This window comes from Triturus cristatus, chromosome 6 (genome assembly GCF_964204655.1).
Source record: "Triturus cristatus chromosome 6, aTriCri1.1, whole genome shotgun sequence".
Classification (NCBI taxonomy): Eukaryota; Metazoa; Chordata; class Amphibia; order Caudata; family Salamandridae; genus Triturus; species Triturus cristatus.
This window is the reverse complement of record NC_140589.1, coordinates 1797821499-1797893587: the sequence shown is the minus strand read 5'-3', so window position 1 is coordinate 1797893587 and position 72089 is coordinate 1797821499. Positions and strand designations below refer to the sequence as shown.

Sequence of the window (72089 nt, the reverse complement as noted above, 5' to 3'; positions counted from 1 at the left end):
TTTGCTCACCATGCCATTCCAGTTTGAACCCAGCCATATGCAAATCAGCCTTGACCCTGTGCCTCATGGGAACAGTCCAGCCCAAACTGCCAAGGCAGGTCCTCCCTGGACTGGAAACAAGCATCCTAGGACCGGTTTCGGGGTTTCACCCCTCTTCAGCCGGGATAGCTTGATTTCAGTGGCATGGAGAGCACGGGACTCACGTCTGAGCATACCCGTCCCACTCGGGGTGACAAATGCAAACAAAACAATTGATGGACAGAATGCAGAACAATGTCATACATTCACCCCAGTACAGGGATCAGGGCCTAAATCCATCGTTTTTTTGCTCACCATGCCATTCCAGTTTGAACCCAACCATATGCAAATCACTCTTTACCCTGTGCCTCATGGGAACAGTCCAGCCCGAACTGCCAAGCCAGGTCCTCCCTGGACTGGAAACAAGCATCCTAGGACCGGTTTCGGGGTTTCACCTCTCTTCAGCCAGGATAGCTTGATTCCAGTGGCATGGAGAGCACGGGACTCACGTCTGAGCATACCCATCCCACTCGGGGTGACAAATGCAAACAAAACAATTGATGGACAGAATGCAGAACAATGTCATACATTCACCCCAGTACAGAGATCTGGGCCTAAATCCATCGTTTTCTTGCTCACCATGCCATTCCAGTTTGAACCCAGCCATATGCAAATCAGTCTTGACCCTGTGCCTCATGGGAACAGTCCAGCCCAAACTGCCAAGCCAGGTCATCCCTGGACTGGAAACAAGCATCCTAGGACCGGTTTCGGGGTTTCACCCCTCTTCAGCCGGGATAGCTTGATTTCAGTGGCATGGAGAGCACGGGACTCACGTCTGAGCATACCCGTCCCACTCGGGGTGACAAATGCAAACAAAACAATTGATGGACAGAATGCAGAACAATGTCATACATTCACCCCAGTACAGGGATCAGGGCCTAAATCCATCGTTTTTTTGCTCACCATGCCATTCCAGTTTGAACCCAACCATATGCAAATCATTCTTTACCCTGTGCCTCATGGGAACAGTCCAGCCCAAACTGCCAAGCCAGGTCCTCCCTGGACTGGAAACAAGCATCCTAGGACCGGTTTCGGGGTTTCACCTCTCTTCAGCCAGGATAGCTTGATTCCAGTGGCATGGAGAGCACGGGACTCACGTCTGAGCATACCCATCCCACTCGGGGTGACAAATGCAAACAAAACAATTGATGGACAGAATGCAGAACAATGTCATACATTCACCCCAGTACAGAGATCTGGGCCTAAATCCATCGTTTTTTTGCTCACCATGCCATTCCAGTTTGAACCCAGCCATATGCAAATCAGTCTTGACCCTGTGCCTCATGGGAACAGTCCAGCCCAAACTGCCAAGCCAGGTCCTCCCTGGACTGGAAACAAGCATCCTAGGACCGGTTTCGGGGTTTCACCCCTCTTCAGCCGGGATAGCTTGATTCCAGTGGCATGGAGAGCACGGGACTCACGTCTGAGCATACCTGTCCCACTCGGGGTGACAAATGCAAACAAAACAATTGATGTACAGAATGCAGAACAATGTCATACATTCACCCCAGTACAGAGATCTGGGCCTAAATCCATCGTTTTTTTGCTCACCCAGCCATATGCAAATCAGTCTTGACCCTGTGCCCATGGGAACAGTCCAGCCTGAACTGTCAAGCCAGGTCCTCCCTGGACTGGAAACAAGCATCCTAGGACCGGTTTCTGGGTTTCACCCCTCTTCAGCCAGGATAGCTTGATTCCAGTGGCATGGAGAGCACGGGACTCACGTCTGAGCATACCCGTCCCACTCGGGGTGACAAATGCAAACAAAACAATTGATGGACAGAATGCAGAACAATGTCATACATTCACCCCAGTACAGAGATCTGGGCCTAAATCCATTGTTTTTTTGCTCACCATGCCATTCCAGTTTGAACCCAGCCATATGTAAATCAGTCGTGATCCTGTGCCTCATGGGAACAGTCCAGCCCGAACTGCCAAGCCAGGTCCTCCGTGGACTGGAAACAAGCATCCTAGGACCGGTTTCGGGGTTTCACCCCTCTTCAGCCAGGATAGCTTGATTCCAGTGGCATGGAGAGCACGGGACTCACGTCTGAGCATACCCGTCCCACTCTGGGTGACAAATGCAAACAAAACAATTGATGGACAGAATGCAGAACAATGTCATACATTCACCCCAGTACAGAGATCTGGGCCTAAATCCATCGTTTTTTTGCTCACCATGCCATTCCAGTTTGAACCCAGCCATATGCAAATCAGTCTTGACCCTGTGCCCATGGGAACAGTCCAGCCTGAACTGTCAAGCCAGGTCCTCCCTGGACTGGAAACAAGCATCCTAGGACCGGTTTCTGGGTTTCACCCCTCTTCAGCCAGGATAGCTTGATTCCAGTGGCATGGAGAGCACGGGACTCACGTCTGAGCATACCCGTCCCACTCGGGGTGACAAATGCATACAAAACAATTGATGGACAGAATGCAGAACAATGTCATACATTCACCCCAGTAAAGAGATCTGGGCCTAAATCCATCGTTTTTTTGCTCACCATGCCATTCCAGTTTGAACCTAGCCATACGCAAATCAGTCTTGACCCTGTGCCTCATGGGAACAGTCCAGCCCGAACTGCCAAGCCAGGTCCTCCCTGGACTGGAAACAAGCATCCTAGGACCGGTTTCGGGGTTTCACCCCTCTTCAGCCAGGATAGCTTGATTGCAGTGGCATGGAGAGCACGGGACTCACGTCTGAGCATACCCGTCCCACTCGGGGTGAAAAATGCAAACAAAACAATTGATGGACAGAATGCAGAACAATGTCATACATTCACCCCAGTATAGAAATCTGGGCCTAAATCCATCGTTTTTTTGCTCACCATGCCATTCCAGTTTGAACCCAGCCATATGCAAATCAGTCTTGACCCTGTGCCTCATGGGAACAGTCCAGCCCGAACTGCCAAGCCAGGTCCTCCCTGGACTGGAAACAAGCATCCTAGGGCCGGTTTCGGGGTTTCACCCCTCTTCAGCCAGGATAGCTTGATTCCAGTGGCATGGAGAGCACGGGACTCACATCTGAACATACCCGTCCCACTCGGGGTGACAAATGCAAACAAAACAATTGATGGACAGAATGCAGAACAATGTCATACATTCACCCCAGTACAGAGATCTGGGCCTAAATCCATCGTTTTTTTGCTCACAATGCCATTCCAGTTTGAACCCAGCCATATGCAAATCAGTCTTGACCCTGTGCCTCATGGGAACAGTCCAGCCCAAACTGCCAAGCCAGGTCCTCCCTGGACTGGAAACAAGCATCCTAGGACCGGTTTCGGGGTTTCACCCCTCTTCAGCCAGGATAGCTTGATTCCAGTGGCATGGAGAGCACGGGACTCATGTCTGAGCATACCCGTCCCACTCGGGGTGACAAATGCAAACAAAACAATTAATGGACAGAATGCAGAACAATGTCATACATTCACCCCAGTACAGAGATCTGGGCCTAAATCCATCGTTATTTTGGTCACCATGCCATTCCAGTTTGAACCCAGCCATATGCAAATCAGCCTTGACCCTGTGCCCATGGGAACAGTCCAGCCCGAACTTCCAAGCCAGGTCCTCCCTGGACTAGAAACAAGCATCCTAGGACCGGTTTCGGAGTTTCACCCCTCTTCAGCCAGGATAGCTTGATTCCAGTGGCATGGAGAGCACGGGACTCACGTCTGAGCATACCCATCCCACTCGGGGTGACAAATGCAAACAAAACAATTGATGGACAGAATGCAGAACAATGTCATACATTCACCCCAGTACAGAGATCTGGGCCTAAATTCATCGTTTTTTTGCTCACCATGCCATTCCAGTTTGAACCCAGCCATATGCAAATCAGTCTTGACCCTGTGCCTCATGGGAACAGTCCAGCCCGAACTGCCAAGCCAGGTCCTCCCTGGACTGGAAACAAGCATCCTAGGACCGGTTTCGGGGTTTCACCCCTCTTCAGCCAGGATAGCTTGATTCCAGTGGCATGGAGAGCACGGGACTCACGTCTGAGCATACCCGTCCCACTCGGGGTGACAAATGCAAACAAAACAATTGATGGACAGAATGCAGAACAATGTCATACATTCACCCCGGTACTGAGATCTGGGCCTAAATCCATCGTTTTTTTGCTCACAATGCCATTCCAGTTTTAACCCAGCCATATGCAAATCAGTCTTGACCCTGTGCCTCATGGGAACAGTCCAGCCCAAACTGCCAAGCCAGGTCCTCCCTGGACTGGAAACAAGCATCCTAGGACCGGTTTCGGGGTTTCACCCCTCTTCAGCCAGGATAGCTTGATTCCAGTGGCATGGAGAGCACGGGACTCACGTCTGAGCATACCCGTCCCACTCGGGGTGACAAATGCAAACAAAACAATTAATGGACAGAATGCAGAACAATGTCATACATTCACCCCAGTACAGAGATCTGGGCCTAGATCCATTGTTATTTTGCTCACCATGCCTTTCCAGTTTGAACCCAGCCATATGCAAATCAGCCTTGACCCTGTGCCCATGGGAACAGTCCAGCCCGAACTGCCAAGCCAGGTCCTCCCTGGACTGGAGACAAGCATCCTAGGACCGGTTTTGGAGTTTCACCCCTCTTCAGCCAGGATAGCTTGATTCCAGTGGCATGGAGAGCAGGGGACTCACGTCTGAGCATACCCGTCCCACTCGGGGTGACAAATGCAAACAAAACAATTGATGGACAGAATGCAGAACAATGTCATACATTCACCCCAGTACAGAGATCTGGGCCTAAATCCATTGTTTTTTTGCTCACCATGCCATTCCAGTTTGAACCCAGCCATATGCAAATCAGTCTTGACCCTGTGCCTCATGGGAACAGTCCAGCCCAAACTGCCAAGCCAAGTCCTCCCTGGACTGAAAACAAGCATCCTAGGACCGGTTTCGGGGTTTCACCCCTCTTCAGCAAGGATAGCTTGATTCCAGTGGCATGGAGAGCACGGGACTCACGTCTGAGCATACCCGTCCCACTCGGGGTGACAAATGCAAACAAAATAATTAATGGACAGAATGCAGAACAATGTCATACATTCACCCCAGTACAGAGATCTGGGCCAAAATCCATCGTTATTTTGCTCACCATGCCATTCCAGTTTGAACCCAGCCATATGCAAATCAGCCTTGACCCTGTGCCCATGGGAACAGTCCAGCCCGAACTGCCAAGCCAGGTCCTCCCTGGACTGGAAACAAGCATCCTAGGACCGGTTTCGGAGTTTCACCCCTCTTCAGCCAGGATAGCTTGATTCCAGTGGCATGGAGAGCACGGGACTCACGTCTGAGCATACCCGTCCCACTCGAGGTGACAAATGCAAACAAAACAATTGATGGACAGAATGCAGAACAATGTCATACATTCACCCCAGTACAGAGATCTGGGCCTAAATCCATCGTTTTTTTGCTCACCATGCCATTCCAGTTTGAACCCAGCCATATGCAAATCAGTCTTGACCCTGTGCCTCATGGGAACAGTCCAGCCCGAACTGCCAAGCCAGGTCCTCCCTGGACTGGAAACAAGCATCCTAGGACCGGTTTCGGGGTTTCACCCCTCTTCAGCCAGGATAGCTTGATTCCAGTGGCATGGAGAGCACGGGACTCACGTCTGAGCATACCCGTCCCACTCGGGGTGACAAATGCAAACAAAACAATTGATGGACAGAATGCAGAACAATGTCATACATTCACCCCAGTACAGGGATCAGGGCCTAAATCCATCGTTTTTTTGCTCACCATGCCATTCCAGTTTGAACCCAACCATATGCAAATCAGTCTTTACCCTGCGCCTCATGGGAACAGTCCAGCCCGAACTGCCAAGCCAGGTCCTCCCTGGACTGGAAACAAGCATCCTAGGACCGGTTTCGGGGTTTCACCTCTCTTCAGCCAGGATAGCTTGATTCCAGTGGCATGGAGAGCAAGGGACTCACGTCTGAGCATACCCGTCCCACTCGGGGTGAAAAATGCAAACAAAACAATTGATGGACAGAATGCAGAACAATGTCATACATTCACCCCAGTACAGAGATCTGGGCCTAAATCCATTGTTTTTTTGCTCACCATGCCATTCCAGTGTGAACCCAGCCATATGCAAATAAGTCTTGACCCTGTGCCTCATGGGAACAGTCCAGCCCGAACTGCCAAGCCAGGTCCTCCCTGGACTGGAAACAAGCATCCTAGGGCCGGTTTCGGGGTTTCACCCCTCTTCTGCCAGGATAGCTTGATTCCAGTGGCATGGAGAGCACGGGACTCACGTCTGAGCATACCCGTCCCACTCGGGGTGACAAATGCAAACAAAACAATTGATGGACAGAATGCAGAACAATGTCATACATTCACCCCAGTACAGAGATCTGGGCCTAAATCCATCGTTTTTTTGCTCACCATGCCATTCCAGTGTGAACCCAGCCATATGCAAATCAGTCTTGACCCTGTGCCTCATTGGAACAGTCCAGCCCGAACTGCCAAGCCAGGTTCCCATGAGGCACAGGGTCAGACTGATTTGCATATGGCCATGTCTGAACTGGGGTGGCAGAGTGGCCTAAAGAACGGTGATGGATCAAACCCAGATCTGTTGACTGGGTGTGAGTGTTTGATTGGTTCTGATGCTCCATCCATCACCAACCTCTTTTGTACCGCTTTGTTCACCATAAGTTGGCAGGGTATGCTCAGACGTGAGTCCCTTGCTCACTTTGCCACTGGATTCAAGCAAGCCTGGTTGAAGACGGCTGAAATGCCAGAAACCGGTCCTAGGAAGCTTGTTTCCGATCCAGGGAAGGCATGGCTTGGCAGTTCGGGCTGGGCTGTTCCCATGAGGCACAGGGTCAGACTGATTTGCATATGGGCACGTCTGAACTGGGGTGGCAGAGTGGGCTAAAGAACGGTGATGGATCAAACCCAGATCTGTTGACTGGGTGTGAGTGTTTGATTGGTTCTGATGCTCCGTCCATCAGCACCCTCTTTTGTACCGCTTTGTTTCTAGCGTTATGTCAATGACGTTCATACTTGGCTTGCTGTTTCTCACGTTTCTAGCCCTTAATCAAGCACATACTTTTACAACGCATGATGATTTCTTTCTAATGTCATGTGAGGTGTGTCTAGGTCATTGGTGATTCGTATTTCTTGTTTATATTGCCTCTCACATGATCGTATGCTTCGTCAAATCAATTTTCAATTGCAAAAGGTAGTTCACCCAGTTCTTTTATATGTGTGCATATTTGGGCTTGTTGTACATTACATAATGTTGCAGTTGCCTCAGATCATATCCTTCGCTGGGTTGTATACTGTGATGTTTCTATGTGCCTCAACGGGGTATATATATGACCTTAGCTACTCTCTCTTGAGAGTTCAATTTCTGTATTATCTCAATGGACATGCATGCGTGCAGTATTCCTTAGTAGGGAATGCGTATTTCTATACACTTATTAATTTGCATGCATTCCTGTAGTATTCCCTTGTTGGGATTACATTGTGTTGTACTTACCACAGTACTCACGGTTTCAAATGGTCACTCTCAAACAGTTCAATTACTTGATTTTTTCAATGTTTTTCAATGTGTGACCTTTATGAGGTTGTCAATTTGTGTTGCTGTCTCTCAATATTTCTGCGTTTTTTTCTCCAATGTTTGAACGTTTGAGGTTGTCGATATGGGGGTTCATCCCTCTCAATTCTTCAATGTTTCTTGAATAAAACCTTTACTAGGTTGTGGGGGTTATTTCTACTCAATTTTTCAATGTGTGACCCTTTACGAGGTCGTCTCGATATGGGTTTTATCCCTTTCTTTTGCTCAATATGTGACCTGTTACTTTGTAATGCTATTCCAAATTTGTCTACATTATATTTCATTGCTGTTTCTATGGGGTAGTATGAAGGATCTTTTGTTTTTCTTTCCTCGGCTTCTCTGTTTGCAATTTTTCATTTTTTTCAATGCCTGTCTCCTTTCATACTTTTCCTGCCAGTGGGTGTGTCTGGAGTAGTTCTTGGGTTTCTCTTTCCATTTTCTTTCTCGTTGTTTTATGGAGAAGGGAGCATGAGTACTTATTTATGTGTTCATACCCTTCGGTGGTTTCCTCCCACTCTTTCTACCCTCCTGTTCCCTTCATGCAGTTTTTCTCTTTTAGCCAGTTTCTGTTGTCCCAGTGTTTTTACAGCTCTACTGTTCTATACGTTGTTGGGTTAGGGAAGAAAGGGAGATATGTTGTATCTTACATCTCTGTCCATACTTGTCCTTCTCCTCTTTCATCACATGCAATGCCTCTAGATTTTTACAGTGTGATGATGCTGAGTGGAATGTTGGGTGTCTCTCAAGAAAGGCACAGTTGAGATGGGCTGAGCTGCCTGCTGGCTGCTCCTGGTGGGGTTTGTACATTATTACTTCTGGACTCAACTTCTTATCTTCAATAAACCAACCTGAAATACTTCATTACTGCAGAAATCAAGAGCGCTCTAATCCCCACCTGGACCAGGATTGTAAACGCTTCCTTATCTCAAGGCTCGATCCCCGACTGTCTAAAAGCAGCCCAGGTCTCACCCATTTAAAAAAAACAACAATGCTGACAAATCTGTTCGCAATAATTTCTGTTCTATCTCCAACATCCCCACCCTAGTGAAACTCCTTGAAAAATGTGTGCAATCCCATCTCTGTGCTCACATAGAGACTTACCAACTTTTTGACCAGCATCAATCCGGTTTTCGGAAGGGACACAGAACGGAATCGGCCCTCACACATGTTATGGATGACATTTTGAAAATGCTAGACAAAAATGAATCCTGCCTACTGATCCTCCTTGACCTTTCCTCAGCTTTCGACACAGTTAACATGACATCCTCCTATCCATCCTACAAAACAGAATGGGTTTCTCGGATCGGGTGCTTCAATGGTTTTCATCCTTTCTTTGTCACCGAATACAAAGAGTCAAGGCAAATCATTCTCTCTCTCAGCCCTCTCCAGAACACATGGGGGTCCCCCAAGGATCCGCCCTTTTACCTATCCTCTTCAACCTTTTCTTGGAACCTCTAGCTAAAGCACTAAACTCCACGAGCATTCTCTTCCACATGTGTGCCGACGACACACAACTCTATCTGAAAATTTCATCCCCGGAAAGCATCATCTCACTTAACTCGATACTCATGTTTATTCAAAATTGGTTAACTGAGAACCATCTCCTACTCAACGCCTCCAAAATGGAGTTCATGCTCATCTCCCCCCGAACCACATCCCCAAGCTAGATCTCTGGCTGACTCACCTCACTGCTTTCAACTGCACTCCGATCATCATTGACTCAGCCAAATCGCTTGGAGTCAACGTAGACAAGCACCTGAATATGAAGACTCATATCAGCAATGTATGTAAGGGAGCAAACCACTTGATGAGAACCCTCAGAAATATCAAACCTTTCCTGCCTCTAAGTGATTTCAAGCAGGTGGTCCAAGCGCTTGTCTTGCCAAGGTTAGACTATGGCAGTGCTACTCTCTGTGGCCTTCCCAAATACGCATTGGCCCCACTAAGGGCCTCATTGAACACCGCTGCTAGATTGGTTACAGGCGCCAAAAGAAACAAGCACATATCCCCAGTCCTTAAATCCCTCAACTGGCTACCCTTTGAAGCCTGAATTCAGCTAAAGATTGCAGTCCTGGCACACAAAGCCCATCACCTTAATACTCCTACATACCTGGTGCAAAAACTTGAACTATCTTGTGGGGAGAGGGCATCAAGAAGCGCCTCAACATTCCTCTTGAAACCTCTCGTCCTTAACAAAAAGAGAACTTGTCACCAAGCCTTCTCCGGTGCTGCCCCAAATAAATGGAACTCACTGCCACCGGAAGTACGCAGTCTCTCCTCGACGAAGGCGTTCAAATTGGAAGCCAAAAGATTCTTAATGAGCAAATTCTTACCGTAAGGGGAGGAGGCACACTGAATTCAGCTGACTTTGTTCTTATCACCATGGTACCTCCATCTATAATGGATCTTCTCTTCTGCTTTCTTTTTTTTTTTTTATTCCACATACATACACCTGTTTACTGTATTATCTTTTTTTTTTTCCTAATTGATGTTCATACTACCCTCTTGTCCTCTCTTCCTGCCTATTGTAAAGCACTCCGATATCATTCGGGATCTTGTTCGCGCTATATAAAACTTTATAAATAAATATACAAGCCTACGCTAGGGGCTCTGAACCTTTTGACTTCGGTAGACTCGGGCCTGAGCAATTTCTATGATTTGAACCTCAAAACAATCCACAAAAATGTAAGTCTAAGTAACAGAGAAATTATGAACTATTGTGTTTGTTGGAGTTGGTCCTTTTTGCATAGTCATCCCAAAACTTTTTGCCTTCACCCTCCTGTTTTTTGGACCAGTGTTTGTTGGACTTTAGGACTCTGCGCACTTTACCACTGCTAACCAGTGCAAAAGTGCTTGTGCTCTCTCATTTAAACATGGTGAAATTGGTTTACACCTAACTAACATATTTAATGTACTTGTAAGTCCCCAATAAAATGGTACTACATGTACCCAAGGCATGTAAATTAAAGTTGGCCTGCAGCACTGATTGTGTCACCCACTTAAGTATCCCTTTAAGTATGTGTTAGGCTTGACATTGCAGCCTGTGTACCTAGTTTTAAACTGCCATTTCAACCTGGCAAAATAAACCTTTTGCCAGGCCTAAAACCCTCCTTTTTAATTCATATAAGTCATCCCAAGGTAGGCATTGAACAGTCCAGTTGCAGAGTGCAGTGTATTTAAAAAGTTGGACATGTACTTTTAAGTTTTACTTGTCCTGGTAGTGAAAAATTCTTACATTCATTCTTCACTAGGTCAAGGCCTACCTCTCACATAGGATAACATAGGATTCCCTTATAACATTTAATATGTGGTAACTTTCAATTGGAAGCAGATAGGATTGTTGAGTTTAGTGTCTAAAGAATTGTAATTTTAAAGCTCTCTTGAGTGGTAAAGTAGGATTTTAGTCACAATTCTGAAAATGCCAGTTTTAGAAAGTTGTAAACAACAGCAACCTGGATAAGTATCCAAGAATTCCAGGTGCACTACTGTCGTGTCACTTAGTCCTAAGTGTACATGTAGTCATGTATGTCAATATGACTATATTGGTGAGACAATCGTAATCAATATAATCAATGTATGACTTAACATTCAACAAACTGCATCAAATCACTTCCGAAAATGAAGCATAGAAGTTGTCCTAAATCAGAATGTGCTTTAATTCAGTCCATAGCTGAAATTCTTCGAAAGAAACACGATGATGCTTGACTTAGCATAGCAAATCAGATGAAAACACTTTTTCCCAATGCATTTCGGGCTGAACTGTGCCCTTCTGTTGCATTTTCTTGTGCCAGCCATTTGGTGGCTGCAGCCTGTTCCTAGGTCACATGACTAGGTGAAGCTGGCAGTCAGTCTTTGTGCATTACTCCCAGACAGTGGGACAAAGGGAAACTGGGTGTTTTCAGGATAGGCCGCTCTGAGTTAACGAGAGGGAGGAGCTGTCAACTACTACACTTGCACATCACAAAGGCTCTGCCAGAGCACTCTCTCAAAAGGTTTGTCACTAGTCTTTTTGTGTCTCCAAACAGCCTGGGGCCACGGCAGGGAGAAAGGGGAATGCCTCACATTTCAGGGGGTGGAAACCTCTAAAAAAGTCTCCTTCTTCAAAATGGACACAAGGTATAAATATTGAACCTCAGATCCCAACTCTTCAGTACACTTCTGGACCTGTGGATGCTACAGAAGGACTGTCACTCTACTGCCCTGCTCCTCTGCTGACTGCTGCCCTGCTTGCTGGGAAGGAAGACTGGACGTGCACCCTTTCTCCCAGGCTGATGTGTCTCCAAGGGTCAGTCAGCTGATCTACTGGGCTGAGCTACAGGGACATAACAAGCTCCAGAGGCTCTATGCAACTGCCCAATTGATCTGCTGCCTGTATCTGCTGTTTGGACCTGCAACTAAACCAGCTTGAGCCCTGCTGGCCTCTGCTGGAGTGAGTTCCTGACTCCCCCCTCAGGTCCTGAACCCTTGGTGTGGCCTCTGTTGAGCTCCTCTAAAGTGTTTGGGCTCTTTGGGAACGTGCATGTTAGCACTAAGATTTTCCACCCGTGCCACCCGTCTACAAGACTTACTAGCTAACCTGACTCATCTTGCTACAGTGACCGCCAATGACGGCCAGCAGTGCAAGATTGGCATTTAACTCACCAGCATTGACATCTCGTGGTGACCGCTAACGTGAAGCTCCTACAACGACCGTCCATGACACCCGACAGGATTCTTGTGCTACATCGATGACTGTCCGTGACACTCGGCATGCCTTTCACGCTACTTCGACGGGCGTTCGCAATGCTTTTCCAGCTCCTCATGGTTCCTTTCACTGTGAACGCAACTCTTTGCACTGGATTGTGAAAGTAACTCTTTCAGCAGGACTAACCTGGTCCCTGTATCCATCCCGCACCCCATCGCAACCAATTCACAACACTCACTCACAAATTCATCCATTCATATATATGCATGCACAGACGCACGCACCAAACATTGAAACACTTAAAACTCACCTGCGCTGCAGCATTGGAGGGAAGCCTCAGAGGTCCCAAGAGGTTTGGGACTGCTGCCTCCTCTGAAAGCTGACCCTAGCTCAGCCAATGAGAAGAGGCAGCAGTCCTTCACTCGTCAGAGAGAGAGCTGGGGTCAGTGATACTGCAGACCCCACCCTACTCTGTGATGAGGTGTCACTGATTGACACTCAGCCCTAGGCACTTCAGGGCTTAAAACTGAAGCGCCCAGGCCCAAAGCAATCAGTGGCTCCCCCTCATCATAAGGGAGAGGGCCTTGAGGCGCCTTTGCCAGGCAGAGGAGGTCACACCCACAGGGCTGTAAAATCCTCAGCCTGGCAAAGTTCAGCTCAGGCAGCAAGGGGCCCGTGTATTTAGTGCATTTACAGCTCCTGACTGCCTGAACAAGAAGAGTGTCTGTGAGGCTGACCTTTGCTCAGTCTGACAGACACTCTTCTTGTCAGAGAAAAAGGTGGGGGACGTGGGCCCTTCTGCCCATACGGACGGGCTGTGGCTGCCTACGTGTAGTGCTAAAAATGCAGATGAGGAAATATGCACATGTCGTTTTACCTTTGTGAATGTGGCCCACTAAATGTGATTACATAATCACATGGAAGAGTAGTGAAAAACAGTGTCTAAAAGCATTGTAATAAGAGAGTTTACTGATATATAATCTAACACTTAGAGGATAGAGTCGCACTCACTTTCAAGCTACAGTACTAACCAGCTATCCATTACATCATGAACACTCACTCCCCCACATGTTGGCCCACAGGTGGTTCCTAGACAAAGTGGCTACTGAGTCAAAGGTGAAAAACAGCTGTTGGACATTCTGACAATATTAGTTGGGCGACTTGTCAGATTTCCACTCTTCCTTTTTGTGCTCATTCTTGCTATTTCAGAAGTAATTTTCCATGAGCACATGGCCAGAAATTAAAATGTTTTCCTAGTGCCAAGTTGGATCCAGGCAATATTCCAGAGACACCACATTTTTACTTTCTTGACAGTTTATATTAAAATTTAATGTATACTGTAAAAAACATGTTATAATACATAAAAAAGGTAATTTCAACCATGTGTCAAATACCAATTCCAGATCCCTAAATGAAACAAATGTGCACATTTAAATGTGAGTTGTAAAGTGTTTATTTCTGTATATTTTGTAAACAAAGAATAAAGCAGAGTCTATGGGCCAGAAGTACAAAGGGTTCCAGCATTTTCAAACCCTCCGAATCGGTACGTCAAAGGGTTTGCCTTTTTCTTATCTACTAAATCCATTTAATGATTCTGAAAAGTATTTCCGAAATACAAAATATGTTTAGAAATGGATATCGATTATATATTTGGAAGGTGCGTGTTATAGGATTCCCTTACAAATACTAAATTGGTATGCCACTCATCAATGTTTTGCAACCAAAATCCAGTTGCAAAACATTGATATTTTACCAACACCTCATAGGAGGTGGTAACCCATTTGCAAAAGGGAAGGGGTCAGCTTAGGAGCCCTTTCCCCTTTGTGAACTTAAAAGAAAAACTTTGTTTAAGAGAGGCAGTGGTCCACAGGACCACTGCCTCTCTTAAACACCACAAAAGCTTTTCTCTTTAACCCCTCCCATGCTCAGGACGGCTCCCGGCCGTCATGAGTCACGGTAGTCGTGTGCTCATGACGGCCGGGAGCCGTCCGACCGTTGCCGCTCCGCCCGCGCGCGGCAAATTCCCCGCCTGTGCAGGCGAATTCATTAGTGGGCGGAGTTCGGACGGCTCCCGGCCGTCATGAGCACACGCCCACCGTGATTTATGATGGCCGGGGGCCGTCCTGAGCACTGGAGCGCCATGCCCAGCCCGGCCCCCCCTCGCACCGCGGCGGAATTTGCCGCGCAGCGAAGGGGTTAAATGCAGTCCTGTTTCCTTTAAGGAATAAAAAAAAGGGTTGCTTTATTAAAAAACAATCACAGACATGGTGGTCTGTTGACTGCTGCAGACCACCATCCCTGTGATGTCCCTCAATCACAGTGGGTCGCAATTTACAACCTACTTCGTGAATATTCATGAGGTAGGTCGAATTACCACATAGGCCTGTTCACAAAATACCACAACAGTCGCAAAAATACTGGTCACAAATTGCAACCAGTATTTTGTAACCAGGTTTATTTTACCTGGCGCTATATAACTGAAATAAACACAACACTATTTGCATCTAACGAGCTAGCTGCAACACAAACTTTGCATAGCGAGGTGCTGACACGCCAGTCCTTTTCTTGGTGTGATGTACTAATCGGACGCAGGAAACAGCGGCCATGTGCAATACAGTGCATTGGGACTGTTCCATGAATATTTATGATGCATTATTTGGCTGTGAGGCACACTGCTTTCAGCAAGGAGAACTGTAAGGGACAGCAGACCTCTATCTCAATCAATCAATCAATCAGGGCATTGTAGGCGCACTACTCACCCGTGAGGGTCTCAAGGTACAGCGGGGGGGGGGGGGGTAGCAACTCCGTTCAGTCGAAGAGCCAGGTCTTGAGTGTCTTCTAACGATGTTCAGGGAGGGGGCGCGTTTGATGTTGATCGGGAGTTCATTCCAGGTCTTTGCCGTGACGTAGGAGAAGGCTCTTCCGCCTGTTCTGGCTCTGCGGATGCACGGGGTTTCGGCGAGGGCGACCGATCGGAGGTTTCTTTTGGGTAGGTGGAAGGAGATTCTTTCATTGATCTATTGGGGTCCAGTGTTGTGGAGGCATTTGTAGGCGTGGGTCAGTATCTTGAAAGTGATTCTCTTCTTGACGGGGACCCAGTGGAGGTTTCGCAGGTGTTGGGTGATGTGTTTGTGTCTGGCTGTGGTGTTCTGTATGGTCTGGAGCTTGCGGAGCAGAGACTTTTTGATCCCGGCATAGAGGGATTGCCGTAGTGAAATCTGCTGGTTATGAGTGCGCACTTGGTTTCAGTGCCCCATTATGTGATTTCTGTTCCTTAAACCAAAAAATGATTCTCTCTTGGGGATAAATCCAACGCTGTGTGGGTAACAACATCTGCTAATTAATTGAAACTACTCATAATTTTCTGAGTATGAAATTATTTCAGTGTTTTACCATACATATATAGCATACACACTAATTTTGCAACACATAGGTATATTGAATTGAAACTGATTTTTATTCATGATTATATACATTTTATATCAAAAAGACAAAACAGTACACCAATTGAAAATATATGTATATATTATATATATAATGATCACTTGTGTACATCTTACATTTTTTAGACACGACTACAGCCCGAACCGCTGAACGGAATGTCACCAAATTTTGCAGGAAGTTAGATCTTGGTCTAAAAATAAACCTTTTCTAAATTTGAGTATTGTGAATTTATTTGGGTGCTGGCATCAACATTTACCAAACCTACATCTCAAAGGCGGGGTGCCATCTGTTGAAAATACCTTTGTTTATTTTATCTTGCAATAATCCTTTTACTGATCATTTGCTTTTCACCTCTAATTCTGCAACATAACAAACCCTGTGCTTGCTTATGTACAGTGTATTCTAAACCACAACATGCTTACTATACAGATGCACTCCAGTGCATAGAAGGGCAGGTGGTGGCATGTGGCACTTTACAATGACCGTCCAGTGAATTGAAACAAGTCCTTCCTGCAGCCTGTTTTATTAGTAACCAGCGAGGCCATTGTTATGTTTTGTTATGTTAAAGGTTCTTATATAGCGCAAGTACACCAAGTGGTTTCATGGCGCGGAGGTCTAGTAGAAGCTGCTGCAACTGAGATTTTAGCCATATGCTTGTCGGAACAGCCAGGTCTTTAACTGTTTCCTAAATTGAGCAAAGGAGGTCAAAGAACAAATCTCCAAAGGGAGAGAATTCCAGAATTGGGGAGCCAGGTCCGCAAATCTTAGTCCTCCGTATTTCTTCCGTTTGGAGGACGGGATGACCAACAAATTCATATGGGAAGACCTAAGGTCCCGGAGAGGAACATAGCGCTGAATCCGGGGAGATATGAATGCTAGACTGTTGCCATGAAGAGCCTTAAAGGTGATGCACCCCAGCTTAAACGTGCATCGTTTGGCTACTGGAAGCTAGTGAAGTCTGACCATTAATGGTGTAACGTGGTGCCATTTGGGCTGATGGAAAATCAGTCTGGCTGCCTGATTTTGCACTAGTTGCAGACGTTTAAGTTGGTATGCCGGGATGCCCACATAAAGCGTCATGGCGTAGTCAATGCCATTATGACTTGTCCCTGTTTTTTGTAACTATCTTACAGGTGGGGAGATGGGTGAGAATGCGTGAGTGAAGGGCAGCTGAAAGGAAGTGGTCAAGTGACCTTGAAAGGCAATGGAGACCATAGAAGGGATTGCTGATGTACTGTGCACTGTATTCTAAAATACAAAACGCTTATAATACAGATGCACTCCAGCACCTAGGAGTGCAGTTCGTGGCATGTAGCTCTTTACAATGACCATCCAGTAAATTGAAACAAGCCCTTCCTGAGCCTTTTTTATTAGTGACCAGCGTGCCCATTATGACTTGTTCCTGTGTTTTTTTTACTATCTTAGAGGGGGGAAAAGGGGTGAGAATAGGTGAGTGAAGGGCAGCTGAAACAAAGTGGTCACATGACCTTGCAAGACAACCGAGACCATGGAGGGGATTGCTGACTTTCTTGCTCTCTCCCTACGAATGCTATCCTAGTAATTGTAAAACATGCTCTGACTTGAAAAACAAGATAAGAACATGATTTACAGGCCTGTTCCATTATGGCCGGAGAAGCACATGGCAACCAGCCACAGGGGCGCTGGAGAGAACAAGCCACAGCGGGAGAAGGGTGATTGGGGGACGGGGTAAGAAAAAATGCAGAGTGGGGTAGATCAATTTCACGACGGTCGAAGAAGCACAGGGCAAGCAGACACAGGGGTGCGGGATGAAGAAAGCAACAGCGGGAGGAGAGTGATTGGGCGATGTACAAGAAACAAGATAAGAAAATGATTTACAGGCCTATTTACAGAAACGACGCTCGGAGCGAGTGAAATCATGACCACTCCTGAGGTGGGCTCTTAAACAAAGAAAAAATATGTTTAAAAAATGGTCAATAAATGGGAGGAGTGGAAGGATACTAGTAATTGGTCCATGCTCTAAGGGAGGGCTACACACAGGAAGAGGCATGAAGCATGCATTCCATGGACAAATAGGGAGAAAGATTAGGAGTGCGACGATGGAGCCAGCAAAGGGGAGGCCTTTGCTTGGGCTGAAGCCCACTGTCTCTTTCAAGACAGTACATGCACTGCGTAAAGCCGAGACCTAAAAATGAAACTTTAATGCCTAATTTTTTTCTTTTTCAACACATCCCATTTTCCTTTAAGGATTGCTTTATTAAAAAAGCAGTCACAGATATGGTAGTCCCCTCGAATTCGGGTCCACGTGGAGGAGGATGGGAACACTTAGGAAGTGGAGCAGCATAATTTGACTACACCCTTGATTACGTTACTAGTTCGTTATAATCATGTGTGATTAGCACTCTGTATACTGAGTGTGATTTAACGTTACTAAAATAAAGAATGGAATTTCAATTTTATTCGTGAAAAAGTTCCATGATAGATTAATAAAGTCAAGTAATGTGTACATACTATAGCCTTATAACCCGCCGTAGCGGGCTATACCGGCTATTAAAGGCCCGCTGCAGCGTTAAAGGCCCGAGCCGAAGGCGAGGGACTTTAACAAAAGCAGCGGGACTTTAATAGCGGTATAGCCCTGCTACGAAGGGCTATAAGGCTATTAGAACATTCTGCCACTAGAGGGCAGAATGTTCTAACAAATTAAACAAAGGCTTCTCGAAGCTCGAGGGGATTTAAATCCCCTCGAACTTCGAGAGGCTTTTGTAAAACATTGGAATGTTGCTCTGCGTGCCTTTACAGGCCCGTAGACGCATGGAGCACTCCATCCACATTCCAATTTTCTAATAATGTTTAAATGTTTATTAAAAAAATGTCGTTCTCATTTGTACTTATATGTGAATATTTAGATGTAACCATGTTTTGATATACTCAAATTTCATGTATTCATCATTGCTCATATAAATATAATCAAATTTTGCATCTGTTATGTAGTCAAAAGAAGTGCAAGTATATGCAAATATCAGGTGCACAGTTATTGCATTGCTAATTTAGCGTGATCAGAGACCTTGAGCTTTGGATTCACAGTATTCAATCTTCAACGTGAAAGTTGTTTGCTTGAATTATTTTTTTCTATCCTCTGTAGGTGCCTACTCAAGCCTCATTAGCTAGTGAAAGGGGTTTTGTGTTTACAGAGATGAGCAAGGTATAGGAAGGAATACTTGTCAAGGAGAAGATGCGCTAATGAGGTTGGAGACAAGGTCTCATGAAGAAGAGACGAGTGCTCAAGGATGGACAACTGTTGCAACTTGGCACAGTGGGAAATATGGTGAAAGTAGCCAACTTGTACCGTGGAAGATGGAAAATTACTGGAGCTGATGACGTGGTTTACCTGGAATGTGCGATGATAATTGTGTTGCAGTGCTAGTTAGGGGAAGACACCTTCAGGAGTTGAAGAGAGACAGACCTTTTTGCTATATCTCTTGTTTTATGGCTTCATGCTACATGGTTTCTTCTCAGTTAGAGTTCCTCTACTGAAGACTCTGATGGCTGACACCTGTATTTCCCATTTGCTTTAGATTTAGGATTATCCCTTATTAGTGTCGAGCAGGGAGAGATAGATATACTCATGTTGAAATGAGAAGATCAACTCTTACAATGTAATACCCAAATTGTGTTCCTTATTCTTTGTATATAGACAATCTCTTCAGGAGATGTGGACTTATTTTGTTTGCCTTATATCTGTATACTATGATTTTGAGATCAATCTATATCAGCTTGTTTCCGAATTTGCCATAAAACTCTTTTAACCATATTGAGTAGTCAAACTGTTACTCTATGGCCAACATTGGCTATACTGTTACTGAAATGTGAAGTTGGATGTTGTCTCCCTCTTACCTCTCAGGCGACTAAAAGATCTGTCGGGATAAAGAAAATGTGTAAGTGGTAAATGAGCGTTCTCAGAAGTAACGAGGATGTTTTAAAGGCAGAACACTTCAACATAAATTCGATAATCCAGAAATCCATGCATAGAATCTGCAGATTAAAGGTTTGGATTCCAGTAGATCTAGCTCAGCCTTTCAATGAGCAGTTTAAAATATGCTAGAAAAGTAAGCAGCTGTTCAGTCTGGGATGTGTTCTTATTAATAAATGTGATAACCTAGAACTGCACAAAGCTATTTGTCCAGGATATATGAACTTGCCATTTCCCATCCCAGCCTGCACTGGGTGTAACTGTATTTTTTGTTCTTCTCATATTTTCAAGCACATTCTACACTTCAGTGTTACTGGCTCTGGTTTTTGGGAACCTCAGCACTCCCTGTAAACCAAGGCAGAGGTACAAGAGCCACGCGGGCAACTCGCGAAACACAAACCAGATGGCGCTGAGACCGCAGACCAGAGTCACGACTGCGTGTAACTGAGATCACCCAGATATTAGCACAGCTGGGCTTTTCGTTGGGCGCAAACCAGAGGAACCCTAGTATAATGTAAACACAAACACACCCTGATCTTTCCTGCACTGAAGCTTTTAGCCTAGTACGATTTCTGCTTTGTTAGATGTTCTGGCATTTTCCAAATTGAATATTTCCCTGCTTGGGACCCGCTCCAGCACAAGGCTCTTGTTAGGTCTGGCGTTAGCCAAGACCTTTTGCTTTTACTTAAATTATATGGTTTAAAGTTTAAATTAATTGTTTGATTATATTCCAATCTAAGCAATACAAACATAATTCAATGTGAACATAAAATTCATTACTTCCATATTTACTATACCCCTGGTTCAGGGACTTTCGAAACTAGAGAAAAAAATACGTGCCCGGTTTATAGCATAAAGAAACATTTTCCTAATTCATCATAACAATAAAAAAGTTCCTTTAGGCTTCTTATTTGCAAACTTCTAGGTACAGGAAGAAGAACTTCTTTATGAGCAGCTATCACAAGCAGACACAATTCCACTGCATCAATGATAATTCATCAAAATCACGAAAAGGGACATTTCTACTTAAAATCATAGTTATTTTTATTTCAGTTTTCATTACATTTCCGTTTTCCAATTGATTTGCTCGTTAAATAGTGCTTGATATTCTTTAGGTAGGGTTGCTGGTGTCGCCTATCCTTTGCATTACTTATATGTATCTAAGGAGTTTAGAACAAGCTTGGCGGTCCCTTCTTCCTACGCTTTTTAACCACTCCTTTTATTAATATCTTCCAACCCACAAGTTTGAGGGCCAACAGTAACAACTTCACATAAGTGTAATTCCTGAGAACTTTTTAAAGGGAATTATGCCAAAAACAGCTGTAAGATTTATTTGGTATTCTGAAATCATATATCATATATCTTTTGCCAGAACACTACGGTGCCAGCAATTTAGAATCTTTTGATAATATTTCAGAGTTATGCATGTGTTACCCGGGTCTAGTCGCAGGGCATATCCTGTACCCTTGAGCAAGTCCAGTTCTTCCAAATATTCATTTCAGTAAACAGTATTTTTACCAAGTTACCCTGGGACAGAATCTCACACACATATATGCATATATAAACATATATATATTACCTACTGGCGGTCGCCAGTATGTAGTTATAGTTAGAACTTGGGGGCATATTATCAAGCCAGGTGATAAAATTATCGCCGCTTTGGCGGAAGAAAACTGCTGCTAAAACGGCGATAATGGGCTTGATAATATGCTCTATGGAATTCCAATTGAAGCCGATGTTAAATTTGAAGGACATCTAACATGGGCTTCAATTGGAATTCCATAGAGCATAGAAGCACCCTAGTTTCCATTGGAGAAGAGTTTTTTGTTTTGCCAATAACTTTGGCGTCGTTTGACGAATCTTCTCAACATTTTCAAAAAAGATGGTCTGCTCCGGTCAGCTCCTGTCTGGAAAGTTTCGGGCTGATTCGTCAAGCGGGGTCCCAAAACGCGTTTTCCCCATGTTCATTTCCATAGGAACTTTAGACAAAGCTACAGGCCGAACTGCTGAACGGAATTACACCAAATTTGGCAAAAAGGTAGGTCTTGGTTCAGAAATGGTGGAAATCCGTTCAGTAGTTGCTGAGCAATTTAAAAAATAAAAATACCGATATCTGAGCACTGAGGAGGAGTCGTGACTCCTCCCGGGCACGAGCTTCACTCTGATTGGCTGGCAACACTCCAAACCAGGAAGTGTTGGCAGCCATCTTGTCGAGTCACAAGAAAAGAGTGAATAAAAAGGTGAAAAAAAGAAAAGGGGGCAAGGTACTAACACCCTGACCCCCTATGCCTGCTCAGGGGGTCCCACAGGAACCCCCAGGGCCAAAGAAAGCATTTGTTTTTTAAATCATCCGAATTCGCGCTGGGGTCGCCGGGGCATAAAACAATAAGGGTGGGGGGGCCGCGGGCCCCCCAAACTCCGGGGACCGCCACCTCCCCAGGGCTTTGAAAATAATTAGTGTGGGCGGGCTCGAGCCCCCCCACACTGCCCCGGGGACCACCACCTCCCCGGGGCTATGTAAATGAAGGAAGAGGGGCCTCCGGGAGCCCTTGGTCCGAGAAAAAAAAAGGTCCCAAAATGTGTTTTCTCCATGCAATTTCCCATAGGAAACTTTAGCCGCAGCTACTGCCCGAACTGCTGAACGGAATTACACCAAATTTGGCAAAGTGGTAGCCCTTGGTTCAGAGTTGTGCCTGTTTGTTAAATGGTGTAAATCCGTTCAGTAGTTGCTGAGAAATTCAAAAGTAAAAACATATATATATCTAGGGCCGCGGATCCTCCCGAGCACGAGCTTTATGCTAATTGGCTGTCAACATTTCAAACCAGGAAGTGTTGGCAGCCATCTTGTGCCTCGGTAGAACCGAGGCACAAGAAAGCAGTGAAACAAACACGCAAAACGCGGGATGCGTGTAGGATCCACGCATCCCTACTCGGAAAAAAAAAATGAAGCGCACTTAGCCCCCAGGGGGGCCAAGTCCCGGGGGCAATATATTATAGTCATTGGGGGCCCAGAGGGGCCCCCCAACCCCGGGGACCGCCACGGGGCTTTTCTGAAATATGTGGGGGGGCTCTCAGCCCCCCAGCCCCGGGGACCGCCACCCCGGGGCTTTAAAAAACATGGGTGGGGGGGCTCAAAGGCCCCCCCAAGCCCCGGGGTCCGCCACCCCAGGGCTTTTATGCTAATATATGCGGGGGGCTCACGGCCCCCCCGCAGCCCCGGGGACCGCAGGGGGCAACGCAGCCCCCCTCCAAAAGATTTAAAATAAGAAAAAAAAAGGTCATGCCCCGGGGGATGAGGTCCCCGGGGCCGATTAAGGCCTCGGGAGGGAGCCACCTGGCCCCTTTCCAATTTTTGGATTTAAAAAAAAAATTGGGGGGCAGGCCCTGGGGGATGGGGTCCTCAGGGCCAAATATATTAGGAAAAGAGGGGGGCTCAGCCCCCCTTCTTAAAAAATAATTTTAAAAAAATACCAGCATCGTGCCGGAGGCCATGCCACCTCCTTTCAGCACTCTGCAAATGCGCCCCCGGTGCGTTTTAAGTTGGGGAAATAATTCCCCTTCAATCCTGAGGGCCCCTGGGGGCTAACTGGCCCTCCAGGTGCTTCCAGTAAGCGCCACTGCGCTGTGTTTCAGAGAGGTGGCCCAGGCCGTGCCCCTTTTTACACCTCGCTGCAACGCAGCTCTGTGGCGCTTACTGGAGGTACCAAGTGGGATACTTGGACCCTAGGGACACTCAGGATTCAAGGGGACTTAATCTCCCAAATTAAAACGGACACAGGGCGCGTTTACACAGTGGTGAAGGGAGGGTATTGGGCCTGAGGTGACGTGTGCAAACACGCCCTGTGGCGGGTTTTAAGATGGGGATATAATTCCCCTTCAATCCTAAGGGACCCTGGGGGCCAACTAGTCCACCAGGTACTTCCAGTAAGCGCCACTGCGCTGTGTTTCAGAGAGGTGGCCCAGGCCATGCCCCTTTTTACACCTCTCTGCAACGCAGCTCTGTGGCGCTTACCGGAGGTACCTACTGGGCTACTTGGACCCTAGGGGCACTCAGGATTCAAGGGGACTTAATCTCCCAAATTAAAACGGACACAGGGCGCGTTTACACAGTGGTGAAGGGAGGGGATGGGGCCTGAGGTGACGTGTGCAAACACGCCCTGTGGTGGGTTTTAAGATGGGGATATAATTCCCCTTCAATCCTAAGGAACCCTGGGGGCCAACTAGTCCACCAGGTGCTTCCAGTAAGCGCCCCTGCGCTGCGATGCACCGAAGTGGTCCAGGCCGTGCTCTTTTTTACACCTCTCTGCAATGCAGCTCTGTGGCGCTTACTGGAGGTACCTAGTGGGCTACTTGGACGCTAGGGACCCTCAGGATTCAAGGAGACTTAATCTCCCAAATTAAAACGGCCACAGGGCACGTTTACACAGTGGTGAAGGGAGGGGATGGGGCCTGAGGTGACGTGTGCAAACATGCCCGGTGGTGTGTTTTAAGATGGGGAAATAATTTGCCTTCAATCCTGAGGGCCCCTGGGGGCCAACTAGTCCACCACGTACTTCCAGTAAGTGCCGCTGCGCTGCGTTGCAGAGAGGTGGTCCAGGCCGTGCCACTTTTTACACCTCTCTGTAACGCAGCTCTGTGGCACTAACTGGAGATACCTGGTGGGCTAGTTGGACCCAAGGGACACTCAGGATTCAAGGGGACTTTATCCCCCAAATTAAAACGGCCACAGGGCGTGTTTGCACGCGTCAGCTCAGACCCCCCCCCTCCCTTCACCAGTGTGCAAACGCGCGTTTTAGGAGGCAGTTTTAATCCCCCTGCCCTATTATGTACTAGGGGCTTACAGAGGAGGTCATTCTAATCACAGGGGTACCCCAACGCATAGTGTTCCCTAGTGTATGTAGGTGTTTTAACTGTAATCTAAGTGTCTTTTAGCATAGCACTGGCTCTAGGACTGGCTAGTCAGAGTCAGTTACCACTAGTACCTATCTGAAAAAATTGTAAAAACTGCACCAAAACCCAAACACTTATAAATTCACCCAGGCACTCTCCTTGCAGTACTCTAATCATTCAGTCACTACCCAAGTACTCATGCAGTGACCCGGGCCTTAGCACATGGACTGCTTCAAACCCCTATCAACTATGCATGCAGTTCTCTAACCACCTACGCACTTGTCTTTCACACCTCCAATTCCCCAATCAGTATACATACACTTCCAGCATACACCCTGTCACTCCCCTTGCACTCCTCTAGTGACCCATTCAGCACCATGTACTAATCCATTCACTGCACCAAAACCCAAACACTTATAAATTCACCCAGGCACTCTCCTTGCAGTACTCTAATCATTCAGTCAGTACCCAAGTACTCATGCACTAAGCCAGGCTTTAGCACATGGACTGCTTCAAACGCCTATCCACTATGCATGCAGTCCTGTAACCACCTACACACGTCTTTCACACCTTCAGTTCACTAGTCAGTATCCATACACTTCCAGCAAACATCCTGTCACTCTTCTTGCACTCCTCTAGTGACCCATTCAGCACCATGTACTTTAGTTTTGGTTGTATTATTCATATATACTTACTGATAGGGGCTTTCAGCCATCCCACTTAATCCATCAGTCAGTTGTTTGGTTGTGAACATTTTGCTTCCACCTGCTAAAGCAGATAGCAGGGGGGCACTGGGTCAATCCAGTAATTTCGCTGTGGGTCAGATGGCATTCTTCCCTTTCACAAGGAGAACATCCACACAAAAAGTAGTTCCCATCAGTGCAAGGGACTACTATGGCAATGTGTGCATTTTGAAGCCCGACTTTACTTTAATCTGCAGTTTTTTTCTAATACTAGAGTTGTCCCAGCAGTACCCCCAACAATAACATTTTACAAAAATAAAACACCCTGTCACTCCCCTTTCACTTCTCTAGTGACCCATTCAGCACCATGTACTAATCCATTCACTGCACCAAAACCCAAACACTTATAAATTCACCCAGGCACTCTCCTTGCAGTACTCTAATCATTCAGTCAGTACCCAAGTACTCATGCACTGACCACTGTGCCCTCGGCCTGGTTGCCCCCACTCCTCCCGCCTGCTCCTTACCTGCTGGGCCTCCTGCTGCCGCCTGAGCCACCACAGGGCCGCCGAGCGCCGCCCCAGCCGCCACAGGGCCGCCGAGCGCCGCCCCAGCCGCCACCGAGCCCCCAGGTTCCCGCCGCTTCCCACGAGACCCCGCCCCCCCGCCCGCCGATTGGATCCCGCGCTCCCCGCCTCCCCGCTGACCCTCCCTCCCGGCTCCCCTCTTAAGGGGACCCTCTCCTCTGCCCCAGGTGTGACCACTGTGCCCTCGGCCTGGTCGCCCCCACTCCTCCCGCCTGCTCCTTACCTGCTGGGCCTCCTGCTGCCGCCTGCCGCCTGAGCCACCACAGGGCCGCCGAGCGCCGCCCCAGCCGCCACAGGGCCGCCGAGCGCCGCCCCAGCCGCCACCGAGCCCCCAGGTTCCCGCCGCTTCCCACGAGACCCCGCCCCCCCACCCGCCGATTGGATCCCGCGCTCCCCGCCTCCCCGCTGACCCTCCCTCCCGGCTCCCCTCTTAAGGGGACCCTCTCCTCTGCCCCAGGTGTGACCACTGTGCCCTCGGCCTGGTCGCCCCCACTCCTCCCGCCTGCTCCTTACCTGCTGGGCCTCCTGCTGCCGCCTGAGCCACCACAGGGCCGCCGAGCGCCGCCCCAGCCGCCACAGGGCCGCCGAGCGCCGCCCCAGCCGCCACCGAGCCCCCAGGTTCCCGCCGCTTCCCACGAGACCCCGCCCCCCCGCCCGCCGATTGGATCCCGCGCTCCCCGCCTCCCCACCGACCCTCCCTCCCGGCTCCCCTCTTAAGGGGACCCTCTCCTCTGCCCCAGGTGTGACCACTGTGCCCTCGGCCTGGTCGCCCCCACTCCTCCCGCCTGCTCCTTACCTGCTGGGCCTCCTGCTGCCGCCTGCCACCTGAGCCACCACAGGGCCGCCGAGCGCCGCCCCAGCCGCCACAGGGCCGCCGAGCGCCGCCCCAGCCGCCACCGAGCCCCCAGGTTCCCGCCGCTTCCCACGAGACCCCGCCCCCCCACCCGCCGATTGGATCCCGCGCTCCCCGCCTCCCCGCTGACCCTCCCTCCCGGCTCCCCTCTTAAGGGGACCCTCTCCTCTGCCCCAGGTGTGACCACTGTGCCCTCGGCCTGGTCGCCCCCACTCCTCCCGCCTGCTCCTTACCTGCTGGGCCTCCTGCTGCCGCCTGCCGCCTGAGCCACCACAGGGCCGCCGAGTGCCGCCCCAGCCGCCACAGGGCCGCCGAGCGCCGCCCCAGCCGCCACCGAGCCCCCAGGTTCCCGCCGCTTCCCACGAGACCCCGCCCCCCCGCCTGCCGATTGGATCCCGCGCTCCCCGCCTCCCCGCTGACCCTCCCTCCCGGCTCCCCTCTTAAGGGGACCCTCTACTCTGCCCCAGGTGTGACCACTGTGCCCTCGGCCTGGTCGCCCCCACTCCTCCCGCCTGCTCCTTACCTGCTGGGCCTCCTGCTGCCGCCTGCCGCCTGAGCCACCACAGGGCCGCCGAGCGCCGCCCCAGCCGCCACAAGGCCGCCGAGCGCCGCCCCAGCCGCCACCGAGCCCCCAGGTTCCCGCCGCTTCCCACGAGACCCTGCCCCCCCACCCGCCGATTGGATCCCGCGCTCCCCGCCTCCCCGCTGACCCTCCCTCCCGGCTCCCCTCTTATGACGCCCCCAGAGCGACCGCGCAGCGGACGCGCGCAGCGGGAGCACCGAATGTGCGCCGAAGGTGCGCCAAAGGTAAGCCCGTCTGCGCCCGTCCGCGCCTGGACCGCACCCAGCGCCAGAACCCCTGGCCCCCGCAGAGGCCACCCCACCCGCCGGACTTACGATGCCGCCACCCTCAACGCACTCAACACCGGCCGAACCCCCGGGTGCTACCGAGCCACTCCGAGACGCACCCACGGACCCTTCAGCTGCCGCACCTGCAAGTTCACCTGCATCCGGACCCGCCCCACACCAGCACCCGCCAAGCCGAACACTAGCAGCAACCACCTCAAGTGCATCCTGCTCAACACCCGCTCCGTCCACAGACACGCCGTTCAACTCTGGAACCTCCTCGACACCACAGCTCCTGACGTTGCCTTCCTCACGGAAACCTGGATGAACGACTCCTCAGCGCCCGACATCGCCATCGCCATCCCAGAGGGCTACAAGATCCTCCGGAGAGACCGCGACAACCAGACTGGAGGAGGCATCGCCATCATCCACAAGGACACCATCCGTATCTCGACCAACGCCGACAACACCCTGACAACCGCCGAACACCTGCACTTCCAGATCCACACCAACCCTAAGACCACCCTCAGAGGCACCCTGATCTACCGACCCCCGGGACCACGCACTCAATTCAGCGAAGACATCGCCGACTTCATCAGCCCGCACGCCCTCCCCTCTGCCGACTACATCCTCCTCGGGGACATCAACTTCCACCTGGAGAACAACAATGACCGCAACACCACCACCCTGCTTGACAACCTCGCCACCCTCAGACTCAAGCAGCTGGTGACCACCCCCACCCACCTCGCCGGACACACACTCGACGCCGTCTTCTCGTCCAGCAAAGACATCTCCTTCAGCCACGCCACAGGACTCCACTGGACGGACCACAGCTGCATCCACTTCACCTTCAAAAGAACCACGGTCCACCACCACCAGCAACAGGCTGCACGAAGAAGCTGGAACAAGATCACAGCCGAACAACTCACCGCATCCCTGAGCCAGCACCCTCCCGCCAGCTCACCGAACCCCAGCCAAGCCGCCGACAACCTCACGAAATGGATCTCCACCTGCGCGGACGAGCTCGCCCCTCTGAGGACCCCACCCAGCAGACCCGGAAGCAAGAAGGCCCCGTGGTTCACCGACGAACTCAAGAGCTCCAAGAAGAACTGCCGAGCCCTCGAGAAAGCCTGGAGAAGAGACCCAACGCCGGACAACATGACTACCCTCAAGCCCGCCACCCGAATGCACCATCAACTGATCCACGCCACCAAGAAAACAGCATTCAAGGACCGGCTGGACAACAACGCACACAACAGCAAGGAACTCTTCAACATCGTCAGAGAGCTCTCCAACCCCAACGCCGGAACCAACGACATCACCCCATCGCAAGACCTCTGCAACTCCCTCGCCTCCTACTTCCACAACAAGATCGCTGACATACACAACAGCTTCAGAACACAACCAACGCTCCCCACGACCAAACCAACGCCCCCCACCACCACCCTCAACGCCTGGACACCGATCAACCTCGAAGACACCATCAGCACGATGAACTCCATCCACTCCGGATCCCCAACCGACCCCTACCCTCACCACATCTTCAACAAGGCCGACGCTGTCATCGCACCCCACCTGCGGGACATCATCAACACCTCCCTCGACACCGCCACCTTCCCTGAGAGCTGGAAGCACGCCGAACTCAGCGCTCTACTAAAGAAACCAACGGCGGACCCCACCGAACTCAAAAACTACCGCCCCATCTCGCTCCTCCCGTTGCCAGCCAAAGTCATCGAGAAGACTATCAACAAGCAACTGGCAGCCTTCCTCGAGACGACTGGTTCCCTCGACCCTTCCCAGTCAGGCTTCCGGGCCAACCACAGCACCGAGACCGCCCTCATCGCCGCCACCGACGACATCCGAACCCTGCTGGACAACGGAGAAACAGCGGCCCTCATCCTCCTGGACCTCTCCGCGGCCTTCGACACTGTCTGCCACCGCACCCTAGTGCAGCGCCTCAGCAACGTCGGGATCGAGGAGAAGGCACTGGAATGGATCACCTCCTTCCTCACCGGAGAGTCCGCCTGCCCCCGTTCAGATCAGAAGCCACGGAAGTCATCTGCGGCGTCCCTCAGGGCTCCTCGCTCAGCCCCACCCTCTTCAATGTCTACATGAGCCCCCTTGCGGCCATCGCACGCCAACACAACCTGAACATCATCTCCTACGCCGATGACACCCAGCTGATCCTCTCCCTGACCAACGACCCCGCCACCGCCAGAGCCAACCTGCACGAAGGGATGAAAAACGTGGCCGAGTGGATGACGACCAGCCGCCTGAAACTGAACACAGACAAGACGGAAGTCCTCATCCTGGGCTCCTCACCCTCCGCCTGGGACGACTCCTGGTGGCCCCCCGCCCTGGGCAACGCACCCAAACCGACAGACCACGCACGCAACCTGGGCTTCATCCTGGTCTCCTCCCTCTCCATGACCAGACAAGTCCACGCCGTCTCCTCGTCCTGTTTCAACATCCTGCGCATGCTACGTAAGATCTTCCGGTGGATCCCCACCGAGACCAGGAAAACGGTCACCCAGGCCCTCGTCACCAGTCGACTGGACTACGGCAACGCCCTCTACGCCGGTACCACCGCCAAGCTCCAGAAGAGACTCCAGCGGATCCAGAACGCCTCGGCGAGACTCATCCTCGACGTCCCCAGACGAACTCACATCTCCAGACACCTGAGAGACCTGCACTGGCTCCCGATCGACAAAAGAATCACCTTTCGGCTCCTCACCCACGCACACAAAGCCCTACACAACCAAGGCCCGACCTACCTCAACAGCCGCCTCAACTTCTACGCTCCCAAACGCCACCTCCGCTCGACCAGTCACGCCCTCGCAGCCGTCCCCCGCATCCACAGAGCGACAACAGGAGGAAGATCCTTCTCCCACCTGGCCGCCAAGACTTGGAACGCCCTTCCCACCGACCTACGCCTGACCCAAGACCACCTCTCCTTCAGGAAGAAGCTCAAGACCTGGCTGTTCGAGCAGTAGCGGACCCCCCCCCTAGCGCCTTGAGACCCTCCGGGTGAGTAGTGCGCTTTATAAATGCCTATGATTGATTGATTGATGCACTGAGCCAGGCTTTAGCACATGGACGGCTTCAAACGCCTATCCACTATGCATGCAGTCCCGTAACCACCTACACACCTGTCTTTCACACCTTCAATTCTCTAGTCAGTATCCATACACTTCCAGCAAACACCCTGTCACTCCCCTTGCACTCCTCTAGTGACCCATTCAGCACCATGTACTAATCCATTTACTGCGCCAAAACCCAAACACTTATAAATTCACCCAGGCACTCTCCTTGCAGTACTCTAATCGTTCAGTCAGTACCCAAGTACTCATCCAGTGACCTTGACAAAAAACAAAATTTCAGTTTCAATATTTTAAAAAACATTTTTATTTCCATTTATATTAAAAATATATAATGTAATTTAAAAAATAAAATATGTAAAAATAAACAGTTAAAAAACTGCAGAAAATCAGTATCAAAAAAATACATATAACTATTATTATATTTAAAAATTATCATTTAAAAAACCTTTGAAGTTCACTGAAAAAACCATAGGTTTCAGACATGTTATAGTTAGGAATTAGCATTTAAAAAACCTTAGAAATTCACTGAAAATACCATAGGTTTCAGGGCTGTTATAGTTTGCTGGACATTTCACTCGTACAAAACCATTGAAATTCCTCCGTTATAGTTAGTTCTGCTAACTATAACTCGCGCACCCGCAATCCACTGCTGATGATGTCACATATTACATCATTCATGACATGGTCAGTGACATCACTGATGACATCACTAATGACATCTCAAATGACATCACTGATGACATCATCCACGTGACAATCAGATACACCTCATCATACACTAGTATAACCTTTCATCACTCACTGTAAAATACAGAGTACCATATTTAAATCCATTGACCCACAATACAAGTTTCTAAAAACCCACTCAGTGATTCCTAGATCTACACACACATCTAATCACTTACCTATAGATTCACTCATACATGCTGTCAATGATCAATAGAACACTATCAAATATACTTATACACCTATATCGACATTACACACCAGCACACATCCTATTCACTTATGCAGTCATCCTACTCACTTATGCAAACAATGGATCATACTTACATTTAGTCAGCTACACACTTATACAAACACCACTTCATTTATTCAGATAGATAGTAACTCATACTTAGTGTGTTATAAAATCACTATTACAAGTATACACTTATCCATACAGTCACTCATACAATCTCTGAGTCTTATGTATACTTATTTATATACAACAACTGTCACATAGACTGCCTTTTATTTTTCTAGTTTGTTGGACATGTACCATTGAGAGATATATTTGCTCATCACCACACCCATAAAGATATTCACTCACTCAAACAACTGTTATAACATGCAGTCTTAACCTCATATACCTACTGAATCAACTATTCACACTTCTTTGGGAAGTAACACCCCCCACCGAACCACACACACATTCACTCTCCCATACAAATACTCAGTTAACTAATCAATAACTAATATAGACTTTCACGTAGCTAGTAACCATCTGGTGCAGCAGTTTACACAACAACTGACAAAGTGATACAGATATTCACACAGTTTAGTCACTATCCAATATATTTAGTGAGACACTATAAATTAGTCAAGTAAACAGTCAATCACACTGCTACTAAATCCTCCATCCAGATATTTATATATCCACTCATTCTTCAATGCAGATTGCTATATATATAATACATATTTAAATAACGAACCAAACCACATTCACTGGATGATGTCATCAGTGATGTCATTTGAGATGTCATCAGTAATGTCATCAGTAATGTCACTGATCATATCATGAATGATGTAATATGTGACATCATCAGCAGTGGATTGCGGGCGCGCGAGTTATAGTTAGCAGAACTAACTATAACGGAGGAATTTCAATGGTTTTGTACGAGTGGAATGTCCAGCTAACTATAACAGACCTGAAACCTATGGTTTTTTCAGTGAATATATATATATTTATGAACAAAATTACTATGTTTGAATCAAATGTTTCTATTAGTAGCTCCATTGAGTCTGTACGTTATTGAAAACATCAGTTCCTGCTGAAAATTGCCCCGAAGTATGAATATTAACGAACTATTGACTGACCGTAGACATGCCTGTCTTTTTATGAGCGAAGTTATCCACCCCAACTGCAGAGTCTCCGTAGCCGCAACGTTACTATTAAATCGCTTACTTTTGAATACCCAAACAGAGTAAATTTATACAAAAGTGTAAATTTACCTTTGTGAATCAGGCCTCATCTCTTTAGTTTTGGTTGTATTATTCATATATACTTATTGATAGGGGTTTTCAGCCATCCCACTTAATCCATCAGTCAGTTGTTTGGTTGTGAACATTTCGCTTCCACCTGCTAAAGCAGATAGCAGGGGGGCACTGGGTCAATCCAGTAATTTCGCTGTGGGTCGGATGGCATTCTTCCCTTTCACAAGGAGAACATCCACACAAAAAGTAGTTCCCATCAGTGCCAGGGACTACTATGGCAATGTGTGCATTTTGAAGCCCGACTTTAATTTAAGCTGCAGTTTTTTTCTAATACTAGAGTTGTCCCAGCAGTACCCCCAACAATAACATTTTACAAAAATAAAATACGTACTGACAAAGTCAAAAGACTGGGGGGCAACGGCATACCGCATGGCGTTGCCAATGCTTGTTTTTATTGTACTTTCAACTTTTCTGAACAGTTTTAATGTAAAAAATATTTTAGATTTTTTTTCTGAAGACAGTAACACGCTACCACATATCTACCATTTGTGAGTGGTGGGTAAGCAAACCACATAGTAGTTCCCTCCATTTCCAGGGACTACTATGTCAATGTGTGCTTTTGAGTATGCCTGGGTGTAGTTCGTGCGGAACTCTGTGAAGTGCAAAAAACCTCAGCTGAGCTACATGGAGCTCCGCGAGCAACGGAGTGCGTTAGATAAATGCCGTTGGCTGTCATTTTCTGTGACAGGTGCTTGTACGCACTGTACAATCATCGCGAACAGCACCATGCACAGCGCAAGCAGGAGCTGCTTCCTTTCTGCCGCTCAAGTTGATTTTTACTCGATCTGCAGCTGTCTCAACGCGAGCGGACGGTTTCTCAATGCGAGCAGTCACGAGCATATGCGACCACTTGCAATGAGAAATCTGACCGTCCACGTTATGAAATATCGCTGGGAGGTTGATTTTCCACACTCGCGCTCGCCAACTTGATGTTGACGATCGAGAACGAGGAAAAATCTCGCTGGGTGTGGATTTTCCTCGCTTGTGCTCACCAACGTGACATTGACGAACGCGAGCGAGGAAAAAAACTCTGCTCCACAATGCGAAGAGGAGTTTTTCGGAACTCCGCGTGCTCCGCGTAACACAGAGTGCGGAAAACTCCGCAAACTCCGCAAGAAGAGTGGAGTTCACCATCCAGACTTACTTTTGAGACCAACATTTGTTTTATAATTCTTGCTTTTATTAATATATTTCATATTGAAGTATAATGACAAAAAAAGCACTGACAAAGTCAAAAGACTGAGAGCTAACGGCCGACCTTTTGGATTTGGCAATGCTTGTTTTTATGTAATACTAACAGAGATTTGCATAGTGCTGCATTGCTATTCCTGGGGAATTGCAGTGTTGTCAGGCTCAGTATTATTAACATTTACTGAAACATGGTCTTTCTCAGGAGTCAAAATAAAATTGTAAAAAGCTGGTACCAAAATCATACTGCTACAATGTGTCAATGCAACAAAGTTTCAAGAAATGATATTAAGTCAGATATTCATTCTTTCTGATAACTGAATTAAGGTGCAATAAAACATTTTAGATGGTGGACTATGTGGCAGATCATCATCATCATTGATTAGTTTATGTCCGTTTATATATATAGCGTAAAACATCTCATAATAAAACGTTAAAATCACTATATACAATGATTGAAACTGCGTATAGGAACATGAAAACAAAGTGAATCATTAAAAAGCAATTCATATGGCTTACAATTCTGACATGCCAATCCAATGGACATTACACATACCACCACTCACTAATGCCAATAGTAAATGCCAAAAACCTTCTTATGCCAAACATACTCGTAGGGTTTTACAATAGGTGAAAGAACAAGAAAACTGATCCGCGGTCCTGAACTGACATAGCCATTTGTTCGGACAGATTATCAAAAGAACACGGATTATGTACATTCTTCCAAAACTCAATATTGGTTGGCGACAATAGGTGGTGAACTGCACCACATCTAAATCTAACCAAGAAATAAGGTTCCAACCCTAGCTAAGGCTTCATCGCAATATTGGACTTCAAGGAGCCATACGGTGAATTATGTCAAATGACATTTCAAAACCCCAGCTGACATCATCAAACAAAGCAACAATCTAGGAATCTTGTTTGTAGTGGTTTTTAAAGATGCAAGACTGTTTTTTCTCTACAATGGATGGCCCGTTTAAAGACAGATACGCTCTGACGGTGCTTTTTAAATGCTCTGAGCACTCTCGCCCAATAGAGTTCAAAGCTATAAAAACGTTTAAAAACAATGTTTTTATTTGTTGCTACAATTTTTGATTTTTAAAAAATGTATGATGGCCCAAACCTAAACTGACATCCTAGCTATATTTACGCTAGGGGACTTTATTCCAAAGATCAGGAGGCAATCAGATACAATTTCCCAATTCATTCTCACTTCTGGGTTGCTCCTAAAGGAGACCCATAACAAAATGGTTACCACTTTTATGTGGTTCTCCATATGATTTAGGCCAACTTCCTTATGTAAGATAGCCAATTGGATGGGTTGCAGTAAATTTGGCAGTATTACCACCATCTCTGATAATTATTAAATAACAGATGTTATAAAAGACATTGGCTAACTACAGGGCAATACTCTGTGCCTGATTCACAAACTGCATTTTGTAGCAGGGAAAGGAGTACTACAGTAGTACTACTCAAGTACTATGAACTCCTGCGGCTGGAGATCTCAGTCACTGCAACTTCTATATTTTCTGTACAGAGGTGTCCGCCACATGTACAGATATCTCTGCACCCGTAGGTCTACATTTGTGTAGCAAAAGTGGTAGCGAGAAGGAGAGTGGCTGGAAAATGGGGGAAACTAACTAATAAATGAGGGTAGTGTAGGGAAACTGAAGGGTTGGACTTTAGGGAGGGGCAGGCTTACATAAAAACGCAACCACAAAAGAGTAAGACAATTGTAATTGACAAAACAAACTTCTGAAGTTACTAAAGCCCTAAAGGTGCGAGAAATGTGTAATTCACACCAACATTGGATTAAGTCAACCACCATATAGAAAACAATGAAGGAAGAGAATTAAATAACACCACATTAGAAATAATGTTAACTTAACTAAATTAGATTTAAGTAGGGGTGTGGATGATATCCATACAGAACGTAAAACAGATAAAATACAGTGAAGGGTTAGTAGCGTCATTGTGGCACACTTCCGCTAACCAGACCAAGTTTACCCATTGTTCTTGTTCGGTCAAGTACCAATGTACAAATGTTTCATTAATTTGAATTTTCCTTTCGGACTGGTCATCTGACTCAAGGTGGTAGGCCAAAGATAACTCCAAGGAGCCACACAAAAGTTTTCAAAAGCATGTGAAAAGAATTGCTCACCTCAGTATGGGTTTACATGGGATGGTAAACCATGTACCCTAACAATATGTTTCATGACAAATTGGCTAATATGGGTACATTAGAAAATTCCATTGACTGGGATACAATGCCACATTTTTATGAACAAATCCAAAACCTTGATATTTTGGTAGATCTGTGATTACGTATATAGACACAGAATACCAAGGACCTGGTGGAGTTGGTAGTGGGGTTAATAAACCGGCAGATTTATGATGATCAGATTTAGTTCAGTAACACATTTTGCAAGTTTACCTTTATTTCTGGAGGTTGGATCACATAGAGTTCCACCAGAATTTTCACTGCAGCAAGTCATAGGTTTTAGATACTCCAAGGTGCCCAGATAATGGGGAGTCATGACACCACCTTAAAGCTTGCTGTTGTAAAACATCAGAGGGTAGAAGATACCCGGTCATCGTGGAGCAGCAATCCGTCTATGATTAGCCTGCTTGCGTACTTTGGTTCAACAGCGAACTGAACCCGAATGTATTAGAACACTTTACATAAGCACCAGCTACATTCCCGCAGCACCAGTTACATTACACAAGGTCACATGAATTTTTAGGCATGGGAAAAAAAGTGAATTGCAGAGATTCATAGGATTTTGAGCCAATGGCAAAAATGTAAACTGGTTCCCCAGTTTGAAAGTCAGCAGTTTTGGTCATAATGCCACAACCACAACCTCGCCCCTCTCTTTTCACCAAGTTGATGCATCTATCAAGGCACTTTCTTTGATGATTTGTTCAACTCAGTTCTTTTCTTTAATGCTGATGCAGTTAACAAAATTGGAGTTATCTAATAACAAGGGATGCTCACTCTGTCCTTCTTCTTCAGTGGAACGCAACAGAGGGTCCAGTTTACAATTTTTTCGTCCTAGTCTACTAAAAGTTATTATAAAGGAGAAATTCACGAAACATAAAGAGCAACATAGCTGCCTTGGGGTTAGAGCTTTTACCAATTTCAGAAACTGAAGGTTTCTGTGATTCGTATAAATGGTAATTGTGTGCTTTCCTCCCATTAGGTAATGCCTCCACTGCTGAAAGGCGGTCTTGACAGCTTGTAATTCCTTAGCAATAACGATATAGTTTTTCTCAACTTCCAATAATTTCCGGTAATAAAATGCTACAGGGTGCAACTGCCCAGTATTTTTCTGCACTGTGATAATATTGCCCCTAAGCATCTGATTCAACATAAAAAGGCTGTGTTGAGTCTGGGTGTAACAAGATTGTGGCGGTTGTGAAAGATTCCTTCAACCATTGAACGGCCTGTTTAGCTTCTGGGGTCCACTGAAAGATTTTTTCCTTGCCAGACAGGGTGGTGAAAGGGATACCACCTGGGAAAATTCAGCAATAAAAATTAGCAAAAGCATCAAGGGTGTTATAATTTGAACTATGTGGTAACAAACTGTGTCTTTGGGAGTGAAGCCTGTATTGACAAGAGGTGTACAATTACTGTTAATAAAAATTGTTTCCAAAAAACAAAAAAATAGCAAAAGCAGTAAATCTTTGCACCTGTTTTACACTAGTTGGGGTCCGCAATTGAAGTGCTGATTGAATTTTCAAAGGATCCATAGTTAATACTTCTGGTGCCATGACAAATCTAAAAAACTGGACAGTAGTAACATGGAACTCACATTTTTTCATTTTGGCAAATAGCCCAATAGAGTACAAACCTCGGAGGACCTCCCAAACATGCTCAACATGCCCAGGGACGCAATAAGAAAATGTATAATCTACAAAATAAAACATACATTTATATGCCAGCATTAAAAAGAATCAGCAGCAAGATTACACTAATTAATGAGCCTACATCGGACTGAATAAAATCTTACCAGTTAGGAGAGTACCAATGCTGCTCTTGCGGCATGAGACAGGAGTACTCCCCTAGCTGTTAAGACTTATCCAGTCCGATGCGGGCTCACTGACTAGGGTAATTTTCTTTAGGATTTTCTATATGATTGATAGGTGAATGCATGTTTTATGTAGCCTTTAGATTAATCCTATGGTTTTGACACTAATTGTTTTTTCTCATGGACGAAGCACTGAACTGAATAATAAGAGATTTGACCAAGTGATTGGGACTTATATTATGGTTACAAATAAATGGTATATATGTTGATCAGATCTTCTAAGTGTATATGGTCGATTAAATGGTTTTTTATTTTTTTTGATTAACACATGCTTTAATAGTTGTACAGTAGGTTTTGGTGTATTACTCAGGGTAGTCAGGGTAAGCAAGATACACACTAAATGATAACCTCTGCTCACCATCTGGTAGCTTGGCACAGAGCACTCATGCTTATCTAAAGAGGCAATGTGTAAAGTACTTGTGCAACACACACAGTAACACAATGAAAACACCACCAAAATACTCCACACGGGTTTAAAAAAATAGATAACGATTTTATGAATAAAACGATACCAAAGCAACTAAAATCCAAAAGTAAAACTGGAGTTATAATTTTTTATAGGTTAAATCCAAATGCAGTGCTTAGAAGCAAATATTGCTCAGGGGTTTCTTGAGGTCGCACTGGATCAGAATAAAACCAATGTTCAGGCTGACTGCAATGAAGGGCAGGCGAGCTCCAGGTCTCACAGAGGCCCAGCTGAAAAAGTATCTTGGCTAGAGGAAGCTTCGACATCGAAGACTCTATGCGTTGGTTCTGATCCGCTCAGGCGATGAAGGCCTCGTCGACAACCCCTTTACGATGCAGGTGATGCGTCGTTGTCGAGCCACGCTGTCCATCATCATCGAGCCGCTCAGTCCATCGAAACAGTGTTGTCAGTTGCCTGATGCGTTGGCATCCAAAGCCCAATGCGTCGGTTTTGATCGACTCAAAGTCATTGATTTTGTGTGTTCTAGACAGCAAAAGTCAACTTTCAAGGGCCCAGGACTGGATTGGCACCACTTGGTAGGGCAGGACTCACAGATATTCCAACACACAAAAGAAGGGAAAGAGGAGCAAGCCCTAGGAGTCACTCTGGGCTCAAGTGTGATGGGTTCAGTTCTTGTCATCAGCAGGGCAGAGATCAGCAGGCAGCACTGCAGCAAAGCAGAAAAGCAGTTCTTCCAGAGAGCAGTCAAGCGGAGAGGCAATCCTTACAGCACAGCAGTCTTTACTCCATGCAGAATTCTTCCCAAGTCCAGTAGTGTACTGTCTTGGTAGGGTCAGAAGCCCAGTACTTAGACCCAGCTGTGCCTTTGAAGTGGGGGTGAATTCAAACCAGGCCTTTCAAGTGCATATGTCCCCCTTTCCTCCCAGCCCTGGCTCCTGACTATCAGTAAGAGGTAATTGGCTCTATATTTGGGAGGCAGGACACTGCCTATTCAGGTGTAAGTCTGAGCTCCCCCTCTTTTCCTGCCAAGGTAGAGCTATCAGAGTGCAGTTGAATGCAGATACGTTCGGTCACACCCACCCTTCCTGTGTTTGTGGCTTTCTAGAGGGAACGCACAAAGTGTAGCTGTCACCCATCCCAGACGTGTATTGAAAACACGCTGCAAGACACACAGAGCAGTAATAGCGGAGAAATGCCTCCTTTCTAAAGGTGCCATTTCTAAAATAGTAAGGTTAAATCCAACTTTACCAATAAAGAGGATTTATCATTACAATTCTAAAGATATAAAACATGATGCAGCTACTCCTTCCTGATCAGGAATTACAGCTTTAAAGTATTTTAAGGAATTCGCAATGTTAACCTATGAGAGGAGTTGGACTCACAGTAGTGAAAAATGAATTTAGCTATTTGTCACTACTAGGTCATGTGAAACTTAAAAGTACATGTCCTACCTTTTACTTACGCAGCAGCCTGTCTTAAGGGCTATCTAGGGCCTACCCTAGGGGTGACTTATGTGTAATAAAAGGAAAGTTTTCGTTTTGGCAAGTGGTTTTAAATCCAAGTCGAAGTGGCAGTAAACTGCACACGCAGGCCTTGCATTGGTAGGCCTGAGACAGGTTTGTATGGTTACTTAGGTGGGTGGCACAAACAGTGCTGCAGGCCCACTAGTAGCATTTAATTTAGAGGCTCTGGGTGTACAATATACAACCTTACAAGGAAATTTCAAGTAAACTAAATATGCCAATTGTGTATACACCAATGTTACCATGTTTACGGGAAAAGCACATGAACTTTAGCACTGGTCAGCAGTGGTAAAGTGCTCAGAGTCCTAAGGCCAAATAAAAAAATACAGCAAAAAGAGGAGGTAAGCAGGCAAAATGTGTTGGGGAAGACCACCCTAATGATGACAGGTCTAACCCTATCATTTCACCTTTTTGATCACTTTTGGTTTTGTGGAGAGTCTATTTCTTCAATTTTCTGACTTCTGATTCCTTTTGATGGTGGTCATTCGCTATCAGTGCATCACTACTTTTTTTGGTGGTTTTGCTTGTATATTGAGAATGTTTAATATAACTGATTTATTTGGCTATTTTGTCACATATTTGGATTATTTATTTGACTGTTATAACTTTTGGAAATCATGGTCATCTCCTATATAAATATTATAATCTCTACACTCGATATAATGGCTTTAGGTAAAAATTACTTTGGTGGTGGTTCAATATGTATTATTTGAATTTAATATTGAAGCATGTATTCATTATTGTTTTAGCCCTGTTGAAGTCTATTGGTGTGATAACCTCCAGAGACAAAACACATGTTGGCTAGTGTGTGGCGGTAAAAACAGAGATTCACTGACTACGGTATTAAAAAAAGAACACAAGAAGACTATTAATTGGTGTCAGAGTGCTTGAGATCCCTTTTTCACTATTAGGTATACTAACTGCTTTATATATATATATATATATATATGTATATATATATATATATATATATATATATATCCATCAAAATTGCCCTCAAGCTTTAAGGAACGCCACTCCACAAGAAACAAAGTTCACAGAACCTTTTATTCACGAAACCGGCTCCAGTTTTTCAAATTATAAGCATCCCTGACGCGTTTCAAAGCACCTTGCTTCTTTTTCAAAGGGAAAGCACAAACTGACAATTACGGAAATGCACAGCGCCAAGCTCCTCCTGCTTGCCTTCATTTATTCAAACCCACAATGGGACTCACAGGTGAGTAATTTACAATGCATGATGGTAATGGGAGTCTTTAACGCTGCGCCAATTCTTCCCCAGACTGGGGTCCGTAACACTGACAGTCAATTGTTTGAGAACAGTGCTTTAATTTAATGCAATTCAACCCTCCAGTGGGTCTTGAAAAATACCGGACGGTTCCCAATTTCATCAGTTTCAAGTGCTGCATACTGGTTTGGCACAGTTCCAACCTGCAGTCCATATTCATTCATGGTGGTGCACTCCTTCACAGCGAGGCTGCCGTGTGTAAATATCCATCAAAATTGCCCTCAAGCTTTAAGGAACGCCATTCCACAAGAAACAAAGTTCACAGAACCTTTTATTCACGAAACCGGCTCCAGTTTTTCAAATTATAAGCATCCCTGACGCGTTTCAAAGCACCTTGCTTCTTTTTCAAAGGGAAAGCACAAACTGACAATTACGGAAATGCACAGCGCCAAGCTCCTCCTGCTTGCCTTCATTTATTCAAACCCACAATGGGACTCACAGGTGAGTAATTTACAATGCATGATGGTAATGGGAGTCTTTGACGCTGCGCCAATTCTTCCCCACACTGGGGTCCGTAACACTGACAGTCAATTGTTTGAGAACAGTGCTTTAATTTAATACAATTCAACCCTCCAGTGGGTCTTGAAAAAGACTCGGGGATCAAACCGACCTGATTGCTGTAAAGTGATGGGCTCTGGGTGCTGTAGCATACTGGCCGCTGTAGTATAACTGTGTAAGTAGTGTTAGTATGCGTTTATACTATACAGGAAGTGGGAAGAGAACTACTCACCCCTACTGGTCTGAAGACTCGGGGATTAAACCGTGAGCTCATTGCTGTAAAGTGATGTGCTCTGGGTGCTGTAGCATACCTGTGGAAGTAGTGTTAGTTTGCGTTTATACAATACAGGGAGTGGGAAGCGAACTACTCACCCCTACCGGTCTCAAGACTCGTGGATGAAACCATGAGCTCATTGCTGTAAAGTCATGTGCTCTGTGTAGTATTCCAATGTAAGTCATAGTAGAATGTTAGTATGTAATGCTACTAGAATGTAAGTATGTAATGTTAGAATGTAGGGCTGTCATGAGGGGAATCTTGGGGAGTTTGTACATGGTGCTGGAGAAGACGGTTGCCTTGCTGTCTGCTCCTGTTGGTGGCTGTTTAAGCTGTCTTTTTTTACTGCAATAAATCTACTTATTGGATCCACTGCTGTCTTCCTCTTCACTACATAAATTTGTCGACGAGCGGGAGAAGGTAAAAAGAAGGCAGCACTCACCAATATTTTGAGCTTCCTTGCGCTCTGCTGAAGACCCGTTTTCTTCGTGAAGCTGTTTCTACTCATCCCAGGATTGTCGGCTCATCGAACCATGTAATCCGACCTCCGGTAGGATTTACATTTTTGGGTTTTGGGCTTCCTTTGCCTCTTAACTACACTCTGGTCACTGTACAACACGTGTGCAAGTAGTGTTAGTATGTGTTTATACTAATTCTGTAGTTATGCAGTAACCAATGCATCATGGCCCGATGGAGCGCCACCTCCCAGGAGCAGCTCATACTATGTCCCGGGGTGTGCATCCGCGGGACATTTATGTTTGCTATTACAGGGCGGGAGCATGGCTTCCACCCTGTGATAGGAAATCCTTGTTTGCCTCGTTGAAGCGAGAACAGGGAAACCTGGTATCGCTTCAATAAAGCGGGTCCAGATGGTATAAATGGAGAAAAAAAAAGGAAGCGGGGTGTCACCCGTTCATTTAAATGAGCCCCCTGGTGGGTAATGTTCCGGGGCCAATCCTATTATATTGCAGGGTCTCTTAATCTCACATGTAAATTAGGCGCGGGAGGGCACAGAGACGTTTGGCAGCCTAGGGGATCGCCACCTCCCCGGGTATTGTTTAGCAATTGTTCGGGGGGGCTTCGAGGCCAACTCAAGTCTGGGGATCGCCACCCTCCGGGACTTTACTTAAATATGCAGGGTGGGCGTCGCCAGTCCCTGAAGTGTTGGTGGCCCTAGGCAGTGCCATATTGGTTCTGTAATCACACGGGCAGTACTCATGGTGTTATAAAGTGATACACTCATAGAACCCTTGCAGTTGTAGAATTACCTAGGCTTCATTTATGTAATAGTCTGTTGGTTTATATTTGGTAGGTGCACTGCAAAATTACAAATGTTTTCCCTCATAACCTCCTATCAACCGCCGATTTTCACAATAAACTACAGACAAGTGTTGGCAGAAAAAGAAGACCCATACACTCACTTATTTATTGGTAAAAAAAATAACTTTTATTAAAACAACACAAATAAATGGAAACGCAACTTTATTCAAACAAACAACAGTAAAACATTAAATAAGTGGGTGGGACTCCTCCGGAAGCAGCGTACAAAACCTGCAAGAGGAAAAGAAACATAAGTATGTGTGCCATGTCCAAGAGAAAAAGGAAGGTAGTCAGAATGAAAGGAAGAAAGTGAGAATGGGACAGAGAGCAAGTGGGTGGAAGGGAGAAGGGGAGGGAGAGTCAAAAGAACAGAGGGAGGAGGAGACAGAGCGTCGGCCTACTGCACCCAGCCCTCACTGTTCACCTCCTGTCACCCGTGTGTCTGGGACGCTGGGGTCCACGAGAAAGAGTGCAATCCAGCAAGTCTTTAAAATGAAACAGAGATATGAATGAGGCCAGAGATTACATTATTATCTACGGCAACATCGCTTGCCTGCACCTGTGCACCCAGGCTGCTGCACCCCAGCCTCTTCCCCCGCACTGTGCTCAATTGCAGCTCCTGCGCACCGAGGCTTCACTGCTCACCTGCCACAACCGGTGTGTTCAACGACGTGCCGGTGCGAGCTCCAACTCCGGGGTGCCTCACTCAGGGTGGCACAGCAGGTCTCCGGTCAGGGACGGTGTCTTGATACCACGATGGAAGGCGTCAGAATGCCCAGGGCCTCATCAAGGGCTGAGCATCTGCTCCGCCGATTTTGGTGCCACTAACCCAGTGTCTGAAAAGGGAGAAATAATATAATGCTGAAAACGTCTTGAGGTAAATGAAGGTTTATTTTAAGGTTAATAGAGAACATCAGTTGAGTGCATCCTTCCTTCTTGAAGTACGATCTACCAACTGTTAGTGGTAATCGTGGTTCAAAGAGGAGAGTTCAGGAGAGTGCATGAGCGTGCATGAGAATACAAAAGGTTAAACAATAATATGTTATGCCAACGTTCACATACAAAGGAACAGAGCGCATGCTAGAAGCATAATGTGCGTGTGCAATGCAGTGGCGCAAGCCTCTGTGCATGTACACTTAGTAATCAGCTCACTACAGTGCCCCAAAAACAACGCCACGTGTCTGTAGGGCAGCGCTGCCCGCTGGCTCAGGCCTACAGTACGGTCCAGCAGGTCCTTAAAATGAGATAGAGATGTGACTGAATGAGGTCAGAGATCACATCATTACGCAGGGCAAAATCGCTTGTTCGCACCTGCACACCCAGGCTGATGCACCCCACCCCTCCCGCCGCACCGCGCTCAATTGCAGCCCCTGTGCACCCAGGACCCACTGCTCACCTGCTGTCATTGGTGTGTGTCCAAACACGACGGCCAGCAGGGTTCACAATTCAGATCTAGTTTTGATTGCCTGGATGGTGTACACCTCATGGATCCCTTTTTTTTTATTGCGCATTGTGATATGCGAGGTGGATGCGGCCATATCACCTGAGGCAGTGTGGAAGAACTGGGACATGTGGCGTCATCGTTATCCTAATTATACGTGCGCAAAGTGGGCTGGGCTTGCGTACGCCAAGCCTGAGTAGGGGTGTGAATAATTATTCCGGGTACCTGGGCGTTGTTCAGTTCCTGCCTGGGCAGGAACTGTACTTATGTGTGTGTCCCTGTTGCAGTTTTGACATCGCACAATCCGCAATTTATATTAATGTAGCATGTACCGGGAGGGCGGCAACTATCACTAATGAGATGCAGTCCGAAAAGATTGAATGGACAACATCACGTCGTTGTCAAGTTGTGGATATGCGCAGACACGCATGTCAATGGTGTGCGGTATTATTGAACGTGTTGCTATCATGAAGCGCACACATGTGAATGTGCTTGGATGGAGGGAGGATCAACAGTGAGGCTACGTCATACACAGTGATAACGCTCATTACAGTCAAGCAATGCATGTCAAACATGAATCTGAAAGTCTCACATATGACACACTACTATACTGGTAAAGCCTGACAACAGAGCATACTGCAACAAAAATCTACACATTACTCTTTACTGTTTGTCACATGTGATCTAGGATGTACACTCTGTCCGTGGCTGATGATACCCCTTCGATCCACCAATACCCAGGCCGAAATGCAGCAAAATAATGCGCACACACACACACAAGGGGCATCGTGTAACACACATTTGTTTTTTGATGTAACGTTTCAGATGCATGGCCATCACACGTGGAAGGCTACTGTACAGAGCATGAATATTGATCAAGATGATCGTTGCATGTTGTGTGTAGTATAAGATATGTGTACACAGCAAAAAACTTTACAAAAAAGCTCTCTAAGCAGAAGAGGTGTCTCTCATCAAACGCTGTAGAGAGAATGACTAAAATGGGTGGGGTCCTCCAATTGTTACAATGGGAAATGTTATGAACCAATCAAATGCTTTTTTTTAAGGTCACATGGCAATCGCGCACCGAGAGCGCACGGAGGCTGTACCCGACGCGATTTCGAGAAAATATATTTACCATAATATAAGTTTATGACAGTTAGAAATATATAAATGTTTAAAATATTTTAGATTATCGCTTGCTCTCATATACACTTTAAACTTATTTAGATATAGTTTTGAGACATAAAAAAAATGAGGGAATGGCGTACCCGGCGCGACACCATACATCTATGATGTAACACAGGGCCTGGCAGCATGCACTCGGCGCATACGGAATGCGCAGCCTGCACGACCCCATACGTATATGACGTAACGCGTGGCTTGGTACCACACACCCGTCGCATACCAAACTAGCAGCTGGCGCGACCTTATACGTATATGATGTTAGGGGAGACGCGTTAGGGGAGACGCGGTGCCACGAAGCCGTCGGATACGAAATGCGCATCCTTTACCAGTTTAGCGATATGGCGGATAGGATTCACGCGCTGATGGAGCTTGGTACACTACCGGTACGGGACACCAGTTTTCGCAAAAAAAAAAAGATATATATACTTTTTTTTGAAGATATAAAAAATTATATAATTTTTAAAATAAAAAAAGGATAATAGAGTTCCAAACTATTACAAAAAAAATAGAAAAAATATAGGGATTTATAAATATTAAAATATGAAATTAACATTTAAAAAACCTTCGAAATTCACTGAAAAAACATAGGTTTTACAGATGTTATAGTTAGGCATTAGCATTTAAAAAACCTTGGAAATTCACTGAAAAAACCATAGGTTTCAGGCACGTTATAGTTAGAAATTAGCATTTAAAAAACCTTAGAAATTCACTGAAAAAAACATAGGTTTTACAGACGTTATAGTTAGGAATTAGCATTTCAAAAACCTTAGAAATTCACTGAAAAACCATAGGTTTCAGGGACGTTATAGTTAGTTGGACATTTGACTCATATAAAACCAGAGAAATGTGCCCGTTATAGTTAGTTGAGCTAACTATAACTTGCGCGCCCGCAATGCACTGGTGATGACGTCACATATTACATCACTCATGACACGGTCAGTGACATCACTGATGACATCTCAAATGACATCACTGATGACATCAGCCATGTGATAATCTGATGCACATACTGATGCCCTAATATAAACTTTGATACACGCACTTTAAAATACAGACTACTATTTTTGAAACCATACACACAACAATGCCAGATACTACATACCACCCACTATTTCCTAGGTCTACACACACATCAAGTCACTTATACATTCAGTTACTCATCAATACAGTATTATAATATGCACTCATACACCTACACATACAGTCACACTCTGCCACTCATCCATAGAGTTACTCACACACCTAGTCAGTAATGTAAAGAATCAATCACATACCCATGTACTCATGTATACAGTTATACACACCAACTTCGTTATTTATACACACACCACATCACTTATTTATGCAGATACTAACACATACTTACTGTCTCATACAGTCACTGATACAAGCAGACACTCATTTATACACCCACTCTTCAAATAACTTACTCTCGCGTATAGTCATTTATAAACTCCAACACTCGCATATACTGCCTTAAAACATATGTAGTTACTCACACATATACCACTGAGACATTCATTCAATCACCAACACACCCATACACACTCTAACTCACCCATACAGCCCTTCCCAGATGCACTTTTGAATCCATACAACCAGTTAATCACCCACTCAGACATCTATGCATAAAGTCACACACCCCCTCACCCACCCACACAGACACTCAGGCACCCATACAGATACTCAGACAACAAATCAATAACCCATATAGACACTCATGTAGCTACTCACCAACCCATGCAGCCGCTTGCACACCAACTGAGACACTAATACAGACTTTCACACAGTTTAGTCACTAACCCATGCATTCAGTAACACATGTTCAATCACTCACTTATACAGTGAGTCACGCACCTACTAAATAATCCATTCAGGCACTTGTAAATGCACTCATTCTTCAATCCACCTTGGCATAGATATATATCAAAAATATTTTAAATTTACAGAAACACACATTCACTGGATGATTTCATCAGTGATGTCATCAGTGATGTCACTGACCATGTCATGAGTGATGTAATATGTGATGTCATCACCAGTGCATTGCGGGCGCGCGAGTTATAGTTAGCTCAACTAACTATAACGGGCGAATTTCTCTGGTTTTATATGAGTCAAATGTCCAACTAACTATAACATCCCTGAAACCTATGGTTTTTCAGTGAATATATATATATATCCCTGACCATAAACCCTCCAGCATCCAGAAGGAAGAGGCCACATGAGGATCCAATTGGAGGCTTTATTTGAACAGCAGATCGGCATTATGCATTTCGGCACAAAGGCCTTCCTCAGACGCCACTGCCAACTCGGAACATCGTCACAAACCCGCCTTAAAATGTTCCTGCCGCCCTCCCATTGGTGAGAGCACACACCGTCCCGAGTCACGTGATACCCCAACAGAAGCAGCGCTGTAAGCACTACATCACCCAGGATGCATCATTACCAGGCAGGTAATACGTGGGAAATCACAAAAGGGAAAGTCCATGTGGGCTGGTGTTAAAGCAGAGCAGGATGTGGTGTGCCCAGTTAATTACAAGTCCACAAGTCTCCTTAGGTCCCCGCATACGTTCCAACCCCAAATTAGCAAATCCATCGGGCCGTGAGTTGGCAATAATACACCAACACACCTCGTGCAGTCACGATCCACCATAGATAGCGGCCCTGACAGGATTCGCACTTCAGGGTGGGCTGGTGCCAATCCAATCACTTGGAAAACAGAAAAACTGCAGATGCATGAGCCAGCGATGCACCAGCCAGCTTTGCAGACGGGGCCTCTCACCGCGCCTCTGGGCAACGCGGAAACAATGACCATAACCCCTCCAGCATCCAGAAGGAAGAGGCCACACGAGGATCCAATTGGAGGCTTTATTTGAACAGCAAATCGGCATTATGCATTTCGGCACAAAGGCCTTCCTCAGACGCCACTGCCAACTCGGAACATCGTCACAAACCCGCCTTAAAATGTTCCTGCCGCCCTCCCATAGGTGAGAGCACACACCGTCCCTAGTCACGTGATACCCCAACAGAAGCAGCGCTGTAAGCACTACATCACCCAGGAGGCATCATTACCGGGCAGGTAATACGTGGGAAATCACAAAAGGGACACTCAGGCACCCATACAGATACTCAGACAACAAATCAATAACCCATATAGACACTCATGTAGCTACTCACCAACCCATGATGCCGCTTGCACACCAACTGAGACACTAATACAGACTTTCACACAGTTTAGTCACTAACCCATGCATTCAGTAACACATGTTCAATCACTCACTTATACAGTGAGTCACGCACCTACTAAATAATCCATTCAGGCACTTGTAAATGCACTCATTCTTCAATCCACATTGGCATAGATATATATGAAAAATATTTAAACTTTACAGAAACACACATTCACTGGATGATTTAATCAGTGATGTCATCAGTGATGTCATTTGAGATGTCATCAGTTATGTCATCAGTGATGTCACTGACCATGTCATGAGTGATGTAATATGTGATGTCATCACCAGTGCATTGCGGTCGCGCGAGTTAGCTCAGCTAACTATAACGGGCGAATTTCTCTGGTTTTATATGAGTCAAATGTCCAACTAACTATAACGTCCCTGAAACCTATGGTTTTTCAGTGAATATATATATATATATATATATATATATATATCGCCTTGTCTCCGTAAACAGTCGTCGTTTTCGCTGTAAAAAACCAGAGTGCAGACCACAGGAATCGTGTTACCATCCAAGATTTAATCAGCCACGGCAAACACAGTCGGCATGACGCGTTTCGATCCCAGAAGGACCTTATGTGTATATGTCAAATTGATTTGTATGAAGTCATGATTTATGGAACATAGTATGTTTTTTCGGATACAGTGCATCTTTAGGTTAAGTTGATATCCAATTAATTGAAGCTGTAGTTGAATCCTCCCAGGAACCTTTTCAATTGAGAACTGCAGAGGTGCTCTCACGCAAATTCCTTTTAGGAAATGTTTGACTCTTGCAAAAGACCACGCAGTATTCGGACAAAAATTTGAATGTTCTCTTCTGCCAATCTATGGACAGAAGTCCCAATAGGATTCCTTTTTGGGGTGCATCAATTAAATCTAATTTCATACCTCTAACTGCCCATCAAGTCCTACCACAGGCAACTTGGTAGTTTGGTTAAATGGGTCTAAAAGACAACTGGAAAACCATCCACAGTGCACACCTGCTCCTCAAATAGTTTTCTTTCTATGGTGATATTGTATGCACTGATAAAAGACACAGTCACAGACGTTCCCTGTTGCCTCAGAGTCAGTCATAATGGAAACATTATCTACAGTATTGTAGGACCAGTTAAGGATACAGTAATTGTTACAGGTAAAATTGCCACTTGGGGATTGTTAGCAGCTATTCCCTTAAATGAATAGGCATTGTGCTGGTTTTTCATTGTTTTTTTGGTACAGTTCTTCACAAAATGGCCTTCTTGGCCACACTAAAGGCATAAGCTGTGGCGTTGTCTCTTGTCGGCATCGGTACCGTAAAATTTGAAAACCTTTTTTGACTTTCTGAGCAAGATGGGACAAGAAAGGACCAGTTCTCTGAATGTTTTTTCTCACCTCGGTGTTCTGAAAAACAGTAATTAATTAAGGTGCCACAATCAATTAGACAATCCACTACTACTAGCTTATCTTCAGCTCGTCTTGGATAACCCTGGGTGGGTAACTCTGCTCTGCCAGCGGAGTTTGCGGAGATTTGCCTACTCCACGCTCTGTTGCTAACGCAGAGGTAGGTAAACCTCTGCCTCTGTGGCGGAGCGGAGTTAGCCGCTCCCTCCCCCCTCCCAAATTCTTTAAAAATGATAAAAGAAGGCACTTACCTGTGTTTCTGATGCCTCCCCTGCCTGGCCCCTCTCCTTCCTGCTCCTCTCGCGTCCTTCATTGAAAAAAACACTACGGTGTACGTCTTGCGAGTGCGCATGCAGGCGCAAGACATACAACGTAGTGTTTTATTTTATGAAGAAGGACGCGAGGAGCAGGAAGGAGAGCGGCTAGGCAGGGGAGGTGGCAGAAACACAGGTAAGTGCCTTCTTTTATCATTTTTAAAGAATGTGGGAGGGGGAGGGAGTGGAGCGGAGCGAAGCATAGCTCCACTGAGTTTTTTTCAAACTCCACGGAGCTACACATAGAGGCACTACGCCAGCTCCGGCCATCCTTAGTTTTGGAGTCCACAGTAAAACAACAAAGTTCTTTTGGTTTCATGCCATTCTACCTTCACAACTAATTATCGAAATGGACTAAGTAACTGAGCAAGTCTTAATTACCCTGTTTTAGCTACACCAGCTCGTTGTCCACAGTTTGGTAACGGATCACAGACACAATATCATGGTAAACAATATCATTGACCAATATATCATACACATATGCTTATTATGGTACATCCTAAAATAGTGGTAAGAAAATATTGTTGAGATTGATATTGTCCAAAAATAGACAAAAATATAGATTTTTTAAATATAAATAGAGATTGTAGTAGTAAATGTTAAATATTTTAAGATATAAGTGTATTATAATGTAATCTAAATATATTCCACACATTTTTAATAATATATATAAACAAGCATTTGCAATGCAATCGGTCTCGCCTTTAGGACCTTATAACTGTTTACCGATGCAGCACATTTACGCACATTACTGCAATGTTAACACTCACCACTACCATCATTCCAGACGGATTCTTCTCATCACTCCTAAGAAACATAGAATCCTAACGAAACCAGGTGTGAGAACAATTGAGAGCTCCTTTAGGCATACATGAAAGTAGACCCACATAGCCCCAACATCAGACTACATGTGTCCTCTGCAATACAGGTTGTTTTGTGTTCAGAAAGTTACAGCCAGTAACTGTATGCACACAAACAACTTAATAGAATATTTAGCTTCCCTCTCCTGTAGACTCCACAGTGGTGGCAGGGCCCCTACCGTAGGGGTTCTGCAAATCGCCCAGCACTCCCCTGGCTGCCGAGAATCCAGTCATTCAAAGGAGCGCGTGGTGGTGGCACGCATCACTGCTGCATTTTAGCAGCACGACGCGGGGCTGGCCAAAAATGATGCCCTGGCCGTCATTCGTAGCGTTTCGCACGCTACAAGATTGACGGCCCTGGCTACCACATACATGCATAGCTGCCAAGGTTTCAGACGGCTTATGTGTGACATTTTCAAAATTTCAGTGTAATTATGAGTGACATTCAACAGCTATGAGTGACATTTTCTCGCAAGCAAAATTAAGCAATGAAGATGAGGGAAATATATAAATATGAGAAATTATACCAATTTGAGCAATGTGAAACTCTAATAAGAGCTTAAAACTGTTGTAAAGCACCAGGAATGGAAGGGCACTAACCTGGTGAAAAGTAGTAACTCACAGCTAATCCTCACCAAATACAGTTTTGCAAATATGTGGTTCATGTTCTTTCTCTCCTTCTTCCCTTTTGTCCTCGTTCTTGCTTTTTCCCTTCTTCCCACTGTCTCGTTTTCCCATTTCCCTCCCTTGTACTCTTTTTCTTCCTCCTTCCTCACCCCTTCACACCTACCCCCTTTCTGCAATCTGGACCTAAAAGCGCTATGAAGCATGCAGTATAGTACGTTTTCTAGTGCTTTTTTCAAATCAGTCAGTTATCCAACCCTCCTCCCCCGTTAGCCATCCCCCTCTTGGTTGCTAAATTTACAAGCTGTCCCAGAAAGGAGAGCTTTTGGTTTTGTGAATACTTGTTATATCTACTCTTCCTCTGCATAATCTGAGCTGCACACACCCCTACCCAACAACTGCTCAGTCACTGCAGCGTGAAGCTGCGTTCGCATAAACTCAATTTTCCCTGGACAAAATTATATTATGTGCGACGTCACTGCGCCTATTCTCTCGGGGAGAAACACATGAAGGCCAGCTACATTAATAGACAAAAAGAGATGAAACCAGTTAGACATTCGATTAAAAGCTGCATTCTAATCATATTCAGCGTAGAATGTTGTGGAATATAAAATACTATTTTATGAAATAGGAAATTATCCTGACATACTTCCTTCCTAATGACCAAGTGTCAGCTCCACATATGCAAAGCTGTACTATCAAGTGTTATATGTGCTGACTTGGCCCTGGGTCCGGCGTGCTCTGATAAAATAAAGAGCCTTGCAGGGTGTTTAAAAAGTCCACGCTGTGATGAGCTTTCCTGTGTGCTGCAAGCTCCTCTTGCTGGACAATCAGTGATAACACTTCACCCCTGCATCTCACTGCTCCTCTCTTGACAGTGTGTGCGAGCGGGAAAGAAAGTTCTGTGTGTACAGCTAGGGGGCGCCCACCGCAACACCCACTGCCCACCCCTTTCACGTTAACCATTGCGTGAAAAGGGGCCATATTTACAAGGCAGCGTTAAGCCACATTAAGTGGCTTAACACTGCCTTGTAAATAAGGGGAAGCCCCTATCGCCAGCACAACGTCGGAAAAAGTGACGTTGTGGTGGCGATAGGGGCTTGTACATATGCCCCTTAGTTTGGTGTGCATGCAAATCCTGCACTGTCGATCCCTGGTAAGTTGCAGCTGCTACTGCTGAAACAAGGCCAATGGAGGTACCAATGGGTGAGGCAGACTGGCCTCAAGGGCAGGGCCGGCTTTAGCACTCGCAGCACCCTTTGCAACAATGTTTGTTGGTGCCCCCCAATGACCACCTCCGCCACGGATTCCCTCACTACCACCCTTTAACAATGCCCCTCAAGTCTCCATAACCACACTCTCTCTCACATTCATTTAGTTTGATTTACAGCGCCACTGATACCAGTGTAGGGTGTCAGAGCACTTTACATTAAACACATTACTTAGAGACAATCAATTATACTTGTGTAAATCACTGTATAGAAAATGTTACATAAGACTAAAGACAAGGTGTAGGAGTCACATGACAACTATACTAGTAGGCCGTATAGTTTAATAGTTTTTGGTCTGGAAAAACACAAACTGAGAATTTAAAACATACTACCATGGTTGGGGGTTCTCTTTAATAATTATTATTGATATCTATCCAAATGAACACCTTTTGCAACTTTAGGATAATCAAAGGCTAGGGGGTGGGGGGCAACATAAGGCTCTAATTTATACCTAGCAGTTTGCATGCAGCTCTTAGATAACAGTTAATAGCTCACTGTTCAATGTTAGGATTTTAACTTATAAACTGCAAGTAACAAAAGGATCTCTCTGACAAAAGCAGTAACCCACAAACCTATTTACATTGCGTGCACGTTGTGATCTGAATGTTACACGTCCTTTGCAGCAGGCACATTAAGCAACTAAGCTACCTTTCCACGAGTCAAAATTTCCACTAGACTAAACTCTGACCTCTCTCTAGAAGAACATTAATCACTGGAGTTATCATGGCATTTCTTTTGTTGCTGAAAATGTCTGGAGGCCAGGAAGGAGGCAGCAAGTGCATTTAAAACCATAATATACTTGCAAACATGATGGCCCCACCCGAAGTCAGCGCCCGGAGCGATCGCACCGCCCTAGAGATGCCATGCTCAAAGGTCCTGTGACCTCAGTGACAGGGTCACTGTTGCTCTAGGATGTGCTACTTCGTAGGCCTGCCGACAAGACTGAAGGTGAACTTCAGTATGGATTGTGGTGGACAGGCCTTCAAGGTTAACCCACACTTGCCACTGTTAGGGTCCACCTGCTGGGGCTAAGACACCTGGGAGTCTTGCGGGCCTTCTAATGTCTAGCATGGGAATGAGCTCTCTCAGGAGTGATCTGGTGGACTGGTCATGAAGGCTGAACCTGGTTCCCCAGTTCCAAATTCGGCAGGTCTGACCATAGTGCCACATCCTCCGCCCCCCCACCGAACACCATACTGCCCCACTGAGAGAAACTCACACTGCCTTCAACTACAACCCAATTGTGCCCCGGTATAAACACCTGGAAGCCACTCAATTCAAATTACGCACTAGACAAGAGCAATATGCTTCCTAAAAAGAAAGTAACAATATCCTGGAAAAAACAAACACTCAATGGAATGTATAATTAAGTAAAGCATGTGCAATGTAAGCAGGAACAACATGTTTACCTTAATGCTTGTATATACTCATTCTTCATAAATCAATTAGTGATTTTGTCTGAAGACTTAAGGACGTGACTACATGGCCAGGAAGGGACCTGTTTGAATGTCCATTGCTTCTATCCTTACGCAGTACGGTTTAAAAAGACCACATCCATGAACACATTAACCAGGAACTGTAGCACCCCCAGGAATGGTGCACTTCCTCACCTGGGGAAAACAATGTTGTTCAAAGAAAGACGAGAATACGAAAGTAGCGCTTCACTGGCAAACTGGAAAGTGGCGCTAATGTGTTTAGGTGTGAAGAAGAAAACCAATCTGGCCACTTTGCGACAGCTTCGACTTGCTTTATTTATTTATTTTTCAGATTTTTAACCTTTTATTTCTCTCCATCCAGAGGCTGCACTTTGGAATAGAAAAATGTCAGAAAAAGATTACCTTTCCAGCAAAAGTGTTTTTCTTTTTTGGATCCATTTCACAGGGGAAAAAATAAGTGAGCAGAGGAGAGAGGGTGAGAACCGAGGCTTGTGGTTTTCAGTAGGTGAGGAGGAGCGAGACAGAAAGAGAGGGAATAAGAGGCAGCTGACAGTGGCAAAGCAGAAGTTGACACTGTCCTCGTCTTCTCTGGGCATGAAGGAAAAGCCAGAGTCCTTTTCCTTCTCTGCTCACCCGTCCCGCACGCCGATACTTATCTGTAGGCTATTTCAGCCGTCCTAAGACACATATTTTAAACAAAGAATTAGGGGTACGGATTCAATCGAATTTAAGAAGTAGGAGCAAGCCGTGCCCTGCCGATTCCGCCCACTTCGATCACTGGTTGGAGCAGGCAGATAATGTGAAAGAACAAGCATGTGGCAAGCGTTGGAAGTGTCAATTGTAACGGAACAAGCAAGCTGCAGATAATGTGGCAGAACAAGCATGTGGCAAGCCTTGGAGGTGTCAATTGTAACGGAAGAAGCAAGCTGAAGCTAACACTAACTACGAAGCCTGTGATTGTGCTGCCTCTGCCCCTAGGTCTAGCTCCACCCTCTCCCTGGCTCCGTCCCCTACTCACCGTGCAGCAGCTCGATCTGTTGGAGTAAAGATTCCTTCTCCACCATTTTCTAAGTCTTAGCCCCAGCTCACGCCACCGGGTCACCGGAGCGCGCCACGGCAGAGCAGTGCCATAGAGAACGGATTGCACCGAGCGTCAATAGACAGGACCGGTCATGGAAATAGACAAGGGACACCAGGACAGAGTTTGCTGTTGTTGTCATAGGCATAAAGGTAGGACAACGAAATGGCTGACGTTTCACGGGCACAGTAGGAGAGGACTACGATGTTAGCATTAACCAAATAGAGGATTACACACCTTCTGTCTTGCTAAGAGCCTAGTACACCCAATTGCCTTACCTTCGATAAAATAATAAGCATTTGCAATGCAAGAGGACTCGCATTTACGCGAGACCTAATGCATTGCAGATGGAGTGCGGGTGGGCGGGCTTGATTAAAGCATGAAAAACGGGAGTGGGAGGGGCAGGAGAGAAGGCACGTACAGCGGGTGGGCGTGGCACGGTTATAAAGTAGTGCTCAGGAAACACCAGTAAAGGGGCCGATAGCCGTGGAAGGAGACATGGCTGTGATGAGGCAGGACTAGCAGCCTCTAAAACCAATCAGAAGGCAGGATTAAGAAACAACAAAGCCACAAGCCAATGAAAAAGTGGGCGGGTGAGTGGGCGGGGCTTCCCTCACTAATAGTGTATACTGCATGCCTCGCAAAGCGAGCAGCGCATGCGCTGCATCGCTAGGCGAGACCTAAAAAATATTTTAAATGTATTACTGTTCATATATATATACATATATATATAAAATTAATAAAAATATGTATTTTACATTATATTCCTTTTTATTATAAAAATATTTAAGAGTATTACTATGAATATATATATGTATGTATATATATATATATATATTAACATTAAAGGCATTTAAAATATTAATAAAAGTAATCTGACGACGTGGTAACGCACACTCAGGACACAATCATCACTGCAGTACGTGGTTTTTAATACAGAATCTTTTTAACCAATATTATGAAAACTATGCGTATTAAATACACTATTACCACTCCAGTTTATAAAATAGTAGGGAAATTGTTAGACTTCGAAATGGTTGGATTTACTACTTCTACTCCAGTCACCACAATACTATGGAAAGTATTGGACTTGGGAGGAGTTAGAATTGGTCTGGCTACATTCCTCCTTCTCCTGCTACAGTTGTCCCTAATTTAGGAGTTAAGATCGACTCTCAACTATCCTTAGGCGTTGTTTGTGGTTTGTTCTTGCTTTGGACAAAACGTCTGTAAAACAATGCTTGTATTTGCTCCCTGTGCAGGCTCAAAAAATGGTCATACATGCGCTCATTACCTCTCGTCTTGATTATGCCAAAGTTCTCTATTTGGCACTTCTCACCAACTTGATGAGGAGGTTACAGGTGGTCCAAAATGCATCTGCATGGCTACTGTTAAAAGTCCATGGGCAGCCACACATTTGCCATTATCTAAAGGAACTTCACTAGTTGTCCATCAAGGAGAGAATTCTGTATAAAGATCTAACACTAGTCCACTGACTCTTCTACCAGACGGGCCCAAGGTAGCTCTCAGCAAGAATCACCCATTGTCTCCCTGCCAGAACCCTCTGCTCTTCTGGTACAGGGCTGGCCTCAGTACCAAGAATTAGGAGAAAGAAACGGGGTGGCGTGTCCTTCTCCTATCTTGTGGCCCAGGCCTGGAATGCTGTCTCGTTGGACTTGCAGGCGCTGAGGGATGAAAATCACTTTAGGCGCAACCTCAAAACATAGCCCTTCCAGACAGCCTTTCAGTAATTCAGATGTGTAAGAACTTCATACTTAGTCCTAGCACCAGGACACTCTTGTGTAGCTGCGCGCTTTATAAATCCTTGAATGACTGATTGATGGACTCACTATTCCTACTCCAGTCAGTGCAACAGTAGTTAAAGCGTTGGACTTTGGAGGGGTGAAATGTACTATTACCAATCCAGTTTACACAACAGTAGGGAAAGTGTTGGACTTCGGAGGGGTTGCATTTACTATTCACACTCCAAACAGCACAACAGTATGATAAGCATTGGATTTCGGGGCGTAAACTTAAGTATTTCCACTCCAAACAGCGCAGCAGTAGGGGAAGTGTTGGAATTCGGAAGGGTACAATTTACTGTTTCCACACTATCAGTGCAATAGTAGTGAAAGCATTGGACTTCAGAAGGGTGATATTTACTATTCCTACATTCCCACTCCAAAGAATATAACAGAAGTGTTGAACTTCGAAGGGGATACATTTACTATTCTCACTCCAAACAGGGCATCAGTAGAGAAAGCATTGGTTTCGAAGGGGTACAATGTACTATTACCACACCAGTCAGCGCAACACGAGGGAGAAAGTGATGGACTTTGGAGGGGTAAAATTTACCATTCCTACTCCAGTCTGTGCAACAATAGGGAAAGCGTTAGAGTAAATATTTACCATTCTCACTCCAATCAGTGTAAAAGTAAGGAAAGCATTGGATTTTAGAGGGGTAAAATGTACTATTCCCACTCCATCAGTGCAACACAAAGGAAAGTGTTCGACTATGGAGGCACACAATTTACTATTGCGACTCCAGTCTGTGTAATAATAGAGAAAGAGTTGGATTTCGGAGAGGTGAACTGCACTAGTCTCACTCCAAGCACAGCAACAGTAGGGAAAGTGTTGAACTGTAAAGAGCTTAGTTTTTCTTTTCGTACTACAGAGTAAGCAAAAGTCGGGAAAACACTTAACTTCAAACACATTACATATATGAGACACTTTATGAATGTAGAAGAAAATATAAAACTCTTAATAAACAAAATATTAATTAACATAAAAAATATATAGATATGTATTAAAAAAATGAAATCAATTAACATAATTACTATTCAATAAAAAATTAAGTATCAATTAATATTTGTCATTCAATAATTAATTAATTAACTTCCCACCCTGTACCCCTAGAAAGCTAGCACCCTGCATCTACAATATAACTAAAAAAACGATTCCACAATTTACATATTCAAAATTCAATTAAAAAATTAATTTACAAAGAATAATTAATAGTTAGTTAAGTATTACTTAACTAACTTCCCACCCTCTACCCCAGAGGTCTTCAAACTTTCTGATGCCGAGACCCCCCTGTCAAAAACTTTTAGGCGTAAGCACCCCTCCTGACGAAAATCTCTAGAACTTAAGCCTCCTAATTATTGCTAACTATCGACAACCATAAACGCCTCTAATTACCACAGCAAATCATTTATACATTGGGGAAATAAATTAAACCGTATTTAGCAAACCAAAGGACAGTGGTTGGGGGCGTGATCAAAGGTGTGGCTAAAAACAAAGGACCTCATTTATGAGGCACTGACGTAGGGCAGCACCGCAAGTCTTCTTGCAGCACTGCCCTACGCCAATGTGAAAGGGCGGGAATGCACCTTATTTATGAAATTTCTCCCTATGTTGGCACACAAATTGCTTCCTAGTGCCAACATGGGCTGGATGGTTTTTGTGCAGGAAGGGGCACTTTCCTGCACAAAAACAAACCTGAGAGGGGTTTTCCTCTTTCCATGTGTGCTGCAGAATGCTGTTTTGTCTTACTCCATATCTATGAGGCCATGCAAAGCCGCGCAGGGTGACTTTTCCTCACCTCCTAGATATGATTTAGATGCGTGTGCCGCCGAAGCTCAAAAAATTGATGCTTCAGTGGCGCAAGCCTCTCATAAATCAGCCCTAAAATATCTTGTTCCTTTTTAGGTCTTTCACCATCGGATAGCTACATATAATATAATGGGTAGCTTAAAAGAAAAATACATTTTGAAAGTTGTTACTCAGTAGGAAATGCACTATACAGTATATTATATAACCTCCATTATTTAATGCACTGCATAGGTCTGTGTATAACCAGAGAGCCACAGAATTAAAATTGGTTGGTGCAGTGGAAAATAGTGACTTGGGTATTTTTAGTGCTTTGAGGTCACAGCCTGTGACAGAAAGCACTGCGAATGTGTAAGTCATTATTTTATACTTGCTTCCAAAATGTAGATTAGTGTAATAGGAGACAGTAAGTAATGCATTTATTTTTGCATAACTGTCCCTTCAGCACCTTTTCAGGGGTACTAAGCGCTGTGTAAATTCAGTTATCATTAAAAGGACACACTTCACAGCCCAGCTGCTAACCACCACACAAAAAAACACATCTTTGCCATCACAATGCTTGAAGTGAGTCGAGCAATTAAAGCCAGAACCACTCCCAAGCAGCCTTTTCATTTGCAGATTAACTCCTAGGGTACATTTGCACTTCATTCAGGCAAGCAGGCACCCTGGCATGAAGGCGTGTTTGAAGGATTGTTTTACCTGTCTGCTGGGCCTCCTAGTTTTACAGCACATGAGACTTGCGGTTGTGTTTGTCCAAAGCAAGTTGTGCATTCCAGGCAGAAGTTAGGCCTGGAAATGCGCTACCCCCTTCCCAGGACTCCAGGCCACCCCGGGGGTCGCGCCCCACAGATTGAAGACCCCTGCTCTACCCCATAGACCTAGCATCCCACCGCTAAGAGTTAAGTAAATGAATCAGATTCCGTATTTTACATTATTAAAAATCAATTAAATAGTTAATTACCTATGAATAATAAATCATTAATTATTATTTCATTAACTTACCACCATACACACCTACAATCCTAGCAGCCTGCAACTAAAATGTAAGTTAAAAAAATATTATATAAATTACATTATTATTTCAATATGAATTAAATAATTAACAATTAATTGTGAAGTAATTATTACTTAATTAACTTCCCACCCTAAACCCCTAAAACCTAATAGCCGCAAATAACATATAACAAGAATTAATCAGAATTACTTAAATTATATAACAAATGACAATCAGATAATTGTATAAAATGTATTAAATAATTCTTAATTAATTATTGCCTAATTAACTACCCACCCTATCCCCCTACAAACCCAACAACCTGCTATGACACCATAAATGACTACTAAATATTCATGGGAAATTCTAAATCATTCAAAAGTACAAGCTTTAAAAACAATTAATAACATAGTTAAACAATTTTAACATATAAAATGAACATGTCAACTAAAACACATTATAATAATTAAAAACGATATTTTTAACCACTAGATTAGTGAAAACGATATTAAAAAAATCAATTTTATTTACAACGATATTATTAACCTCAAAAATTATATTCTTATTAATGATATTTGTGCATCACGATATTTCTAGGTCACGATCTTTAATTCCCGATATTTCTGTCTCCCGATATTTTTAAATCTATATTTTGTCTAAACACCTTTGGTAACTGCAAGATGATCAAAACTACATTGAAGCTCGACTTCAAAGTGATCAAAAGAGTACAGCATAGGATCATGACCTGTCACCAAACGGATAGACCATGCTGCCACATCCCCAGAGAGATACAACAGCATTAACACAGCTCGACACTCTAGAATTGGAAAGGCCAAAGGTGTGTAAAAGAAGTAAAGTCTAGAGTGTGTGAGAAATATATTCAGTTTCTGTGGGTCCTCACTATATTTTTCAGGTCGCGCTAAAGGGATGGCTAATTGGTTGATAAACAAGCAAAACATTTTTTGGGGCATGCAGGGATCTCCACACACCCAACGAAAAGGCTCTGCCCCTGAAATATTGGTAGATCTTCTACAACCATCCTGTAATCTGTCTAAAAGTTATGACAGGTCTACAACATGTGACCTCCGTGTTTGATTCGCTACACGTGCCAACTCCACCTGTCGTTAGAGGTCCCTCATGGAGTTATTTAGGGCGCAGACATCAAAAGACTTGGACATCATACTGCCTGGGCATTCTAATTGTGTGGTCTTCGCATTATGCCAGATGAATGAATGTTGGAACATGTTCTTCTCACAGCTTTGTTCACTGCTTGAACACAATAATTCCCCAAAGACCCCCTATGACCACTGGAATTTGGTTTACCAGGAACCAACTGGTGACCCCAAGGGAAGGGGGGTTTGAGATCAAATAGTAAACTAACAAAATAAACTAAAATAAAAAGACCAACAGGTCTGCATTCGTGCCTGTGGAGAAAACAAACACACAGGTCTTACTTTTGAATAAAGTAAACACCCTTACTAAAACCTAATAAATGCCAATAGGCTCACATGCAATATTGCACATCAGTATTCCCCAAAAGGGGATCACTGACATGCAATAATCAACCTCAGTGCGAACCATCGACTTTCCCGAGGGCATGGTTTACGTCGTTTTGGGCCATTCCAAGATGGCCCCGAAACTTCAATATTCTCGAAGGATAGAGCCTCAGAGACTGAGGGTCCTTTACTGTGTTGCTGTACAACTACAGCTACTAAGGGCTGTTCCTTAAGCTTCCAAACTCAGACCCAGTCACTACAGGACTGGCATCATAAGAATTTCTGCTTGTCGTTGGCCAGGGGTATCTCTAAGTTCTTTATATCAAGGAATTTGTACAGTTATGTATGTCCCAATGAATAGTTACATTTTGTCCTTACTTTGTGTATCATTATCATTATATCCTTTGAGTCTTCCTAATACCTGATTCTGGTAGTGGGTGCAACATACAGCTGGCAACGTTGGAAAGGGATTGATTTTTTGTGTATGGAAGAAAGTATATGAAAGGTTGCATGGACACAACATCCTCTTTAGGACACAAGATGACCTGACCCCAACTGCTGGAGCGGTTGGTAGTGGCAAAGGGGAAACTTAAGCAACGTCTTTAGTCACCAAGATGTCTTATTTAGGTCCTTTGAGCACCTTACTATACAAAGTTTAACCAGGCCAGGTATTTAGACAAAATATCTGAAACACAAATATCCTGGGACAGAATATTGTGTCAAAAATAGCGAGGATAAAACTATCATAAAGGTAAGTTACTAAAGGGAAGTAAAGTTTTACTATATATAACTCCACACCTATGATCTTCAAGGTACTTAGATGTGGAGTAAAGAATAGTAAATCTGTACTTACCTATTTGCATATACCTACTCAATATTTTGGTCCTTGATATGTTTGACACAATATTCTGTCCACGCGATATTTGTGTTTCCGATATTCTGACAGTGATCCCCAGGTCAATCTCACCCCAACTCCTGTCAGATCTCAAACACAAACTGTTGGAAAACGAGGCAGCATCTGTGAGGCCTGCACAAATAACATGACTACATTTGTCCTTCACTGGGAACCAAATACCCAATTGTAGCGCCTGACTCTCAGAGGGTAGCGTTGCAGAGCAGTCTGAGGCTAACTCAAGGGAGGTGGTGAGGGCTAGTAATCGCCATTTGCAGGTGCACAAAAATAACACTCAATAATTGATTGTCCAGTCTGTACTTTGCTTTATAAAAGTAAGAGTATATTTATTAAACACACACACTACTCAATACTATGCACCAATTTACAAATATACATAAGCTGTTGGAATTACTTTGTGACATTGCATAACATCTCCACCCCTCCCGCAAAGGGGGGGTGGGGTCTAGTACCACCACTCCCATGTATGCACATCAACTTGCCCCCAATGCAGATAGTTGAACATAACCTGGAGCGAGGGCCCTGCGCACTGGCACCACCCCAGTGGCGACCCACCCCATTACCTCAACAAGCATTAAAAAGGGGTAAACCATGACACATAACCCTGACTGAGCATCTCCTACTGACCATAAAGTATGCACCTCTATATCTTAAGGGCTAGCTGTATGGGGACTTTACCTAAGCGCAGCAGCAAGGATCCATGTTTACGCACACTTTAGAATGACAGTACTCATCACCTTGGTTGATCATTTGAATGCATTGCAATTACAGCCCCTAAAGGCATCACAGATGAAATCACAGGATTGCGCATATACAGCCAGACACCCTAGCAGGACTGTCTGGCAACATAGCCCCACTTGGCTTATGACATCTCTTTACACATATGACTTACAGTCCCTTCAAAAGAAGTACTCCTGGCAACTACACTTCTCCTGCAGTTAGCCTCTTCACTTTAAAAGGAATCACAGGTAAAAGCATGGGATTACGTAAATACAGCCAGACCCCCTAGCAGGAAGGTCCAGCAACATAACTCCATTTAGCTTAACATCACCTTACACAGGTACTTCACTTTACACATGTGACTTTCAGTCCACCTAAAAAGAAATAACCAATAGTAAATGCATTTTGGTGCAATTACTCCACTTCACCTCCAGGGGATGCCCTTCTCCAGACATCCCCAACTCAGCCCTTCACTCCATGATGCACTTCATAGTACACCCTCAGCTGTAGAACATAAGTTCCAGCCTAGAAGGTGTTAAAGGCTGGCTGAGCCCTTGAGGGGTTATTCTTTCAGATGCCCCGTGAAACTTATGGGTGGACTGTTCTTCTTTATGCTGGGGGAGGCTGCGGTGCTCCTGCAGCCCCCTGAACCCCTTTTCACATATGAGGGTGACCCCCTCCTCTGGGGGCCACCAGGCACCAAAATGGCAGATTTCTTTGTGCTGGGGGGGGAAGGGGGGAGACTGCGCTGCTCCAGCAGCTCCCCCAGCACCTTTTCACAAGTGAGGGTGACCCCCCCTCCTCTGGGGGCCACAAAGCACCAAAACGGCAGATTTCCAAATGCCTGGCGAGGCATTATGGGGCGCTTCATGCTCCTCTTTACCAGCCCCAGCCACTGGGAACACTCTCCTCCGCCCTCGGGGTCTCTGATTCAGCAGGGTGCTGTCTTCACTGACTCCCTGCGCCAGCCTTTCGCCTGGCTCTGCTCCGTGGCCTCTCTTCTCCCTGCGTAGAGGCCACTGCTCCTGCGCACCGGTCCTGGGCTCTTCTTCTGGTGCCGTTAGGGTCCTGGGTGCAGTCAGGGGGTCTCTCCTTCCAACTGCCCATTGCGCCAGGCTCCAGCACCTTCAGCCTCAGCAGACCAAACCCCAGAGAGCTTCTCTTCCTGTGCAAGCACTTTTTAAAAGTTGAGTAGGGGGCTGGCAGGAAGTCCCTGTTGTTCCTATCAAACAGCGACACATCACTGCCCTGCCCCTGCTCCCTCCTTCTTGTGCAGCCTCTGGGTTTGTTAAAAATGGCGTTGTCCAGTGTCTCTGGCCACATGGCCTCTGAAACCCAACTCCTTCCCTCCTTGGTGCAGCCTGGTGCCTGGCACCTAGTGATGGATAAGCCTGTAGCCCCACCCATCATCTCTTCATGGAGAGGAGGCCCTCACTTGTGGAAGAAAGGTTATCAATCCATCCAGCTGAGGTCAGCCCTCTGGTCATGGCTGGCTCAGAGAAATATGACAGTTCTGGATGACCAAAAAGCAGTACAAATATGACTTTGGACTCTGCAGAATACTTATTTTCACATTCGCTACATTGGACTTAAGTGCGTGTCTGGAATCTGTAGGCCTAACGGAAGTTAATCTAGCCATGGGCCCCACATCCCCATAGGGGAATAATGAAGTGAAAACACAGTAAAACACACTGACTTTCCCTGGCATGTTTCTTTTCAGTGTATAAAGCCTATTCCATGTCACCACCCAATACTGCATAAGTCCTGCCACACCATTCACTTTGTAGCTGCTCCTGGACTGCGCACGCTAGGAATCTCCCCTGCGCAGCCCGTACATGTGTGCACACGCATGTACAAATGTGTCTGCATGTAACCAGCCCGGTGTCCCTTACTCCAGCTGCTGCGCAGTGGCCTGGTCAAGCCAGGGGAACACCAGTAAAATCCCCATGCAGTCTCTTACATCCTGAGTTCACTGTGGGTGAGTCCCAACATATGAGGCTCCCCCACAGTAAAAGCTCAACAATTAGGTGCTCAAAAAGCGAAAAATCTGGGCGGCCCATAGTGTCAGAACCACCTTCTAACACAAACCAAGGTAAATTTTCAGCTTTCTCATTAAAATCCTCAACCATTCCACCAATGGATTGTCTCAGAAGCTCAAAACGCTGGGAGCTCTCAAGCTCTTTATATATGTACCACACAGCAAGCAAGTGTCTGAGGCAGATGAGAAGCTGTCTCTTTGGAGTTCACTCAGTGAATCCTCACCCCAGCTCACGCGACTGCACTTACCTTTGATATAATATTCACCTGCAGTCTAGAAACATCAGATCTGGTAGTTCAAGTGAAATCCAGATTAGGTCATTCTCTCGTTACATTATCCAAATGGGTTTAAATTGCGCTGTTGGCATGATCCATTTCATGTACTTCAGGACAGAAATGCACACAACTTGATGGGACTCCTTCAAGACACCCCAGTCTGCCTTTGATGGATGCAAGCTGGGATCAACTCATCGAGAACTGATACAGGGATGATACCAGAATGATCAGTATTGCAGATATAGAAGAATAAGAGTGTCATCGCAGGTTCATCAAAGAGCCGGTCAAAATGAAAATACTGGGTCTGAAAAAAAAGAAAATACTGGGTCCGAATCTAGAAGATGGTTTGAAAAAATACGCAGACCTGCCCAGTTAAATCTAAAATTGTCTAAATGAAATACCTGGGCAAGTTGATGTGCCTTAGAGCAGACAAATATTAGACACACATAGAGAAAACAGTAGTTACCAAGGAACTCTGGGGGCTTCTCTAGATTTCTATGAAGAACAGACACTGCCCATATATATTAGCTAAGCTATTAGACCATTCCTGACATCTGGACAAAATACAATCAAAGAGGGGGGCTAAAGGGGTTTTAAGAGAGGTCCAGCATACATGCCCTGCTCAGAGTACAAAACACTAGGTATGCAGTTCCTAAAAAGGGGAGGAGAGGAAGCGGGATCCCAAAAAGGAGGTTAAAGGTATGTTACGAAAGGAGGTGGGGAATGAGGGCCCTCACACACCCAGCCCGCTGGCTGTCATGCTTCATCATCGGGCATGCTCCTCATTGGGTCGGCGCTGCAATACCCGACGGGCACCCTATGCAGGGGCTCTTTGGCGGAGATCTTTTATTCCTTGCCGTTTGGTGCAATGGGTGTAAGGAGCCTATGAAGTGTAGAAAACTGTGTGTGCTCTGGTCACCTAGACCAAGTGGGTTAAAACAGGGGACTGGAAGAGTCAGGCAAAACAACTCTAATGACCCTGCCTTCCACCCTGTTTAAAAAAGTGGAGTGGCGACCCTCTGCAAATGATGTTGCAGGGTGTTTGGCTCAATCTCATGCGGTCGACATGTTTCTTGCCTAATAGTCAGGTGGGTCTAGCGGCAATTCCTCAGGACCTTGTGAAAATGTGGTAAATCTACACTAAAGAAAAGGCAATGTGGTGTCCTAACCTAATATTACCATATAGAGGTGTAGTACCTGTTGATGCAGCAGCCAATCTAAAAACTAGTAACAATTGGCCCCATCAAATCATGGTCTACCAACACCTTGGCGTTGTACTACTGACACGTTACCTTAACGTGTCTTTCACATGCCGTGATTTGATGTGGCCAATTGTTACTAGTTTTTAGATTGGCTGCCGCATCAACAGGTACTGCACCTCTATATGGTAATATTAGGTTGGGACACCACATTACCTTTTCTTTAGTGTAGATTCACCACATGTTCACAAGGTCCTGAGGAATTGCCGCTAGATCTACCTGACTATTAGGCAAGAAACATGTCGACCGCATGAGATTGAGCCAAACACCCTGCAACATCATTTGCAGAGGGTCGCCACTCCACATTTTTAAACAGGGTGGAAGGCAGGGTCATTAAAGTTGTTTTGCCTGACTCTTTAACCCACTTGGTCTAGGTGACCAGAGCACACACGCTTTTCTACACTTCATAGGTCCCTTACACCCACTGCACCAAACGGCAAGGAATAAAATATCTCTGCCAAAGAGCCCCTGCAGAGGGTGCCCGTGGGGTATTGCAGCGCCGACCTAATGAGGAGCATGCCCGATGATGAAGCATGACACCCAGCGGGCTAGGTGTGTGAGGGCCCTCATTCTGAAAGGAAGGATTCCCCACCTCCTTCGTAACATACCTTTAACCTTCTTCTTGGGATCCCGCTTCCTCTCCGCCCCCTTTTAGGAACTGCATAGCTAGTTTTTTGTAATCTGGACAAAATAGACATGCAACCCATGACTGGCCATTTATCCTACTGTAAATGAACCCAAAGTCCCCCTGACCCTGATGAGGATATCCCTTTAAATGTGGAGAGCAGGTACTTGGAGATATCCTATAAAGTGAGGAAATAAAATCACTCCACCATTATAAAAAGGATGTTGGGATGAGTGAACAGTGCTAGCTATAATATTTGCATAGTAGTTTCTATGTCCTACACCCGGAGGTGAAAATGTGTCCATCATTCGAGGAGCAAAACAGTCTTTCACAGAGTCTAATGTCATACCAGCAGTATCCTGCCCTTTTCAGCAGACGGACCAGAATACTGAGCCAGAGTAAAAAGAAGACTGAAGCAGAGACCAACAACAACGTACCGCCAATACGCAAGAATATACTTAGATGACGCTACACCCCACTCTCATTAAACATTGACAATGGGATCTGTTTTGGAAGGGATGTGCGTATTTGTATTTTGTATTTGTATTGGCATTTATAAGGCGCATAAATCACCCGTAGGTTTCATAGCGCCCGCAGAAAACTCCTATAATAAACAGATGGTCAAGTGGAATCAGAATAACCAGGTTTTCAGAAGTTTACGAAACTTTAGGTGGTTAGATTCAAGTCTCATAGGGAGAGGGAGAGAGTTCCAGATCAGAGGGGCTATTTTAGAAAAGGATCTGTCTCCATTTCTGACCGTCCGAACTTTGGGGACGGAGAGGAACTGCTTGCAGGATGATCTGAGAGTTCTAGTCGAGTGATAGGCTATGAGCTTGTTGGCAAGGTATAAAGGGCCTTTGCTGTTTAAAGTTTTGTGAACCAGCAACAAAGTTTGAATTCAATGCGCTTTTTTATCGGAAGCCAATGTAACGACCTCAAACTGGGGGCCGAGGGAGTGCGAGAGGGGAGATTGAGGACCATCCTAGCCGCAGTGTTTTGCAGGACCTGTAGCTTGTTCAGTAGATTTTCATTAATGGAAGCAAATAACGCATTACCATAGTCCAGGCGGCTGATAATTAGTCCCTGGACTAGGGGCAGACGGGAGGGAAGAGGGATCCATTTGAAAATTTTCTTCAGGTTGCGCATAAGCCCGAAACTGGAACGTACGATGCTATTAATATGGTCAGACATAGATAGTTTGTTGTCCAACACTATTCCCAGATTTCGGGCTGACGTTTTGGGAGGGGGACATGGGCCTAAGGATGGGGGCCACCAGTCGTTGCTCCAGAATTTGTGGGCATTTCCGAAGAGGAGAATCTCTGTTTTGTCTGCGTTAAGTAACAGATAATTATTAGACATCCATTCTTTTACTGTAATCATACATTGTTGAAATCTGAGTTTGACGTTGCTGGGATCGGTTCCAAGAGTGATGAGAATTTGTGTATCATCGGCATAGGACACGGTTTCAAAACCGTGCGCTTTAATTAGTCTAGCCAATGGGGACCGGGGGGACACCTGTGATAAGTAAGGGCAGCAAGATAAAAACGAGCACTGTATTTTAAAAATACATAAACAATTTAAAAACAGGCTTGATAGTTAAAATAAATGTGCAATATTCGCGCTAAAAAATTTGACCTGGATCTCGAGAGGTCTAAGGAGGTATTCTATAGCAAAGTGACTTCCATCCAAAAGAAAAGAGAGCAGCTATTGTGCCCAGGGAAGGGTAGTAGGGCAAATTGGCCCATCACAGCCAACCCTAAAAGCATCCCTCGCTTCTTAGCCACTGCCCTGGTGCTGGCAATAACAAACAAAAAAACACCTCACACGGGTGTTAAGGCTGACCCAAGCCATTTAGCTGTTTCAGCAAATACTTAACCAATCAGTGCTAGGGGATCTCAAAAAGAGAGATACTGTGGACACTTCACACAAACATGTTGGTTTTGAAGAATTTCTGTTAGGTTGACAGGGCAGACAGTCCAATACAACTGAGAGAGAAGCCACTCCATCCTGAGAAACAGTGACCTGTCTGATCCTGAGATACCTTCAGTGCTGGAATAAACCCTGTGGAGGCCCGAGGCAGTCGAAATTTCAGGCCCCCCCCCTCGCGAATTATCTCCTAATACCCAATGCACCGGATTTTTTTCACAAACAGACAGCTGCCAGAAGATGAGCTTTTAAGAGACAAACTGCTATGTGAATCTGATGTCTTTGGTTTATGTCCTTTAAGTTGTTAGTGGGTATATTACATTAATAAAGTATTTTCTCTATAGGGTCTTTCATGTAAAGTTTTCGTTTCTTTGAGTTGATTCATTTTAAAAAAAATCTTTTGGAAACAATATTTAAGAAAGCTTGATTGTACTTTTCTTTCAAGATCAAATCAATATTATTTTGATCCCTTGTGGCGGGGCACCTAAAAGGAGCTGGGCTCATAGGCCGGTGCCTACTTTGTCTATTTGGTAATACGGCACTGAACCATGCACAACAACTGTACCATATTGTTCCTTCGTCTTCTATGACGCTTTTGGCCGGAAGCAGTTTCTAGGCTCAGGCTCGTCGTAATAGAGCGGAAATGACTGCTTGTACCATGCCGCGTGTTTGCTTGTTTTGGACGTCCTAGCAGCCCGTTGCTCCTCCGCGCCGCCATTTTTAGACCTCTTCGGCCCCCGGGATCAGGCAGGCTGCGTGGGGTCCGGCTGGAGTTGTACAGACCGCGCTGCCGGTACCCAGGGGACATGAGCAAGCAACTTGGCCTCGGACGGGGATGTGAACAGTTTTCCTTCTCTCTTCCGAATTTGGACTGTTTCACTTTACAGCTTGTGGCGGCTTCTATAAATTATGTCACGTTTTCCTCAAGCGACCCTTTGCTTCCTTTATATACAGCCAGACAGAGACATTTTATAAGCAAGTTTTTTTTTTATTTAGAAACTCAAACCGTGAAATATATATATATATATATATATATATATATAGCTTCTCGATCCCGATAAAGATAAAGGCTGTCAAATAGGGCGGTCCATGCAGGGGTAATCGGCAGCCCCTCAATATAATGCAGCAAACGATTTCGGGTAAGAAATCACACGGACACCCAGGAGATTTGCAGTTCAGAATGGTTTAATGACTGCAAACACAACGCGTTTCGGCTTTCGCCTTGTTCACGCTCATGGCGACATTTTTTGCATAAAGTTAAATACAAAACCAACGTGTAAACATAGAAAACAGACTTAAATTTATTAAGCGGGAAACTTTACGAACAATGGTAAAATTTATTTACCTAGCTGGGCCACTTTTGATTGGATTTTCATAGTGTGCAGATATTTGGGTCATACTGCCCACTTGGGCAGCGGACAAACATTATAAACACTTGTTAATATTGTAAATAATGTAAATACGGTGACTTTATTTTCAGTTGGTTTGTGTACGAATTTGACAGTGCCAAGATGGCTGCCACTTTGATCATTATAATTTTCACCATGACTGGATTCAGCAGTCTGTTTTCTATGTTTACACGTTGGTTTTGTATTTAACTTTATGCAAAAAATGTCGCCATGAGCGTGAACAAGGCGAAAGCCGAAACGCGTTGTGTTTGCAGTCATTAAACCATTCTAAACTGCAAATCTCCTGGGTGTCCGTGTGATTTCTTACCCGAAATCGTTTGCTGCATTATATATATATATATATATATATATATTTTTTTTTTTAATCTAATGTATACTGCCCTCCGTGTAGCGCTGCCTCATCCTTATATTCTTCTTGGCAGGAATAGAAAACTGCATTACATCGCACCTGCCAGAGGAAACAACCAAT

General features: G+C 45.4%; 1 long non-coding RNA gene across 1 annotated transcript; it reads right to left on the bottom strand.

The window, feature by feature from the left end:
- Positions 1-43694: 43694 nt before the first annotated feature.
- On the bottom strand, positions 43695-56433 carry LOC146822028 (uncharacterized). The gene is made up of 3 exons (XR_014962802.1): positions 56300-56433; positions 44183-44373; positions 43695-43768 (listed from the first exon to the last, which is right to left on the bottom strand). It is a non-coding gene; the product is annotated as an uncharacterized LOC146822028 (long non-coding RNA).
- Positions 56434-72089: the final 15656 nt, after the last annotated feature.